This window comes from Neoarius graeffei, chromosome 10, assembly GCF_027579695.1.
Source record: "Neoarius graeffei isolate fNeoGra1 chromosome 10, fNeoGra1.pri, whole genome shotgun sequence".
Classification (NCBI taxonomy): Eukaryota; Metazoa; Chordata; class Actinopteri; order Siluriformes; family Ariidae; genus Neoarius; species Neoarius graeffei.
In genome coordinates this window covers 14707933-14768880 of record NC_083578.1, presented here as the reverse complement: position 1 = coordinate 14768880, position 60948 = coordinate 14707933, and the positions used below count along the sequence as shown (strand labels likewise).

General features: G+C 43.4%; 2 protein-coding genes across 2 annotated transcripts in view; both read left to right on the top strand.

The window, feature by feature from the left end:
- The first annotated feature begins 9527 nt into the window (after nt 1-9527).
- Nucleotides 9528-36145, top strand: lgi3 (leucine-rich repeat LGI family, member 3). Its single transcript, XM_060930700.1, is given in 11 exon segments — nt 9528-9609; nt 9612-9700; nt 9702-9982; nt 14125-14196; nt 15923-15994; nt 17815-17886; nt 18058-18129; nt 26043-26212; nt 26490-26654; nt 32028-32118; nt 35416-36145. Coding segments are annotated over 11 exon segments (1896 nt in total).
- Nucleotides 36146-56463: 20318 nt separating this feature from the next.
- chmp7 (charged multivesicular body protein 7) overlaps nt 56464-60948 on the top strand; it is an 8672-nt gene continuing 4187 nt past the window's right edge. The window contains exons 1-5 of the mRNA XM_060931335.1: nt 56464-56674; nt 57731-58018; nt 59990-60161; nt 60243-60428; nt 60525-60658. Of these exons, the coding sequence (XP_060787318.1) occupies nt 57735-58018; nt 59990-60161; nt 60243-60428; nt 60525-60658 (776 nt within the window). The 5' untranslated portion in view covers nt 56464-56674; nt 57731-57734. The remainder of the gene's footprint in view (nt 56675-57730; nt 58019-59989; nt 60162-60242; nt 60429-60524; nt 60659-60948) is intronic.

Sequence of the window (60948 nt, the reverse complement as noted above, 5' to 3'; positions counted from 1 at the left end):
GCTTATCCTGTTCTACAGGGTCGCAGGTAAGCTGGAGCCTATCCCAGCTGACTATGGGTGAGAGGCGGGGTACACCCTGGACAAGTTGCCAGGTCATCACAGGGCTGACACATAGACACAGACAACCATTCACACTCACATTCATACCTACGGTCAATTTAGAGCCACCAATTAGCCTAACCTGCATGTCTTTGGACTGCGGGGGAAACCGGAGCACCCGGAGGAAACCCACGCGGACACGGGGAGAACATGCAAACTCCACACAGAAAGGCCCTCGCCAGCTGCTGGGCTCGAACCCGGACCTTCTTGCTGTGAGGCAGCAGTGCTAACCACTACACCACCATGCCGCCCTTTTAAGCTAGTATCTCACTGGGCTGCGACAGCTTGCGACAAAGTGCGAACATCATTCGCGAGAGAGTTTCAAAAATGTCTTGAAAGATTCGCGGGGCTTCTCAATTTCCTCGCATGAGTCGCAAAGTGTCGTTCCTTCGTCGCTGAAATTTTGAACATGTTCAAAAAATTCGTGCGACAAAATTTCTCTCAAAATAGCCGCAAATGCATCGCTGGTGTCGCAAACCCGTCGTGAACCCTTCTCAAGTCAGTTTCCATGAGGCTTCCTCTACTTCCCTGCCTGCCGAGGGAAAGCCGGGCTGCGACAGCCTGCGACTAGTTGGAGACACAACAATTGTGGTAAAGTATGCGAATATCAATTCAGTGTGATTCCAAGTGAAAATTGTCGCTAATTTGCATATTTTATCGCAGTTGTTGTCTCCAACTAGTCGCGGGCTGTCGCAGCCCAGTGGGCTACTACACTTACTCACCAGTCACGACATTTCAAACGACAAATTTCTATTTTCTCCTTACATGTTCAAACATCAGTACATTTCTCTACAGTCATAACTTTGTAAAGTCATAAGTTAACCTTTAGCATCAAATAGCTTCTAGTCTCAATTCAAAACAAAGCTAAACTCAGATTTGAGGACTGTATAACAGATAGCTATTAGCATTCAGCTAGCTTGTCTAGTCAGACTTCTCATGCCAATATGTTATCATGCTAACTTAGCAACAAATCTGTTGTTAGTTAGCCTTAGCTAACATTTTCCTCACATTTCTTGGGGAAAACAAATGCTTGTTTACCATCATAACCAAAAGCAGCGTTTGATGAAGTAAAAACTTTTTTTTTCTTTTGTGAATTGTCTTTGTACTTTTGAAGAATTTGAAGTTGTGCAAAAGTCTTAGGCACAATTAAAGAAATGGTGGAGACAAAAAATGGCTTAAAAATAATGAAATTAAATGTTTCAACTTTAAAAAAAACAACAACCCGTAAACAGCGGTAAGCCATAATAAATGAAACAAAGTCAATATTTGGTGTGAGATGATCTTTTGCTTTAAAAAACAACAACAACATAGTAGTCTCAGGTCCAATGAGTGTAATTTGATAAGGAAATGAGCTGTAGGTTTTACTGAGCATCTTACAGAACCAGCCACAGTTCTTCTGGACACTTTGACTGTCACACTCGCGTCTTCATTTTGCACCAAAACCCAGTAGCCTTCATTATGTTTTCTTTTTTAATCTGAAAAGTGCTCTCTTGTAATGTCATGTTGCTCGGATGCAAAAATTTTTTTTCCTGTAACATTAATTTTGTGCTGGAAAATGAAGGAACGTTTAGAACTCTAAAATGTTTTTATATTGATTTGATAATGTAGAAGTCATAAAATAGAAATCTATAACAAAGTTTGTTCTATGAAAAAAATACGGTGCCTAAGACTTTTTCACAGTACTGTATATCAACATTTACAAGAGGATTTATTTAAAAGAGTAATCTTACTTTGACCAAAGTGAGAATTTGGGTGTACTGTATTCACTGGCAGTCGTAGCCCTGTGTCAAAACTGGTAACTCAACAATAAATGTTGTTTGCTTGAGATGGGCTCGGAACGCCGCCTTCAGAGCTGGGGACGAGGTGGGCCTGAGGACAGCTAGGGCCAATCTGTCACGAGGCATCAGGGTGGCCAAGAGACAGTATTCCAGGCACATTGCTGACCATTTCAACGACAGCAGAGACACCAGGAACCTGTGGCGGGGGATTCAGACCATCACAGACTACAAGCCCTCACCACAGACCTGTGACAACTCCACGTCTCTGCTGAATCAGTTGAACGACTTTTTCGCTCGCTTTGAGGCAGACAACAGCACCACGGCAAAGAAGACCCCACCACTTCCCGGCGACCAGGTGTTGACGCTGTCCCCAGACAGCGTGAGAAGAGCTCTCAGGACGACAAATGTACAAAAAGCCCCGGGTCCTGGTCGTGTCCTGAGATACTGTGCCGAGGAGCTCACAGATGTCTTTACAGACATCTTCAACATCTCGTTGAGCCAGGCTGTTGTCCCCACATGCCTCAAAGCCACCACCATCATCCCGGTCCCGAAGAAGCAGTCTCCCTCCTGCTTCAATGACTACCGCCCTGTTGCACTCACTCCCATCCTCATGAAGTGCTTCGAGCGGCTAGTCATGAGGCATATCAAGTCTGCCCTCCCCCCCACCCTGGATCCTTTCCAGTTTGCATATCAATCCAACCGTTCGACCGATGACGCCATCTCCACTGCTCTCCACTCAGCCCTCACCCACCTGGAGAAAAAAGACTCGTATGTCAGAATGCTGTTCATAGACTTTAACTCAGCATTCAACACAATCATTCCTCAGCAGCTCATTCACAAACTGGACCATCTGGGACTGAACACCTCCCTGTGCAACTGGCTGCTGGACTTCCTGACGGGGAGACCACAGACTGTACAGGTCGGCAGCAACTCCTCCAGCACCATCACACTAAACATGGGGGCCCCCCAAGGATGTGTGCTAAGCCCCCTCCTCTTCACTTTGCTGACCCACAACTACACACCAACATCCAGCTCAAATATCTTCATTAAGTTTGCGGATGACACGACTGTGGTGGGTCTCATCAACAACGGCGATGAGACAATCTACAGGAGTGAGGTGAGCCGCTTGGCCATGTGGTGCAAGGACAACAATCTCCGTCTGAACGTGGAGAAAACGAAGGAGATTGTTGTGGACTTCAGGAGAGAGCACACCCAGCATGCTCCACTATCTATCGACGGTGCTGCAGTGGAGAGGGTGAGCAGCACCAAGTTTCTGGGTGTGCACATCTCTGAAGACCTGTCCTGGAACAACAGCACCGTATCACTGGCCAGAAAAGCCCAACAGCGTCTGTACTTCCTCCGCAAACTGAGGAGAGCAAGAGTCCCGGCCCCCATCATGCACACATTCTACAGAGGCACCATCGAGAACATCCTGACCAGCTGCATCACCGTGTGGTACGGCGCCTGCACCGTGTCCTGCTGCAAGACTCTGCAGCGCATCGTGAGAGCAGCTGAGATCATTGGTGTCTCTCTCCCTTCTCTTATGGATATCTATAACTCCCGCCTCACCTGCAAAGCCATCAGGATTGCAGGTGACCCCACCCACCCATCTCACAGCCTCTTCAGTCTGCTGCCGTCGGGGAGGAGACTGCGGAGTCTCCGGGCCAAAACCAGCAGGCTCAAGAACAGTTTCTTTCACCAGGCGGTCAGGAGGCTCAACTCCCTCCCTGTTCTGCCCGTCCTCCCCCCGCCACAGATTCTGCTCGCACACACCCCTTCAGCATCTGACATGTCATCCTCATAGTTCCCCCCCCAACACACACACACACACACACACACATGCATACATCTCATCGTTCATTAACACACTGAACTCAGGGACCGCACATCTCACTTTACCTCGCTCATTTGCACTATTCCGCACTACCTCACCTTAACAGCTGCTAGTTTGTTTATTCTGCTTATTTCATGTTTACCTGCTATACCTCAAGTGCCCTTGACTGTTTGGTTATTGTACCAATTTGTGTGTGTGTGTTTCGTCTAGTTAATATCTAGAGTGTTTATACTGTTTATATTGTCTGTTTGAGTGTTTAGTCTGTCTTGTTGTTATCTAGTGTTTATACTGTTTATTTATACTGTTTATATTGTTTGAGTGTTTAGTCTAGTTCATATCAAGAGTGTTTTATACTGTTTATATCATCTGAGTGTTTAGTCTGTCTTGTTCTTATCTAGTATTTATACTGTTTATTTATACTGTTTATATTGTTTGAGTGTTTAGTCTGTCTAGTTCCTATCTAGAGTGTTTATACTGTTTATATTGGGGTTTTTTTTCAGTTATTCTATTTTTATTTATTGCATTGCCAGTTTGCACCGTGGGTCAGAGAGGACTGATATTTCATCTGTGCTGGATGTCGAGCATGTATAGCATATTTGACAATAAAGTTGACTTGACTTGACTTGATGGTTGTGAGTTCAAATCTTAGAGAGACACTGACTAAAGACTCTGGTTCTGTGCTTGATTTTAAATCTGCCATAAAATTTACAGTTCTTTTTAAGCACCCAAAATAATCCACAGCAGTTACTGAATAATATGCTTTAAGGTGAATAACTGAAAAATGAGCTATGACCTTCATGGGTTAAGAAGAACCACAAGGATTTGACCTGCTTCAGTTGCTGTTCTCTCTTATCTCTGACAGGAATTATGGGTTTTGCAGTTGTGTACAGTGTTGCTAAGCCTTTATAGGAAAGTTGCTAAAGCACCTAGACAGTCACTAGATGACATCATAGATTGATTAGCATATTAATTCATTCATCATGATCAGTGGCATCTCATCTCATCTCATTATCTCTAGCCGCTTTATCCTGTTCTACAGGGTCGCAGGCAAGCTGGAGCCTATCCCAGCTGGCTACAGGCGAAAGGCGGGGTACACCCTGGACAAGTCACCAGGTCATCACAGGGCTGACACATGGACACAGACAACCATTCACACTCACTGTGGCAGTGGGGGCGTGGTCAAGCATCGGTCTTTGACCAGAGGGCGGAGTCAGGGAAAGTAAGTGGCAGAATCACTACACCTGATGTCAATTAACCTGTTTATGTGTCTTCCCAGCGACCACGCCCGATATAAGGAGAGAGCAGAGGAAGAGAGCTCTCTCCCCAACCAGATGGCTGATGTGTGTGTGCGTGTGTCTGAGTGTCTGGGAGAGTGAAAATGCTGAAAAGTGTTGTTAAAGAGTTTTTGGAAACTCAGTTCTGGCCTGCCGTACTTCTGTGCTCTACCCACCCATGCAAAGTTCTACAGTGGTGCCGAAACCCGGGATAATGGAGTCAAGGGGATCTACCAATAACCCTTTATCAAATCCAGTGTCGAATAAAAGTGAGCCGTGCCTAGTCGATCCAGCAACTCGTCAATGCGAGGCATTGGGTACGCGTCGAATTTAGACGCCGTGTTGACTTTTCTATAGTCCACACAGAACCAGACCGACCCGTCGGTCTTGGGAACCAAGACCACCAGGCTGCTCCAGTCACTGTGGGACTCCTCAACGATGTCCATTTCAAGCATGGCCTCAAGTTCTTCCCAAACCCCCTTTTTCTTGTGTTCGGGTAGCCTGTAAGGGCGGCTGCGCACTACCACCTCCGGGGGCATCTCAATGTGGTGTTCTATGAGGCGGGTGCGGCCGGGCAGGGCCGAGAACACGTCCGAAAATTCGGTCTGCCACTGGGCAACCTCTGTGAGTTGGGTCGGGGAGAGGTGGTCTCCACAGGGGACCGGAGAGGTAAGCGATGTCAATGTTCCTTTCTGAACCTCTGGCCCCAGCTCCGCCTTCTCTGGAACCACCGACACCAACGCCACAGGGACCTCCTCGTTCCAGAGTTTAAGCAGATTGAGGTGGTAAATCTGTAGCGCCCCACCCCTGTCCGTTCGCCTCACCTCATAGTCAACGTCCCCGACTCGCCATGTGACCTCAAAGGGTCCTTGCCACTTGGCGATCAATTTGGAGCTCGACGTGGGCAACAGTATGAGTACTTTATCTCCCGGTGCGAACTCCCTAAGGCGCGTACCCCTGTCGTACAGGCAGATTTGCCATTCTTGAGCCTGCCGCAAATTCTCCTGGGTTAGGTGTGAGTGTGTGGAGTTTTGCGTGCAGGTCAATAACGTATTAAATTTTGTTTTTGCTCGGTGAAGGTCCCTCCTCCCAATTTTCCTGCAGTACATCTAGGATGCCGCGTGGCTTATGCCCATGTAATAATTCAAACGGGGAGAACCCCGTGGAGGCTTGTAGGACCTCTCGCACTGCGAATAACAGGGGTTCGAGCCATTTATCCCAATTGCGTGCGTCCTCGCTTACGAATTTTTTAATTATATTCTTGAGGGTGCAGTTGAACGGTTCGACTAAACCGTCCGTTTGTGGGTGATAAACGCTGGTGCGGATCGGCTTAATTCCCAATAACCCATACAGTTCGCACAGTGTGCATGACATAAACAAAGTGCCTTGATCAGTCAGAATCTCTTTGGGGATTCTGACTCGGGAGATGATGTGGAAGAGTGCTTCCACAATAGTGTGTGCTGAGATATTGCAAAGAGGCACTGCTTCCGGCTATCGCGTTGCATAGTCCACCAGGACTAAAATAAAGCGATACCCTCGTGTTGACTGATCTAATGACCCGACGAGATCCATCCCAATTCTTTCAAACGGGGTCTTGATTAATGGTAGAGGGCGCAAAGGCGCTTTTGGAATGGCCGCGGGATTTACTAACTGGCAATTGCGGCATGCCGTACACCACCTACGGACATCGCCGCGAATCCCTGGCCAATAGAACTGGGCCATTATTCAGGCTAATGTCTTATCCTGCCCCAAGTGTCCAGCCATGGGATTAAAGTGAGCCGCCTGGAATACCAATTCCCGGTGGCTCTTTGTGATCAAAAGTTGTGAGACCATCTCCTTAGTCCGAGTGTCCTGCGTCACTCGGTATAATCTATAGTAATGACTGGCCGCGGCATCTGCAACACCTGAGGGCCGTCCTTGGGTCGCTGAGGTGAGTGGGTCTCACGGCCAACCCGAAGAAGTGTGTGATTGGGCAGGTGGAAGTATGGTATCTGGGCTTCCACTTGGGCAATGGGCAGGTGCGTCCCCAAATTAATAAGACAGCAGCGATTGCGGCCTGCCCGAGGCCCAAGACCAAAAAGGGGGTGAGACAGTTCCTGGGGCTGGCTGGCTACTATCGTAGGTTTATACCTAATTATTTGGATGTCACCAGCCCGCTGACTGATCTCACTAAAAAGGGGCACCAGATCTGGTCCAGTGGATGGAGCAATGCCAGCGGGCTTTCTCTGAGGTGAAGGCTGCACTGTGTGGGGGGCCACTGTTACACTCCCCTACTTTTCTCTCCCCTTTATGTTGCAGACTGACACATCGGACAGAGGGCTGGGGGCTGTTTTGTCCCAGGAGGTGGAGGGGGAGGATCGCCCCGTGCTGTATATCAGCAGGAATCTGTCAGTGCGTGAGGGGAGCTACAGCACAATCGAGAAGGAGTGCCTAGCCATCAAATGGGCGGTCCTCGCCCTCTGCTACTACCTGCTGGGAGTGGGACGCCCTTTCACCCTCTGTTCGGACCACGCGCCCCTCCAGTGGCTCCACCGCATGAAGGATGCCAACGCGCGGATCACCTGTTGGTATCTGGCACTCCAGCCCTTTAACTTCAAGGTGATCCACAGGCCGGGGGCGCAGATGGTTGTGGCGGACTTCCTCTCCTGTCAAGGGGGGGGGGGAGTCGGCTGCAGGCCGGACGGCTGCCCGGCCTGAGTCGGGCGGTGGGATTATGTGGCAGTGGGGGTGTGGTCAAGCGTCAGTCTGTGACCAGAGGGCGGAGTCAGGGAAGGTAAGTGGCAGAATCACTACACCTGATGTCAATTAACCTGTGTTTGTGTGTCTTCCCAGCGACCACGCCCGATATAAGGGGAGAGAGAGAGAGAGCAGAGGAAGAGAGCTCTCTCCCCAACCAGACGGCTGATGCGTGTGTGCATGTGTCTGAGTGTCTGGGAGAGTGAAAACACTGAAAAGTGTTAATAAAGAGTTTTTGGAAACTCAGTTCTGGCCTGCCGTACTTCTGTGCTCTACCCACCCGTGCAAAGTTCTACACTCACATTCACTGTCAATTTAGAGTCGCCAGTTAACCTAACCTGCATGTCTTTGGACTGTGGGGGAAACCAGAGCACCTGGAGGAAACCCACGCGGAGACGGGGAGAACATGCAAACTTCGCACAGAAAGGCCCTCACCGGCCACGGGGCTCGAACCCGGACCTTCTTGCTGCGAGGTGACAGCGCTAACCACTACACCACCGTGCTGCCCTGATAATAATTTATTTCTTAAATAATTTTTCTTACAAGAAGTCATCTTTGGTTATGGTACCACAAACTATACTTGAACGCTTTTACAAAATACTGTACTTTCTGTCAAGAAGCAGTGACAGAGAGAATGGTTACTTAATTTTATTACTTGTAAATATCTCCAAGAAGAAAGTTTTAAATGAAGAATAAAGTGTGCCAAGTGGGACAAACAGTGATGATCAGTGGTTGTTCATTGGGAAGAATGGTAATCACTGTGAATAAGAGTAATCAGTGATTGGGAACAACAGTAATCGGTGATTGGTCATTGGGAACAACAGTAATCGGTGACTGGTCATTGGGAACAACAGGAACAACAGTAATTGGTGATTGGTCATTGTAAAGAATATTAATTGGTGACTGGTCATTGTGAAGAATAGTAATTGGTGACTGGTCATTGGGAACAACACTAATCGGTGACTGGTCATTGGGAACAACAGTAATCGGTGATTGGTCATTGTAAAGAATATTAATCGGTGACTGGTCATTGTGAAGAACACTAATCGGTGACTGGTCATTGGGAACAACAGTAATCAGTGATTGGTCATTGTAAAGAACAGTAATCGGTGACTGGTCATTGGGAACAACAGTAATCGGTGATTGGTCATTGTGAAGAATGGTATTCAATGATCAGTCATTGGGAGGTTGTGATATGTGGTTATGAGTAATGGTAGGTTGTGATTTCCAACACTGTAACATGTAAAATGTAAAAAATTATGGACCACTGGATACATGCCACAGACACCACTTTAAGAAACACAGCCCTAAATAACGCAAAGTCCTTGATGTGAAAGCTTTTCCCAGCCAGCCATACATACAATAAATAAAAAAGTTGCTTTATCTGAAGCACATTTGCCGTCTCGGATTGATGTGAGTGGGATTTCAATTCAAGTTTTACACATCGTGATGCAGATAGGAGGTGTATAAGTGACAGAATTCTTTCCAGATCTTTCGAGATCTGGATTTCCTCAATCTGAACTCTAAGTTATGGCTGTGATATGTGATATAAAAAGCACTGACACACACCATGCTGCAGAAGTGCTCTTAAAAGATGGTTAATAATTCAGTGTATAGGTCTTCATGAGTGTGTGTGTGGACAGAATTGTTGGCTCACACACCGTCCTGCAGTCCCTGCGAACAACTGCACCACTGAGAGGAAGAACAGTGAGATCCTCTGGTGCTGCAGAGTACGCACTCCTGACATATACCCCCCCACACACTCCCACTCTCTCTCTCTCTCTCTAGCTATATCTCAGTGAGTGCATGTCATTTGCTTACGCCATCACTCTTTCTTTCATCCTCTCTATCTTTCTCACTGTCAGCCTCTGCCTCACTCCTTCTCTTTCTTTCCTTTTCAATTCCTCTCCTCCTCTTCTCTCTTCCACTTTCTAGAGTCTTTCTCTCTTTTCCTGCACTTAATCAAAGAAGCTCCAATCCCTAACTCCACAAAAACATAAAGAAGAAATAAAAGATCAGGACCAGAATCAAGAAACGATGTCCAAGTCAGAGTACAGGAGTGTATCGAGGTGGCCGAGATGGATCAAATCAGCTGCTGCCTCTCTCTTTCTTCTTCTGGTGTGTATGCAGGGAATGGCCAGGGGACGCAGAGTCACCAAAATCCCTCGCTGCCCAGCTACCTGCTCTTGCACCAAAGACAGCGCCTTCTGCGTGGACACTAAAGCCATCCCCAAGAGCTTCCCACCTGGCATCATTTCACTGTGAGTAAACACACATACACACACACACAGTGTACAGGAGGACTGAAGCCAGATCAAAGTTTTAGTGGACTTTCTCCAGCATCTCCTGTGACACCTGTCTGTTTGGTTTAAAAGTCTTATTTCTATAAGCAAGACATTATTTTCTAAAGTTACTATTTATAACATACAACTCTTGATTCTGATTGGTCAGAAGTTGTTGAATAATTCATGCAAATAAGATAAAAGGCTTATATTAATGCACTTGTACTACTATGTTATGGTTTCTATAGTAACAATGTATACTGGGACTTGTATGGAGGATGCTCCACATGATCTGTATTTAATGATAAATGGATTGGGAAAGTCTACCAGACAGAGATCTTTTGCGGTTTATCAGTCACTTGGTAAGCAGGAACTAGCTTGTTTCACAGATGCTCCATTACGTACATTATACACCAATCAGCCATAAAATTAAAAACACAGAGGTGACGTGAATAATATTGATTATCTCATTTCAGTGACACCTGTCAAGGGATGGGATATGTTAGGCAGCAAAAGAAGAGTCAGTTCTCGAAGTTGATGTGTTGGAAGCAGGAAAAATGGGCAAGCATAAGGATCTGAGTGACTTTGACAAGGACCAGATTGTGATGGCTAGACGACTTAGAGATGCTCAGACCCAAATGGCACATCTTGTGGGGTGTTCCCGGTATGCAGTGGTTAGTACCTACCAAAAGTGGTCTAAGGAAGGACAACCGGTGAACCAGCGACAGGGTCATGGGTGTCAAAGGCTCGTTGATTCACATGTGACACGAAGGCTTGCCCATATGGTCCAATCCAAGTCAAGTGTATTTGTATAGCGCTTTTAACAACAGACATTGTCTCAAAGGAGCTTTAAGAAAATTAAAGACTTTAAACATGAGCTAATTTTATCCCTAATTTATTCCTGATGAGCGAGTCTGTGGTGACGGTGGCAAGGAAAAACTTCCTCAGATGACACGAGGAAGAAACCTTGAGAGGAACCAGACTCAAAAGGGAACCCATCCTCATCTGGGTGATAACAGATAGCGTGATTATAAATAATTTGCTTCTGTGGCTGTGTCCAATATAGTCTCAAAGTATAACTGTGTAACCAGGAAATTCATTCTAGTTTTAGCATGAAGTCTGTTTTGTTGACGTTATAAACTGTTCATTGATGGAAACTTGACTGCAAAACTGTTCATGACAACCGCAGTCCTAAAGTTACCGTATCATGTCAGTTGTAGTCCTCAGCCATAAAAGCATTACTGTAAGTGTCCAGAGCCGTCTTCCAAGTGTGACTTTCGACTGTCCATATGGGGCCGTCCTCTACAGGAGCAATGTGATGAGACTCCAGCCAGACATAGGGCATCAGGATGGATCAGGCAGGTCTGAGGAGCAGAAGAGGTCAGCATCACTGATGTCTCAGAGACGGGGGGTTAATGCCGACACCTTTCTGTTTTAGCCAGGATTAACTTTTTCAGCAGTTTGTGCTACAGTAGCTCTTCTGTGGGATTGGATCATATGGGCTAGCCTTCATGCCCCAGGCGAATCTCTGAGCCTTCGACACCCATGACCCTGTCTCCGGTTCACCGGTTGTCCTTTCTTGGACCACTTTTGGTAGGTACTAACCACTGCATATCAGGAACACCGCACAAGATGTGACATTTTGGAGATGCTCAGACCCAGTCATATAGCCATCACAATTTGGCCCTTGTCAAAGTCGCTCAGATCCTTATGCTTGCCCACTTTTCCTGGTTCCAACACATCAACTTCGAGAACTGACTCCTCTTGCTGCCTAATATATCCCATCCCTTGCCAGGTGCCATTGTAATGAGATAATCAATGTTATTCACTTCTTCACCTGTCAGTGTTTTTAATTTTATGGCTGATTGGTGCACATAAATACATACAAGGATCATATCATTCATTCCTTCATACTCTGTTGCTGAATGCTGTTCTAATGTTGGTGCAATATGACACTGTAATGCACTTTGTTTAAGAACACACAAACCACTACAGTGGCATGCAAATGTTTGGGCACCCTTGCTGAAAATGTCTGTTACTGTGAATAGTTAAGTGAGCAGAAGATGAACTGATCACCAAAAGGCATAAAGGTAAAGACGAGACATTTCTTTTCAGCATTTTATGCAAGATTTGGGGATTATTTTTGTTTTGTACAATTGGAGAGTGAAAAAAGAAAAGGAATATCATGCGAAAGTTTGGGCACCCCAATACATTTGAGTTCTCAGATAACTTTTATCAAGGTTCCAGACCTTAATTAGCTTATTGAGCTGTGGCTTGTTCAAATTCTTTGTTAGGAAAGGTCAGATGATGCAGATTTCAAAGCTGTATAAATTCTCTGACTCCTCAAATTTGTCCCTAAAATCAACAGTCATGGGCTCCTCTAAGCAACTCCCTCACATTCTGAATAATAAAATAATTGATGCTCACAAAGCAGGAGAAGGCTAGAAGAACATAGCAAAGTGTTTTCAGGTAGCTGTTTCCTCATATTGTAATGTTATTGAGGAATGGCAGTTAAGAGAAACAGTGGAGATCAAGGTGAGGTCTGGAAGATGAAGAAAACTTTCTGAAAGAACTGCTCGTTGGATTGCTAGAAAGGCAAATAAAAACCCCTGTTTGACTGCAAAAGACCTTCAGAAAGATTTAGCAGACCCTGGAGTGGTGGTGCACTGTTCTGCTATGCAGCGACACCTGAACAAATATGACCTTCATGGAAGAGTCATCAGAAGAAAGCCTTTCCTGCACCCTAGCCACAAAATTCAGCGTCTGAAGTTTGCAAATGAACATCTAAGCAAGCCTGATGCATTTTGGAAACAAGTCCTGTGGACTGATGAAATCAAAATAGAACTTTTCGGCCACAATGTGCAAAGGTATGTTTGGAGAAAAAAGGGTGCCAAACTCCAGGAAAGGAACACCTCTCCAACTCTGAAGCATGAGTGTGGATCGATCATGCTTTGGGGTTGTGTTGCAGCCAGTGGCACAGGGAACATTTCATTGGTCGAGGGAAGCATGGATTCGAATAAATACCAGCAAACTCTGGAAGCAAACATCACACCATCTGTAAAAAAAGTTGAAGTTAAAAAGAGGATGGGTCTTACAATGAGACGATGATCCAAAACACACCTCAAAATCTACAATGGAATACCTCAAGAGGCACAAGCTGAAGGTTTTGCCCTGGCCCTCACAGTCCCCTGACCTAAACATCATTGAAAATCTGTGGATAGGTCTCAAAAGAGCAGTGCATGCAAGACAGCCCAAGAAACTTGTAGAACTGGAAGCCTTTTTCAAGGACGAATGTGTGAAAATCCCCCAGGTAAGACCTGAAAGATTATTAGCTGGCTACAAAAAGTGTTTACAAGCTGTGATACTTGCCAAAGGGGGTGTTACTAGGTACTAACCATGCCAGTTTACTGTCTTGCATCACATTAACTTGTTATTTTAAACCTGTGTGTCTCTCTGTTATGTACCCATACTAAACATGTGTGTGATAATCATAATCAAGCAACATTCAGATCAGCAGAAGAATCGGTAGCCTGACAGTAATAAAAACATATGCACTTACCGGTATATAGGGGCCCTGATTTTTTTTTTTTCACTCAAAGATACGTAACGAGACTGGATGTCCTACTTTTATGAGATTAAATCCTTCCTCAAAGCAACTTAGGATCTGTCTATTTGAATAATTACTTGCGAGGGTAGAAGTTGTGGAACGGCTGAAAATATAGATCACTTTATAGGCCACGGATTGTGTTATTTCTTCGAAAGAAGTCTGATCCAGTTGCAGATTCCTGCAGCCAGAAAGAAGGAAGAAGAAAAAAGGAAAACCGGGACATCATGAGATCTGTCCATATTATAACACAGAGCAAGAAAATATACGGTTAGGATACTGATTTAAAATGGAACCAATTTTCCAAACCATAATTGATTCGGACAGTATTTATAGCTATTTTATTTATTCCGTGAACAAACTTGATCTGTTATTATATTATGGAAAGACTTGTGGTATTTTTATGGAATTTTCGGAGAAATTCTTCCATGCATGGCGTAACTGCTTGCTTTATACTATCTAGACACTATTTTCCGCACTCTATAATGCTGATATCTGTTTTTCTTTTGTTTTGTAGGACAATGGTGAACGCAGGCTTCACTGAGATCCCAGAGGGAGCGTTCTCTCATCTACACTTGCTGCAGTTCCTGTAAGTACCAAATATCCTGAAATTTCCCTACAGCATTTTTGCTGCTGTGAATGATTCCACATACAAAAACAAACAAACAAAAAAACCCCACTGCGAACAGGAAGAAGTGCTGAAAGATGTCAGGTGCTCTAAGGTCAGGTGTGATAGGAAGCAAGAACTTTATTTGTGCTGAGACTGGAACCTTGAACCCTTGCGTTCAAAAGGTGATGCTCTTATAAGCAATAGTCAGGGATGCATCAATATCGCATCTCATCTCATCATCTCTAGCCGCTTTATCCTGTTCTACAGGGTCGCAGGCAAGCTGGAGCCTATCCCAGCTGACTACGGGCGAAAGGCGGGGTACACCCTGGACAAGTCGCCAGGTCATCACAGGGCTGACACATAGACAGACAGCCATTCACACTCACATTCACACCTACGGTCAATTTAGAGTCACCAGTTAACCTAACCTGCATGTCTTTGGACTGTGGGGGAAACCGGAGCACCCGGAGGAAACCCATGCGGACACGGGGAGAACATGCAAACGCCGCACAGAAAGGCCCTCGCCGGCCACGGGGCTCGAACCCGGACCTTCTTGCTGTGAGGCGACAGCGCTAACCACTACACCACTGTGCCGCTGGATGCATCGATATGATCGATGCAATCCAGTAAGAGTAGGATACCAATACTGATAGTGATCCTAAAATGAGTAACCTACAAGTAATTAGTGTTACAGTAATCAATCAAGGACATCATGAAACATTTTATTGAGTAGGTTTACTGTAATGGAAAGCATGATGGAGTGCAGAGCAGTATCACCGAGTGGGCATTGAACACGAGTGTCTCAGTGCTCATTGCTTGCAGAAGTGGAGTGCACTCTCTCTCTCTCTCAAAAGTGTTTCTGCACTCTCATTTCAGTGCTTCATACTCAAATTACCTTTGTACCCATTCAGAATACCTCCTATCATTTTACGTTTGTTGAATAACATGACAGCATACACGAGAGACAATATTACATCGTATCACGTTGTATTGGATGTTGGTATCTGAGCATTTTTTTGAGCATGGTACCGATACCCAATAGCACCTGTATCAGTGCTTCACTAGCAACAACATATTTAACATAAAAAACAGAATCTATATTCCAAACTAGGAAATGTTTGTCTTTTTCTATAATTAGGAGTGTGTGTGTGTGGGAACACAGTGTTCAGTGTGGTGTGTATCAGTGACAGGGTCAGCGTCATTTCTGCACTCAACACAGCCAGCAGCCTCCTCTCTACACACTCTTCATACTCAACCAACAATAGCTGGTCTGTCCTGGCTGTGTATGTGTGTGTATATGAGTGATGGATTTGTTGAGATCAAGGCGAGCAGGATTCAGCAGTGTTAAAACAAATGACAGTGAAAAAGCTGTTAATCGAATGAATTGATTATCGCCTGATTGCCTACACAGTGACTAACACGGAGCTGCTGCATGCACACGGCTGATTTCACTGCTGTACATCGTGTACGTTTGTGAAAGCACCGTGGTGAGCACAACAGAAACGTAATAAAGTCTCAAATACTCACTTTTACACCATCACATCCTCGATCACTTGCGTATCTTCATGACCAGAGTGCAGACTTGGAGCAGAACATCAGGGCTTAGGGTGACATTTGGGACAGGACCTATAAAAGATCTATTTTAATTCTAATGTTCTCTCTCTCTCTCTCTCTCTCTCTCTCTCTCTCTGCATCCTTCCTGCAGTTTGCTGAATTCCAACACTTTAACCGTGATTGCTGATGATGCCTTTGCTGGCCTCTCTCATCTGCAGTATCTGTGAGTCTGCACTTCATTGAAATCAAAAGCAGTAAAGCTGGGAAGGAAGGAAGATAGATAGACAGACAGACAATGGGAAAAGAAAGAAAGAAACTAACAAACAAAGAAGGAAGGAAAAAAGGAACAAAAACAAGCAAAGAAAGAAAGAACACCTGAGAACAAACTGAGAGTGTTAGACAGAGTGTGTTGAGGTAGTTGTGGTGCTCAGTGTGTGTGTTATTGATCTCTTCTCTGCTCCAGTCAGCCTCAGTGCTGAGTTGGACATTTTCCTAATTGCTGCAGCTCAGTTCTGCTCTCTGTCTGTAGCTGGAGTCTGTAACTGGTGTCTGTAATTAATTAGACTCTGTAACTGAAGCTATAATATCATGCACCACCTCCTGTCTGTATCTGTATTTGTCTCTGTTTAAAACATATATAAGTATCTCATCTCATTATCTCTGGCCGTTTTATCCTGTTCTACAGGGTTGCAGACAAGCTGGAGCCTATCCCAGCTGACTACGGGCGAAAGGCGGGGTACACCCTGGACAAGTCGCCAGGTCATCACAGGGCTGACACATAGACACAGACAACCATTCACACTCTCATTCACACCTACGGTCAATTTAGAGTCACCAGTTAACCTAACCTGCATGTCTTTGGACTGTGGGGGAAACCGGAGCACCCGGAGGAAACCCACGCGGACACGGGGAGAACATGCAAACTCCACACAGAAAGGCCCTCGCCGGCCACGGGGCTCGAACCCGGACCTTCTTGCTGTGAGGCGACAGCGCTAACCACTACACCACCCATATATAAGCATATTCAAGAATATAATTCAAGCACACAGATGAACATTTCAGGGTTTAGTGGCCATTGAGACAGAGAGAGGGAGAGAGAGAGTCTTTCTTTCTTTCTTTCTTTCTTTCTTTCTTTCTTTCTTTCTTTCTCAAACATTTTGTAGCCATGGTCCTCTTTGACTGGAAAACAATTTCCACAGACCTCCTCAGTACAGAATTATTTAAAGGACTGTTATTTAAATAGTCTGTTACACATGAAGAGTTTTCTATTCCTGAACTTTCCACAGACGGAACACATTAGATTCAAGCCTACATTATTCATAGACTGACCTATTCGTCAATTTTCAAGTTTCAGATTAAACCCATTTAATTCAAGAGACCAATCCCTGAATGGGGAGTTATCTCCATGTAATGAAACTACATGTTACTACTGTGTGTGTATATATATATGTGTGTATATATATGTGTGTATATATATATATATATATATATATGTATGTATGTGTGTGTGTGTGTGTGTGTGTGTGTGTGTATAATATACCCCCTGGCTACACCTGGTCATTGACACAAATTCTAGTGGTCTTTGGTCCTTTGATTTTCTGCTTCCTATTAAAACCCAATTTCAGATTCAGGTAACATTTAAGCTCAAACTAATAATGAAGACAGAGAGAGAATGTGTGTGTGAGAGAGATGAGAAGACGCCGCAGCAACCTCAGTGTCATTAAGCTAAAAGGTTTTATAAGATAAATCACAGTGAGCCAAGTGCAACAACTCAATTTATTACACAATCTTAATTGAATTTCACGAGACAGTGTTTCATGAATCCAAGAGAGACAAAATTCGAGAGAGAGAAGACATGACAGCATGCCATTATATCCATAATATTTGCCAGTTACCTCTCTCCACACCAAGCTCCACATCCTTAAATCTTTTTAATCCCTGTACTTAGCTTTCTTTCTTTATCTTTTTGATAGTCAGTTGAATCCCGGTGCTCGGATTCTCTTGGTCTGTTTGTTTAACTGTCGTTTTCCTTCTGCCCTGCAGGTTTATTGAGAATAATGACGTTAAGTCCCTGTCCAAATACACTTTCAGAGGCCTGAAGTCTCTAACACACCTGTATGTATCATCATCCCGCATTATGACACTGTTAATAAGTTTTTGTACTTACAGTATATGTGTAAAAAGTGGAAACTTGATGATTATGATGATATAACTTGACAGATGATAAATATGATTTCTTCTTATTGTTTGACCATAACACAATCTCAAATTTAATTTTTTTGGCAGGTCTCTGTCTAACAACAACCTGCAGGTCTTACCCAGAGAACTGCTCAAACACCAGGACATCCTCACTGACCTGTGAGTCCGCATTAAACGTCTTACACAAGACATTGTCAAGCACACAACTGTTAATATACTGTACGTCCAGTAGAATCCGGAAGTCCTTTTCCACTTCCGATAGCACAGTTTAACCTCAAAAAAAGATGTCATCATGATTCACTAATTTAAAAAAAAGGGGGGGGGGGAGATTATATTTAACTGAACGCACCAGTGATGATCGTTTATAATACATATACGTAAGACTGTTTTCACTGAGTCAATATCAGATTAAACCACTGTTGAATTTTTTAATCCAATAGCCCTGGCTACAAGGTTTATATTCACGAACTTGTTCTAATAAGCTATCTTTAAATTTGTCTTCTTATATAAAAAAGAAAAAAATATAATCATTGATGTGAAGTTTTCTGTCAGGAGATTATTTTATTTTATTAATTTAACTTTTATACAAGAAGTCTCCAGTGTCTGTGCTTTTTAGCAGTCAGTCAGTATGTTTTCCACCATGGAAAAGTCTTCACGACAGGATTTTTCTGTCGACCTTCAAGAAAGAGAGAGAAAAAAGACATGTGTGTAGCTACAATAAACAAGAGAAAAATATAGCCGCAAGCAGCAATGAAGGGCCCAAGCCCCTCCGGTAGACCAAATCTGGCATGAATCCAACAAACTGCCGAGGAGGAGAACATCAAAATGTAACACGTGTTGTCATGGAAACTCTCAAAACTTAAAACGCTTCAAGCAAAAATGGTTCAAAGTCCAAGAGGTTGCAGAAAAGATTAGACTTTTATTAAATCAATTTAAAAAAGCCGTGTTCAGTCTGCAGAGTGAACCAACTCAAAATCACAAAGTTCTTATTTTATACAGTCTCAAAAAAAAAAAAAACCCAGTGTATACAAATAATCTCATTGGTTAACATCTCTTATAAAAAAAAAAAGTATACTTCAAGTTCATTTTATTAAGTATGCTTAAGTAAAGTTAAAGTATATTTCCTTAAGTATACTTTTGTGTACCAAGTATACTGATATCAATAGACTTACAGTATACTTGTAAGTAAACTAATCTAATACTTCTTGGGACTAAATTGGCCCACTTTTAGTTTATAAAAAGTATATTTTAAGAAGTAAACTTTGCGTATACAACTAGTATATTTTTTTTATTTTGTACTGCGAGTATACCACAAATAAACTTATATACTATTAGATTAGATTAGATAAAACTTTACTGATCCCTTTGGGAGGGTTCCCTCAGGGAAATTAAGATTCCAGCAGCATCATTACAGATAAACAGAGAAAATAAATAGAGAAAACTTCTAGATAAATTAAAATAAATTATTTACATATACAAATATAAAAAGAATAAGATATGGGGAAGGGGGGAAAGGGGGGGCGGCAGCAGGAGAGATATTGCACTTTATATTACACATTATATTGCACATTGTCCGGTATTGCTTATTGTTAGGCTAGGCTACTGCTCCTTCCTGTCCTCTATCCTCCTGTTACCCCTCCTCCCCCCAGAGAGGAGTTGTACAGTCTGAGGGACAAAGGAGTTTTTGAGTCTGTTCGTCCTGCACTTGGGAAGGAGCATTCTGTCACTGAACAGACTCCTCTGGTTCCATGATATTCAATAGCTTGTCCATAGACCTCTTTTCTGCCACCGTCACCAGAGAGTCCAGCTTCATGCCGACCACAGAGCCGGCCCGCCTGATCAGTTTGTCCAGCCTGGATGTGTCCTTCTTGGATGTGCTGCCCCCCCCAGCACACCACGGTGTAAAACAGGACATTGGCGACCACAGACTGATAGAACATCCACAGGAGTTTCCTGCAGATGTTAAAGGACCGCAGCCTCCTAAGGAAGTATAGCCTGCTCTGTCCCTTCCTGTATAAGTGTTTAGTGTTGCAAGTCCAGTCCATCTTGCTGCCCAGCCACAGCCCGAGGTACTTGTAGGAATCCACAGCCTCCACCTCGACTCCCTTGATCAGAACTGGTCGTGACCTTGGTCTGGACCTCCCAAAGTCAATGACCAACTCCTTGATATAGTTTACTAGTTCTATAGTTGTAGTCCACTCTTTAGTTTACAAAAGCATACTTCATAGTTTACTGGAAATATACTATGAGTTTACTTGTTTTATACTTCTAGTCCACTTTTTAGTTTACTAAAGTATACTTTGTAATATACTGGAAATATACTGTTGGTTTACTCGTTACACACTTCTAGTCCACGATTTAGTTTATACTTTATAGCATATTGGAAATATACTATTAGTTACTGGTTATATAATGTACATCTGGTCCACTTTTTAGTTTTGAAGTATACTGCAGTTACCCTTCTAGGTATACTATTAGTTTTCTAGCCCTAACCCTTACCTCATGCACACTACCAGTAGACAACTTAAGTGTTTTGTACCTTAAGTTACAATGAAGTTATAAAGGTAAGAATTCACAAAATAACAACCGATACTCAGGATTAAGAACGTATTCATTTTCTTTAAAGATCAAAATTTAAAGCAACATTGTGTTAAATGCCAAAGTATAAAAACATAGCAATGACAACTGAAATTGACATCTAAGCTTGAAAGAAAAAGAAATAAATAAAAAAAATTCAATTATTCCACTCAGGAGAAATTAAAAAAAACAAAAAAAAACTTATATGGAACCACAGACATACCAGAGTCAACAATGCTGAAGCACAACTACAGGGCAAGTCCATTTAAACATAAGGCACAAATATTTTAATACTTTATTACACTTTTGTTAAGTATATCTTGATCAAAAGTTTAAGTACAGTGCTGAGCGTAAATGAGTACACCCCCTTTGAAAAGTAACATTTTAAACAATATCTCAATGAACACAAACAATTTCCAAAACGTTGAAAAGACAAAGTTTAATATAACATCTGTTTAACTCATAACATGAAAGTAAGGTTAATAATATAAACTTAGATTACACATTTTTTCAGTTTTACTCAAATTAGGGTGGTGCAAAAATGAGTACACCCCACAACAAAAACTACTACATCTAGTACTTTGCATGGCCTTCATGATTTTTAATGACAGCACCAAGTCTTCTAGGCATGGAATGAACAAGTTGGCGACATTTTGCAACATCAATCTTTTTCCATTCTTCAACAATGACCTCTTTTAGTGACTGGATGCTGGATGGAGAGTGATGCTCAACTTGTCTCTTCAGAATTCCCCAAGGAAAATAATTTATTTACACCACAAAGGTGAAGGCTGAAGATCAGCAAAGCTTTACTTATCAGTCAGAATACTGTAGCAAAAGTGGTACAAAAATTTAAGAAAGATGGAACTGCAACCATCTCACAGAGACGTCCAGGTCGTCCACGGAAGTTAACACCTCGACAGGAGCGTCTTCTGATGAGAAGGGTTGAAGAAAATCGGCATGCAAGTTCACTGCAGTTATCTAAAGAAGTAGAAAGCCAAACTGGGGTGACTATTTCCCGTGACACAATACGGCATACACTGCAGAGGAATGGCATGCATGGATGCCGCCCGCGAAAGAAGCCTCTCCTAAAGCCCAGGCACAAAAAAGCCCGCCTAGAGTTTGCCAGGGCCCATGCTGACAAAGATGAAGACTACTAAGACTCTATACTCTGGAGTGATGAGACCAAGATAAATGTTTTTGGAACTGATGGCTTCAAAACTGTATGGCGTTGCAAAGGTGAGGAATACAAAGAAAACTGCCTGGTGCCTACAGTGAAACATGGTGGTGGCAGTGTCCTTATGTGGGGCTGCATGAGTGCTGCTGGTGTCGGGGAGCTGCATTTCATTGATGGCATCATGAATTCACAGACGTATTGCTCTATACTGAAAGAGAAGATGCTACCATCACTCCATGCCCTTGGTCGTCGTGCACTTTTCCAACATGACTAAACACACATCTAAGGCCACTGTTGGATTTCTGAAGAACAGGGTGAAAGTGATTCAGTGGCCAAGTATGTCTCCTGATCTGAACCCAATCGAACACCTATGGGGAATTCTGAAGAGACAAGTTGAGCATCACTCTCCATCCAGCATCCAGTCACTAAAAGAGGTCATTGTTGAAGAATGGAAAAAGATTGTTGCAAAATGTCGCCAACTTGTTCATTCCATGCCTAGAAGACTTGGTGCTGTCATTAAAAATCATGAAGGCCGTACAAAGTACTAGATGTAGTAGTTTTTGTTGTGGGGTGTACTCATTTTTGCACCACCCTAATTTGGTAAAACTGAAAAAATGTGTAATCTAAGTTATATTATTAACCTTACTTTCATGTTATAAGTTAAACAGATGTTATATTAAACTTTGTCTTTTCAACATTTTGGAAATTGTTTGTGTTCATTAAGATATTGTTTAAAATGTTACTTGTCAAAGGGGGTGCACTCATTTACGCTCAGCACTGTATAAACTTAATATACTTAGGCTTTTCTATATACTTTTCAGTATAAGCCAAGTATACTTATGTATAACTTTATTAAGTATATCTCTGATAAGTAAATAAAAAGTAAACTGAAAGCATACTCTCTTATTTTTAGTTTAAAAGAAGTCTACTAGAAGCACACTTGAATAAACTTCTTTTTTGTCAGGGATGTCATGTCGTACCACTTCAACATTTTCTATTGGGCAGTACATCTCACGCTTCTCATATTTTGTATCAACCGAGACAAATTTTCCAGTATGAATGGTCAATTCAGGAAGAATCAAAACATGTGATAAGAAGTGGTACGTCATGAACAACACCGCATTCAGAGCGTACAATACATGATTTTAAAATGACTGGAGTCAAATCAGGTTAAGTATTGATACAAGCTGCAGGTGCAAATGAACACAACACTCATGGCCTTGGCTAGTCTACCACAACATAGGATTTAAAAAAAAAAGAAAATGCACATTGCAGCTTGTAACAATACCCAATTCAGAATAACTTGATAAAATGTATTACGTTAGCATGCGGGGCGGCACGGTGGTGTAGTGGTTAGCGCTGTCGCCTCACAGCAAGAAGGTCCTGGGTTCGAGCCCCGGGGCCGGCGAGGGCCTTTCTGTGCGGAGTTTGCATGTTCTCCCCGTGTCCGCGTGGGTTTCCTCCGGGTGCTCCGGTTTCCCCCACAGTCCAAAGACATGCAGGTTAGGTTAACTGGTGACTCTAAATTGACCGTAGGTGTGAGTGTGAATGGTTGTCTGTGTCTATGTGTCAGCCCTGTGATGACCTGGCGACTTGTCCAGGGTGTACCCCGCCTTTCGCCCATAGTCAGCTGGGATAGGCTCCAGCTTGCCTGCGACCCTGTAGAAGGATAAAGCGGCTAGAGATAATGAGATGAGATGAGACGTTAGCATGCAAAACATTCCGGAATGAACAACTGCTTAATTCAGCATGGTCTTGGCTCACTCATTACAACATATGATAACACTGCAGGTGCTGGAGTTAGAATAATACACTTTTTGAATAGGCCTGTGATTTAGCCGAAAGCAACTTTCAGTATAAACAATCTCGGTGTCTTTACTGTAATTATGATCATTCATGAATCAATTTATTATTACTTTTAATAGAATTAACTTCATTTACTCTTTCCTGAAAATCAACATACTTGGCTTTGAATCAATATATAATCAGCATAAAATGAAATCAGTGTATGTGTGTGATTTCATCAATGTGTGTGATTTACATATGAATCAAAATACAATCATCATAAACCAAATTATCGCTTGTATGATGATATCAAGGCATGTGTGCATGGTTACATTTAGGATATAAAATCACCAGTGTCAAAACGCACAAAACCAAAAGTAACTCACTTCCTGTTGAGTATGGATAATATAATGTACATTCCATTTTTGTTCATCTTGGGGCACCCCACACACCTACCAAATTTGACATGGACAGGTGAAACTATTTACAGTGCAAAAGTCTCAAAGACATATGGGGGCACTATGGAGACCCCAGACACACCTGGGGCCAAGCGTCTATCTCTGAGTAGTGGTAGCCAGGACTGATGTGTGTACCAAATTTCATGGGTTTTCGCCCATGGGAACCACCTCAAAAATGTCTTGAAGAAGAAGAAGATGATTTATAATAAGAATCCATAGGAAAATAATAGGGCCTTGCACCTTGTTGCAGTGCCCTCTGGTGGACACCAGAGGCGGCACACCTCCGGTGCTTGGGCCCTAAAGAGAGACTGGTATTTATAGCTACTTTAATGTAAAAAGTAACGGGAAGTAACTTGTATCATGGGCATTCTACAACATTAACTATAGGCTATGTAACTATAAATGGATAAAAAGTATGACGTCATTCTTTATTTAATGAAAAACCTGTAATCTTTGGCAATCAATTGCTGTGGCATAAGTGGAATATAACACCTCAGGATGTCCTAGTATTGGAAACAAATGAACTTTAAGTTGGTAACAGTAACTCAGCTTCATCATCTTATTGTTGATTATTTTCCTCCAATTACATGCCTCATTATGTTTTAATCCTTCTGTAAATAAGTATAGAGTCTGCATTATTTTTTAAAACAAATGACTTAAAGACTGGTACCAAAATCCAGAATTGTGACACCCAAAGGCATTTTTGAGACAAAGTTGGCAAACAGTCTTATTTTGTCAATTTGGGTGTGCCGAATTCAAATCTGCAATATGCCGAGCTCTATCTGACCTCTGTTGACCTCTAGAGGTCATTGAACTTTGGGCGTGTAAACGTCTCAGCTGAACCCAGTTTCTCAGCTTTCTAAGGAATGAAATGTACTAAAATGATTAATGAAGTTAGCAAATGGCCTTGTTTGTTAAATGTTTGGGTGCTGAATTCATTTTTCATTTGTAAAACGACATATGACCTCTGATAACCTCAAGGTCATTAAACTTGGCCTATAGGCCTATGCATTTAACGGCATTTTTAAACTGACTTTACTCCCCCAAAAAGAATATGAACAGACAAAAAACAAATAGAAAGGAACAAATACAACATTAAATGCCAGTCCATGTACATGTGACTTACTTTTCACAATGAGAATGCCTAGGCGATCACCTTACATAACATTGCATTACATTTAGCGGTTATTGTTTATACAAAGCTACTGAAAAAAGGACAGATTCAGCAGCATACAAAATGTGGGGGCATACAGGGTATACAGGTTAATCAGGGTTAGTATATATGAGAGGTTTTTTCTTTGTTGTTTGTTTTTTGTAAAGGCTTTACCACGTTTAAAACAAAACAAAAAACAAACAACAAAGAAAAAAACTCTCATATATACTAACCCTGATTAACCTGTATACCCTGTATGCCCCCACATTTTGTATGCTGCTGAATCTGTCCTTTTTTCAGTAGCTTTGTATAAACAATAACCGCTAAATGTAATGCAATGTTATGTAAAGTGATCGCCTCGGCATTCTCATTGTGAAAAGTAAGTCACGTACATGGACTGGCATTTAATGTTGTATTTGTTCCTTTCTATTTGTTTTTTGTCTGTTCATATCCTTTTTGGGGGAGTAAAGTCAGTTTAAAAATGCCGTTAAATGCATAGGCCTATAGGCCAAGTTTAATGACCTTGAGGTTATCAGAGGTCATATGTCGTTTTACAAATGAAAAATGAATTCAGCACCCAAACATTTAACAAACAAGGCCATTTGCTAACTTCATTAATCATTTTAGTACATTTCATTCCTTAGAAAGCTGAGAAACTGGGTTCAGCTGAGACGTTTACAGGCCCAAAGTTCAATGACCTCTAGAGGTTAACAGAGGTCAGATAGAGCTCAGCATATTGCAGATTTGAATTCGGCACACCCAAATTGACAAAATAAGACTGTTTGCCGACTTTGTCTCAAAAATGCCTTTAACTCCTTAAATAAGCACTTTTTTGAATTTTGGTACCAGTCTATTATAATGAATTCAATAAAAACAGCTATAGGTTTTAGGAACCGATGTAGAACTTGTGTCCCATTTTCCTCAGAGACCTGAGAGGGAACTCATTCCGCTGCGACTGTAAGATTAAGTGGCTGGTGGACTGGATGGAGAAAACCAACACCTCTGTCCCAGCTATATACTGTGCCAGTCCTTTTGAGTTCCAGGGCCGACGCATTCAGAACTTAACACCACGAGACTTCAACTGCATAAGTGCAGGTAAGGAAGGAGCACATTGGCATTCTGGGATCTCTTCAGCTGACAGATGTGAACTCATCCAATGAAATGCCTAAATTATGGATTGGCATATTGTACAGCTTTAGTAGTGTCGTGTTTCTCAGCTGTAGTATCTTTCATGTCTAAAGTGTTGTGAACAGTTCCTGCGTTCCTGATTTAAGGTTAAATCTATTTCAAGGCTATTCCAGGCTGTAACATGACACAATGTGGAAAAGTTCAGTGGGGGCGAATACTTACGCATCTTAATATCTATCCTCAGATTTTGCTTTGTATGAGACCTACCCATTCCAGTCCCTTTCTGTGGAGTCGTATGACTTTAACGATGACTTGTATGTGGTGTTCGCTCAGCCCAACATGGGAATATGTACCGTTTACATCTGGGATCATGTGAACATGCTTTTCAAGACGCATTACAACATCACATGTAAGTCAGCTCTTTATTTTTTTGACAGCTCTTTATCTGTTTTATCTTCATAACCCACAAGCTAAATAAGCTTCTGAAGATGTTAAAGTCTTACAGGTTTGGTTGAAATTATTCTTTAGACTCTTATTCACAGAAAGGTTTCAGTGAATCAGATACTGTTAGCAGCTGAAGCATAAAAGTTCTCTGCCCTCCTGATCGCGCTCCACTTTACAGTGTGACTAAAAGCATCTGCTCTATTCTTACTCCACTTAAGCTGCTTTTAAAGTAATGGGCCTTGCTGAGAGAGGTAGGCGAGGTGAAAAAGAAGGTTAATCACTCAGCCTGTGAGTGGGAAAGGAAATCAGATACAGTATCTAAGGAATAAAAGTTGACAGGGTGCGCTGTTGTAGGAAAATTATCAACAACAGGATGATGTCGTACCGTTACTACAGTTGATTTATACAAAAGCAAGTCCAAACCAGTAAATCAATACAAAGCACAAAGGCTTGGTAATGTGAGACACTCGGTACAGCGCATATACTTCGCAATATTCCAATGGTTATCATTTATACACTGCAACCCCGCTGTAACGGACTCCTTGGGGGACGTCCAAATAGTTCATTATACCAAAAAATTCATAATACTGAAATGGACCCACTTGTCACACCGAACACTCACTCTTGCGTAAAACTGTGTTTAATTTATATTTATGCTTCATTCTCTTACGTATTTACGAAGTAAAGGAAATAACTCACTCGCCATCGTTTGCTTGCTGCATCCTCTTTCTTTTCAGCCCATCATATTTGTTGCGATTACGGACGAAGTCTCAGAGCTCTTTTTCTTTAAAAGTTGAAATTGAATTTTTTGGGATAGCATATTCTTTAGAGAGTCCGCGTGGGTTTCCTCCGGGTGCTCCGGTTTCCCCCACAGTCCAAAGACATGCAGGTTAGGTTAACTGGTGACTCTAAATTGACCGTAGGTGTGAATGTGAGTGTGAATGGTTGTCTGTGTCTATGTGTCAGCCCTGTGATGACCTGGCGACTTGTCCAGGGTGTACCCCGCCTTTCGCCCGTAGTCAGCTGGGATAGGCTCCAGCTTGCCTGCGACCCTGTAGAACAGGATAAAATGGTTAGAGATAATGAGATGAGATGTAATGGAGGCAGATGACAGATGTAACTGCAGGAAGTGTGTTTATTTAAAAACGAGCAGGTAAACGGTTCAAAAACGTAAGATGAAAGCAGGGTCATGGAACAGGTAATGGTCAAGTGAGGCACAAACAGAATATCAGAGGTAATCACAAAAGCAAAGTACAAAATACAAAAGTGAGTCAAAACCAGTAAATCAATACAAAGCACAAAGGCTTGGTAATGTGAGACACTCTGTACAGCAAATATACTTCACAAAGTCTGTGTGTTTAGGGAGTCCTGATAAGCACGTGCTGTGATTGCACTCTAACTCGAAACAGGTGCATGGTAATTAGTTCTAATGCACGCTGTGCACACGCACACTCAGTGCATGGATGTGACAACGAGTAGCCATGATAACAATGCTTACGGAGTAAAAGCTTGAGTAAAATTGCTTCTAGCTTGTAAAATAAAGCCCTTTTAAGGGTTTTTTTGAAGTCATTGATCACCGTTCTTGATAATTGTTAGTGATCAAGACCTAAGCGAGGCTAGCTAAACCTTTGTTTTATGCCGTTAACATGTATTGTTAACTTGACTGTGGACTTGATGACTTGTTATTTGTCTCTGGTGGGAAGAGGAGCGCATGGCTCATTGTTTTTTTTTTTTTTAAGACTCCGACTCATTGTCATTAATTTGTGACACAAACTTCGTTCGTTATATGCAAAAAGTCTGAGGCTACATCCACACGACAACGGCAACGAGATGTTATTTAAAAATATATCGCGTCCAAATGGGCAACGATCAGTAAAATATCAGGTCCATATGGCAACGCAACGCTTGCTGAAAACGATGCAATACACATGCCACACCTCTAGGGGCGCTGTAAGACGGTCCCTTCGGAGACACCAGAACAATAGAAGAAGTAAGGACGCATGCACATAAACTATTATGCGCGAGACTTCACATTAGCCACAAAGTCAGGAAAATCTGTTCGTAAAATTACATTATAATGACCAAATACAATGAAAAGTATTTTTCCAGTCTCACCTGTGAAAGGTAATCCCATGTGATCTCGTTTGGATGGTAAACCTGTTGGTACAGTTAAACCCAGCACATGAATGAGGCATCTTTATTCTCCGCTTTGACCTATCCAATATGGCGGCGAGGATGACGTATGATTCTACACGGAAGGCGGCGTCTTTAATGGTCCGGAATAAATTGAATGCTACACGTTGATGGATTAATTTGTTGTTCTACACCCTTTTTGAGGAATGTATTGTAGGACTTAAACCAACATCTGAAGAGGTGAGATCGCTCCTTTTTTTCCCTATTTTTGCTGGCGGGATTGACTCTGCCCTAAGGGCTATTTTCTCTCTCTCTCTCTCTCTCTCTCACTTTGCACCATTACACAATAAATATTCACAGTGAAAATATTTTGTAAGCGCGTTTCATGAACCAAGTTATAGGATTTGTTGACAACTCGCATCGAGTTCGTTACACTTCTACCCGGCGTGAAGCACTCACAGTCATGTGGTTGTGACGTCATCGTACACAAATCCGTTCTACTGGGGGTGTCGTGGCTCAGGTGGATAAGGCACCATACCATAAATCCGGGGACCCGGGTTCGATTCCGACCCGAAGTCATTTCCCGATCCCTCCCCATCTCTCTCTCCCACTCATTTCCTGTCTCTACACTGTCCTATCCAATAAAAGGTGAAAAAAAGCCCCAAAAAATATCTTTAAAAAAAAAACAAATCCGTTCTACTCATCCAGATGACTTCGCAATGGCAACGTTGCCAGATCTTTCCACTCTGGAACCTGTTCTCAAAAAGATTGCGTTTTGGGCACCCAAAACGCCGGTGCCGTGTGGACGCCAGGCCGAAACGATAAGCAATTGTATCGGAGTCACCTGAATCTGTTGCCGTGTGAACAGGGCCTGAGTAAAAGAGTTCGTTTTTGGGGGTTGCAGTGTATAGTTATATTTAATGTTGTGGAACACCCACAAAGCAACTTTGTGTTTCTATCAGTTATGTTATTGCCAGCCTTCTTCACCAGCCTCCCCTTTTCTCACACTTGAAGGTAGTGTGAAAAAAAATGCAGCTTGTCATGTTAGAGTAATAATAAATAATAAGTTACATTTATATAGCGCCTTTCTCAAATTCAAGGTTGCTTTACATAGGTCAAAGAAATCAGAACACACAAAAAAGAAAAAAAGTTGCTCAAGAGTGGCAAATTTATGCAGCGCTGGTGGAAGAGGAGAAGTGTTCATGAAACAGGTTTTGAGATGAGATTTGAAGAAAGGAAGGGAAGAGCAGTCACGGAGGGGTTGAGGGAGGGACTTCCAGAGCTGGGGGCCATGGTGCTGAAGGACCTGCCACCCAGGGTAGAGAGTCTGGTGCGGGGGACAGCAAGGAGATTATGGCTAGAGAATCTGAGAGAGCGGGATGGAGGGGTCAGAAAATCACAGATGTAAGACGGAGGAAGGTTATGGAGGGCTTTGAAGGCAAGTAGTAGGATTTTATACTTAATACGGGATGCAACAGGTAGCCAGTGAAGCTGAGAGAGAATGAGGGTGATATGAGCAGATGGTTTGGTATGGGTGATGAGTCTCGCTGCAGAGTTCTGAATGTATTGTAGTCTTTGAAGGGATTTAGTAGGGAGGCCAATGAGAAGGGAGTTGCAATAATCTAGGCGGGACATAATGACGGAGTGGACCAAAGTTTGAGCATCACTTGTGGAAAGAAAGGGGCGATGGCGGGCAATGTTCCGGAGGTGGAAGAAAGCAGTCTTGGTGAGGGATTTAATGTGGGGATCAAGGTTGGGTGAGGGGTCCAAGGTTTCTGACAACAGGTGAAGCCATCGACGTTAAGACTAAAGATGTTAAGAAATCTTTGTTTCCATTTCCAGTTGAGAGTACGCTGTGCGCATTCTGGCTGCCGCTTCTCACCGGAGCTTTTTATTTTTTATTTTCCCTTTTGTTTTTCTTTTTTGTGTTTGTGTAGTTTGATGTTTGTTTTTGTTTGAGTGTTTTGTCCACTGGTTGTGGTGTAGCTCCGGACCCAGTTTTGGGCGTCGGCTCCCTCCAAGCCTTGGTGTGCCGTGGGTGATGCCTATGCTCCTCGCTATGGACTGCAGTGAGCTCGTTTTAACATCAGGGTTGTCCAGTGCTCAGTGTGGCGGTGCTTCTGTGCTTGGCGCGGTGTTCCTAGCGATGTTGCCTGGCGGCGGCGCGGCAGCCCTGCAGGAAGTGTGGGACTTATTTTCATGCGCCTTTTGGTGGGACTGTGGTAGCTACACCATTGGAATGACATCCTGAACTTTTTGGTGGACTTTTTTTTTTCTTCTCTCTAATTGTAAAGCGACCTTGGGTATGAGAAAGGTGCTATATAAATTCAACTGATTATTATTTATTATGGGGTGGCACGGTGGTGTAGTGGTTAGCGCTGTCGCCTCACAGCAAGAAGGTCCGGGTTTGAGCCCCGTGGCCGGCGAGGGCCTTTCTGTGTGGAGTTTGCATGTTCTCCCCGTGTCCGCGTGGGTTTCCTCCGGGTGCTCCGGTTTCCCCCACAGTCCAAAGACATGCAGGTTAGGTTAACTGGTGACTCTAAATTGACCGTAGGTGTGAATGTGAGTGTGAATGGTTGTCTGTGTCTATGTGTCAGCCCTGTGATGACCTGGCGACTTGTCCAGGGTGTACCCCACCTTTCGCCCGTAGTCAGCTGGGATAGGCTCCAGCTTGCCTGCGACCCTGTAGAACAGGATAAAGTGGCTAGAGATAATGAGATGAGATGAGATTATTTATTATTAAAACGAGAAGATTTGGACAATGGAGATTTGGGTCCGATAAGCCTGATTTCTGTTTGATCTGTGTTAAGTTTTAGAAAATTATCATCTTATTAACAAAGTGCTGACACTGGAGACGCCTTCCATAAACACATCCTTATAGACCTTTTTGTTAAATAGCAGCAAGCTTTTCAATTTTTTTTTATTAGACTTTGATTATGTTCAGTGACCACGTGAATGGCTTGTTACTACAGAAAGGGTAATGTGTTAGAATGAGTGCACCTTTTGGCCAATCAGATTTGAGAATTCAACAGCACTGTGGTACATGACGTGTAGAACAAAGATGGTGGAATGTATGAAGACCGAGTTTATCATACAGGTGTTCCTAAGGACAGGTAGTATTCTACAAGGATTGTTTTTAGTTATACTCTTTACAAACTGCATCAAATTCATCATCCTTAATGTGTAACATTGGTATACTTTCCAGCTCGATCTGCAGTGTACTGCAAGCCTGTGGTGATCAACAACACACTCTACATGGTGGTTGCCCAACTCTTTGGAGGATCCCATATCTATAAGTAAGAGACAGAGTTCAAGCTCAGTTATGACCGTATTTGGGAATTGGGGTAAGATGACCAACAATGTGCTCAGCAGTCAATACACAGAGCCAGAATTATGTACAATGTTTTACATCATTAACATGGGTGTTGGTGGCACGGTGGTGTAGTGGTTAGCGCTGTCGCCTCACAGCAAGAAGGTCCTGGGTTTGAGCCCCGGGGCCGGCGAGGGCCTTTCTGTGTGGAGTTTGCATGTTCTCCCCGTGTCCGCGTGGGTTTCCTCCGGGTGCTCCGGTTTCCCCCACAGTCCAAAGACATGCAGGTTAGGTTAACTGGTGACTCTAAATTGACCGTAGGTGTGAATGTGAGTGTGAATGGTTGTCTGTGTCTATGTGTCAGCCCTGTGATGACCTGGCGACTTGTCCAGGGTGTACCCCGCCTTTCGCCCGTAGTCAGCTGGGATAGGCTCCAGCTTGCCTGCGACCCTGTAGAAGGATAAAGCGGCTAGAGATAATGAGATGAGAACATGGGTGTTTTTTTTTTCTTGATTGGCAGAGCAATTCTTGACTTAGAACATTTATACCTGTTTAATGATTGATTTTAAGTCTACAATAAGATGATCGCATTTACTGATGATACTGATGTCTCCCTACATCTGATTTATCATTTAAACGTAGACTGCCTTTCAGATTTTTCAAGTCTCATCTCATCTCATTATCTCTAGCCACTTTATCCTGTTCTACAGGGTCGCAGGCAAGCTGGAGCCTATCCCAGCTGACTACGGGCGAAAGGCAGGGTACACCCTGGACAAGTCGCCAGGTCATCACAGGGCTGACACATAGACACAGACAACCATTCACACTCACATTCACACCTACGGTCAATTTAGAGTCACCAGTTAACCTAACCTGCATGTCTTTGGACTGTGGGGGAAACCGGAGCACCCGGAGGAAACCCACGCAGACACGGGGAGAACATGCAAACTCCGCACAGAAAGGCCCTCGCCGGCCACGGGGCTTGAACCCGGACCTTCTTGCTGTGAGGCGACAGTGCTAACCACTACACCACCGTGCCGCCAAGTTTTCAAGTGTAGGTCATAAAAAGAATTTTCCCCAACACCCAATGATTTTTGTTTAGTGGACTGAAAGCTGCTAAATTTGAATCAGTTTTATTAGTTTTTTAAAATAGAACAATTAATGAATTTAGGGCCACGTGGCCATAAATTCTCTGCTATTTTTTCCTGCTTCACCATGACGCAATACAAGATACTACGTTGTGCATCACGCGTGCATCACGCAGGACCAAACTAATAAATATCAGCTGTCAGTGCGCAGTCAAAGGTAAATCTGCGCATGCGCAAACGGACCTCCTCTGTCTGCTTGACTGCACGAAGTGAGTGATTTTATGTACATTATTTGCTCGGGAATCCCCTCAAATTAAATAACTTCCCAGCCACAGAACGGCCTGATATTTTGTGAGATATTACAGAAATAAACATTATATCACAACGATCAAATTTCAGAGGGAACTAAATTTCACTGATTTTATGAAATCGAAAGGCAATCTCGCTTTTAAAAAAACCCACAAGTAACGATTTAATCAGTCAAAGACCGACAGTATAAAAATAGACAGGAAAACAAGCATCTCTACCATTTTAGGTTTAAAGAGAGTATAGGAAGGTGTAACATTGTAATATTACATGTTGTGAAGTCTGGAACTGCTTGATGGCAATCGTAAAATCTCAGTTTGATTGATTTTCAAGTGTTTCCACAGTAATATGCAGTCAACACTAAAACAACCTTTCCTTATCCTTTTACAAATTGGTTGTCTAACGTTCATGTTATTTATAGTGTTAGATTTGACACTTCATTTGCCCTATTGAATCTTTTTTTTAGTTCAAAATTGTCATCTGTTTTCCTCTTTAATTTGAAAACCAAATTCAAAGTGTCGTGTTTTAACAATTTTTGGCAACATTTTTTTTTTCTGGTGGCATTCCAATGAATATAGTTATTCATCCATTCATCCATCCATCCATTATCTATACTGCTTATCCGTCAGGGTCATGGGAGAAGCTGGAGTCAATCCCAGCTGACTTCGGGCGAGAGGTGGCGTGAATATAATTCATTGATTTTAAATAAATTCTTATCCAATGTTAGCTACAGTATGCCAAAGTTCATAGTATATCATTTCATATTAGTGATCTCATTCATGAAAAATATTCTCTTTGACAGAAAGCAAGGGCGCTTGAGTCTCGTTGAAAGCATGTGAGATTGGGGGAAGGGAGCAGGGCATCATTTAACATCATCTCTTGTTTTTATTGAAGACTTCTGATTTGCCATATTTTTTTGAGTTATAACTTGTACTAGGGGCGGCACGGTGGTGTAGTGGTTAGCGCTGTCACCTCACAGCAAGAAGGTCCGGGTTCGAGCCCCGTGGCCGGCGAGGGCCTTTCTGTGCGGAGTTTGCATGTTCTCCCTGTGTCCGCGTGGGTTTCCTCCGGGTGCTCCGGTTTCCCCCACAGTCCAAAGACATGCAGGTTAGGTTAACTGGTGACTCTAAATTGACCGTAGGTGTGAATGTGAGTGTGAATAGTTGTCTGTGTCTATGTGTCAGCCCTGTGATGACCTGGTGACTTGTCCAGGGTGTACCCCGCCTTTCGCCCGTAGTCAGCTGGGATAGGCTCCAGCTTGCCTGTGACCCTGTAGAAGGATAAAGCGGCTAGAGATAATGAGATGAGATGAGGTCTGGTAATATAATATATTTGGGAAGCCATGGCTTAATGGTTAGAGAAGCAGCTTTGGGACCAAAAGGTTGCTGGTTTAATTCCCTGGACCAGCAGGAATGGCTGAAGTGCCCTTGAGCAAGGCACCAAACCCCCAACTGCTCCCCAAGCTGCTCTGGGTATGTTGTACGTCGCTCTGGATAATAGCATCCACTAAATGCCTGTAATGTAATGTAATATAATATAATATAATTGGAGTAAATGTCACTAGATATCATTGCAGTGTAATAGTGTGTAGTGGTGATAAAATCGTTATACCACTTGAGCCTACTACAGAAACATAAAACATAATAGGAATACCATTTTCTCGGATTTAGCCAAAAAAATCTTGTCAAATAGTTCCAATGAAAGCTTAAAAACACTAGTACAGGTTATCTTAAGTGGTAAAAATATTCCACTTTTCAGGATTATAGTAAATAGTTACACGTGTATACCATCATTCCCTTAATTTGAGCATTACTTTGAATTATGCGTAGAATAATTCTATTCTTCTTAATAACAAGTGCAGAGCAACACTATTTCTGTCTTTTACGCAGGTGGGAAGAAGGGCCTTTGAAGTTTGTTAAAATCCAGGACATCGACGCTAACCGTGTACGCAAACCTAACTTCATCGAGACGTTTCAGATTGAAGGAGACTGGTACTTTGCAGTAGTGGACAGCTCCAAGGCAGGCTTCACGAGCATCTACCGCTGGAACAGCAACGGCTTCTACTCGCACCAGTCTCTTCACCCATGGCACCGTGACACACACATACACTTCCTGGAGGTGGACGGGAAAGCCCGGCTAATCCTGTCGAGCTCCTCACAGTCTCCACTGGTGTACCAGTGGAGCCATAGGGAACGCAAGTTCCTCAACCACTCGGAAATCCCACACGCAGGTGATGTAAACATGGTCAAACACTTCTGGGCCCGTCAGACACTCTACCTCTGTCTGACGCGGTTCATTGGTGACTCAAGGCTTGTTCGCTGGGAAAGCCAGCGCTTTGTGGAAATCCAGGCACTGCCTTCACGTGGCTCAATGGCACTACATGCGTTCAGTGTAGGAGTCCGGCAGTACCTGGTTCTGGGCTGCGATTACTCCTTCTCACGGATCTACCTATGGGATGAGCTCACGCAGCGCTTCCAACCTTTCCAGGAGCTCAACGTTTTGGCACCTCGTGGGTTTAGCCTCGTCTCCATTGACAACAAAGACATCCTGCTCATATCCAGCTTTAAAGGAAAGACCGTGGCATATCAGCATCTACTGGTGGACCTCAGTGCCAAGTAAACTTAAGACTAAAGATGTTTTCATCCAAGAAGGATAGGTTTTGTTTGGCTTTTGTTGAAAATCCTGTTTATATAGGATACAGACTTTGGGAGAGGTTTTAATTTTCATCTTGTAAAAATGTCATAAAATAGCATGCCCTCAAAATAAAGCAAGATCTCTACATACCATTCAGTTTATTAGGAGCATCTACCAGTCAGCCAGTCATGTGGCAGGTCATGTAACGTTCACATCAAACATCAAAATGAGGCGAAAATGTGATCCAGCGAATTCAGAAACTGCTGATCTCCTGGGATTTTCATACACAGCAGTCTATATTTACAGAATTTACACAGAATGGTGTGAGAAAGCAAAAAAAAAAAAAAACGCAGTTCTGTAGCTGGAAACGCCTTGTTAAGAAGTTGAAAGGAGAAAAGGCAGACTGGTTCGAGCTGATGCGAAGGATATAATAACTCAAACAAGCAATGTTTGCAAAGACGGTGAGCAGAAAAGCAACTCCGAATGCACAGCAACAGCACCTCGAACCCTGATGCAGATGGGCTACAAGATCTGGACAAGATGATGTCACATGATTGGCTGACTGGATAATTGCATGAATGCGTAGGTGTACAGGTGTTCCTGTTAAATTATACACCAAGACATTCTCAATATATGAAGCACCTTTTTCAGCATGAATCACCAGTCTCATTCGTTGTAATTTGACGGGTCTATCCAGGAAATACAGATCTCTGTGTTTACAAATGACGTAGATAAAGTAATATACGATTTATAAAAAGCAGGATTTTAACATGTATATAGATACAGTACTGTGCAAAAGTCTTAGGCACCGTATTTTTTTTTATACAACAAACTTTGTTATAGATTTCTATTTTATGACTTCTACATTACCGAGTCAGTACAAAAACATTTTCGAGTTCCAAACGTCCGTTTGTTTGCTTTCCGGCACAAAATTAAATGTTACAGAAAAAATAGTTTGTATCTGAGCAGCATATTACACTACAAGAGAGCACTTTTCACATGAAAAAAGAAAACATAATGAAGGCTACTGGGTTTTGGTGCAAAAGTAAGAAGCAAGTGTGATGGTCAAAGTGTCCAGAAGAACTGTGGCTGGTTCTGGAAGATGCTCAATGAAACCTACAGCTCATTTCCTTATCAAACTGCACTCATCTATACTACTAACTTTGCACATGGATTGGTGACACCCCAGACACCCCAGAGGGGCCCAAGAAAACATTTTCTAATAGTGCTAATCCAACACACTATTCATTTCCCGTAGGCTACATGCTCGCACTAGCACACTGCGCGCAGCCTCGGTGGGGAATCCCCTCCCCCCACCCACCTGAGAGTTTCGATTGGACGGGATTGAACTCACAATCAGCGCTCCTCGCTGGAGACTTCTGCTAGGGCCGAGTCTACATCGCTGAGGAGACAAGGGGAGTGATTTAGCCAGGGGCGTCAGAAGCATTTTTAATGTGGGGGGGGGGGTCCTCCCCCAGAAAATTTTTAATTAATTAGATGCCATTTCCTGCATTCTGGTGTATTTTTAACAGGTTGTTAAACACCTAATTTTACCTACAAAAGTCACTTAATTCAATGACTATTTTAGAGACTCAACAATAAGTCCTCATTCAACTAGTCCATATATTCATCAGCCTGTTTTTAAACCCACCGCTATGCCTAAGATAATGAGATGAATGTGACACAATTTATCACCAACAATGACTTTATGGGTGCATTTTACTTTTTATTTTGTGTTTTCTATTTAGTCTTAGATGTAACACAACATGCCACTGGGCCAAGCAATAGTGACACTCAACTGTATGTTTAAAAATAAGAATATTCATAATTTCACACAATGACCAGGCATGACATGGCATCATGCAAACTTCATAACACAAAATCACACTGTGTCAAGCAACGGTGACACATAAAAAATAACTTCACACAACGAACAGGTGCAATTTTGTTCACCACCAACAGTGACTTTAGTGGGTGCATTTTACTTTTTTCCGATTTAGTGATACTCATAACAAAAATGGCATGGCATCATGCAGTCTTCATAACACAAAATTACACTGGGTCAAGCAATGACACATAAAAGAGAACTTCACACAATGAACAAGTGCAGTTTTGTCAACCTACATGCAATGGTGGTATTACAGTAGCATTTACAGATTAGTATAACAAATAGATTTATAGATAGAACTCCTTCTTATATTGGTGCCACCATAATTTCTACCACTTCATAACTTTTATCCCCCTTTCCTTCACAATCCACCTGGAATAACATCCATCTCTCTCCTCTCTACTATTCCTTCCCCATACACTGATTTCCCATCTTACTTTCCAGAAAACTGCCAAAGACCAGACAAAACAAGGAATCAATAAATATCATCAGAGCAGACTTGACCTCATTCTTGGCATTACAGTAAGGCAGGCCTACTGGGTTTGAATTAAATGATAGCTAACGTTAAGCTAGCTGATACATCTCCTAACATTGACTAGCCAGCTAACTGCACTAACATTTCCATTGGGACAAAAAAAAGCCCTGTCCTGTGGGGAAATTCTGACTGACTTTCCGCTTCTTTATAAAGAATGTCCTTATGTCCATTGTGTCTGGGGGAGGAGCAAATACTGCAAACAATTCATCAACCAAGAATACCCCATTAGGCTAAGCTTATTTCACTGTTTAGTTGAATATTAATTTAACGTGTCCTAGGGTTAATTTTGAGGGCATATAACAAAAGAATAAGGTTTCAGCAAAAGCTAGACATTGTGAGGTTGCAATGGGGATGACGTCACCTCCTCCACTTTCCAGCAGCTGCACCAACATTTCTGTGCTTGCGCTGAGATTCACTTCCCTCGCGCGCGGTGAGCTGTTGTAGGGAACGCCCGGAAAACCCGGAGTGGATTTTCAGTGGGCTGTGTATGGACCCTTTTCAGTCACGTGACCTTCGTAAACACGACCGCCATTTTGGACATGTAGTGGACTTCGGCTCGAATCAGTTTGAATGCGAGGAAGGCGACAAACGAAAAACATAAAAGAAAAAGGAGCGAGATGCAGAAAACACCTTCACTATCCAGCGACGTAGGGCATTTACAGGGCGAGCAGAGGGAGAGATATTTGCAAAAATTGAGGTTAGCAGGCTTAGAGAACGACGTTTACCTGCTTCCACCAGGATTGTTCACTGACGTACGGAAGTACACGAAGCCCTCGTCTTTACCTGACTTCGGCCCACATGATCTGTATACCTATGTCGTTAAAAACCCATCGCCATACACATACACGCCAACGTCCGAGGTTCCGGAGTGCTCCGGCCGAGGTTACGGAGCGTGCTCCGGCTTGCTCCGGAGCAAGCCGGCGCGCACTGCTTAATTTGAGGGGAACCTCGGCCGGAGCACTCCGGGAGCAAGCCGGCGCGCGCTGCTTAATTTGAGGGAGAGCAAGCCGGCGTGCGCTCCGGAACCTCGGACGTTGGCTCCGGCAGCTATTTATACTGGATCCGGTGTAAATAGCTGCCGGATCATAATTACAGTAAACTAGTAAATACAGTAAAGGAAAAACTTGAGACTGAAAGGTTTTAACAGTCATCCAAATGACTGAACGTAAACATTGCTACAGTAACATACCAGCTACTTGTTGACATTAGCTGGTCAACAATAGCTACTACAGAAGAACAAAGAGGTTATAATGGGTTATTTTAGCCTATTTGGTTACACACTCGCCGCCACAGAATGTTAACAGCAATGGTAATGCCTTTTCTGGCTAATTTTATTCGTCTTACCTCCAACAAAGTGGTCGCTACACAAGCGTTGGTATGCCGAGGGCTGCCAATATGTTAATGGCCGCTATCCATCTTCTCCGTCAGGATCCGATAAAATGATAAACCTTGCCTTGTTTGTTGGTGGTTACTACATCCAGGTGCACAACAATATAGTGGCATGATGGAAGTCTTGCTGAAAGTAAAAACTTTCTTTGCTGCCGTTCCTCAATGTTGGCTGTGGTAAACTACTGGTAGTACATGTCTAAAATGGCAGCCGCGTTTGTCGTGACGTCACATGAAAAGGGTCCATTCTCTTATCGATCAAGTGGAATGGATTCTTTCACGAAGCAATAGAAACGGCGCTGGGTGAACTAATATTTTATGTTAAATGTGTGGGGGGGTCCAAACGAAGAATTATGAAATGTGAGGGGGACACGTCCCCTTCACATTCAGTGGTGGCGACGCACATGGATTTAGCCTCTGTAAAGCGCACCATTCAGAGGAAATCAGATTCATGGGCAATAACTACTAGTCGGACCTGAGACTAACGCAAAGGGTCGTCTCATACCAAATACTGACTTGGTTTCATTTATTACGGCTTACTGATTACTGTTTATAGTATTTTTTTTAATGTTGAAACATTTCATTTCATTATTTTTAAGCCATTTTTGGTCTCCAGCATTTCTTTACACAGACTTTTGCACAGTACTGTACAGAAATTACTGTACAGAAATTCTTTAGACCACGCAGTATGTTTATGAGTACATACTCTGACCCAGGTTACATTTTTATATCTCATCAATGGTTACATCCAAAATCAACTTGTGATTTAAGAGTTGCAGATTTTAATGCAGATTTTTTTTATGCATGTGCTGTGCTAGACTAAGAACTCTAATAATTTCATCCCGTTTTCATCGACACACTTGATTCCATCCATCCATCCATCCATCCAACACAAACCTGTATGATCTCAAAGTACAAACTTATTGTCACTCTGTGCACTGAAACTACTGAAAAAGTGTGTCTTTGGGCTGTGTGTATGACTGAGCATGTGGATTTTGATTATGATTATGAAGAACCATGACTAATATGAAATGTCACAAATGTTTATCATCGGTGTAAAAAAAAATAAATGTATACAATACTTTCTCACCATATGTTGTCAATGTTTATTCAGGCTAAGAATGACATAATTCCGGTTGTTTTATAAAGGAGAAAGATGATTTTCAGTGTCTGAGATCCATTAAAAGTTCTGGGGGGGGGAGCAGTCCATCTCATCTCATTATCTCTAGCCGCTTTATCCTTCTACAGGGTCGCAGGCAAGCTGGAGCCTATCCCAGCTGACTATGGGCAAAAGGCGGGGTACACCCTGGACAAGTCGCCAGGTCATCACAGGGCTGACACACAGACACAGACAACCATTCACACTCACAGTCAATTTAGAGTCACCAGTTAACCTAACCTGCATGTCTTTGGACTGTGGGGGAAACCGGAGCACCCGGAGGAAACCCACACGGACACAGGGAGAACATGCAAACTCCGCACAGAAAGGCCCTCGCCGGCCCCGGGGCTCGAACCCAGGACCTTCTTGCTGTGAGGCGACAGCGCTAACCACTACACCACCGTGCCGCCCAGGAGCAGTCCAAGGTTATCAAATCAATTCAAGTCAAGTGGGATTTTATTGCCATTCCCCTCTATATCTTGTATATATTGAATCAAAATGTTGTTTCTCCAGGACCGTGGTGCAACACATAACAATACAGTCGTACAAATAAACTAAATAAACCGATTCACCAGAGTCATAGGTTTGATTCAGGTCCATTTCGACTCACAGGCCAAACTGTATTTTTTGGGCATGCTTTTCTGGTCACAAGTTTCAGAATCTTGAAATCAGCAGTGTGTGTATGTGTTTACCCAGGTCCACAGTGAACTTTTTAGATTTAGGTATTGGGCTAAAAAGGTTGGAATGTCGGGCGGCACAGTGGTGTAGTGGTTAGTACTGTTGCCTCACAGCAAGAAGGTTCTGGGTTCGAGCCCAGTGGCCGACAGGGGTCTTTCTTTCTGGAGTTTGCATGTTCTCCTCGTGTCTGCGTGGGTTTCCTCTGGGTGCTCCGGTTTCTCCCACAGTCCAAAGACATGCAGGTTAGGCTAATTGGTGGCTCTAAATTGACTGTGAGTGTGAGTGGTTGGTTGTCTATGTGTCAGCCCTGTGATGACCTGGTGACTTGTCCAGGGTGTACCCCGCCTCTCACCCATAGTCAGCTGGGATAGGCTCCAGCTTGCCCATGACCCTGCACAGGATAAGCAGCTACAGATAATGGATGGATGCAGTTCTGCTAAAAAAAACCCTTTTACTGAAAGAGGGTTTAGCTTACTAAGGTTGACAGGATTATATCAAAACATATCACATTCGCTAAAGAAAAAAGATTCGACACTACAATGATTGGTCTTCTTTTAACAGCTGAATGCTTGACGGGCATCTTCAGGGTTGTTTAGAACAATTTAGAAGTGATGTATCCACTAGATCTCAGCTTGGGTAAGTCATGTAGTGTCAGTGATGTCACAATCTCAGTTTCTCTCACGTAATCTGTCTCTGGATATTTGAACCCCGGAAAGAGTAAGATGGCAGCGCCCAGGGACATTGTTTTTCTTTTAAAATAAAATCTGTACGCATTATACAGGTACAACTATGAACACTCGAACATGTCTTGTATGGATATTATCTGTCTGGATAAAGGAGTTTATTGGGTGGGTTGTTTGCCTTTTTTTTTTAAAGACGGTTGAGTTCTTTTAATATATGTAAACCACTGCTGTACACCTTCTATAACACTGTGGTGGCCAGTGCTTTGTTTTTTGGTGTGGTGTGCTGGGGGGTCGGTGCTTGCACATCAGACAGAAACGGAGTCAATTAAAGCCGCTAGCGGCCTTGATGGGCCCTCGTACGTGTGGTTCCACAATCCAGGACATTCCGCCACCCAACAAAACAGTCACGTCATATATTCATCAAATGTTCAAAGGTGATGTGCATGTTGCAAATGCCATGACTGCTTGACGGATGAGAGATAGACAGACAAAGACTAAGTGTGTGTGTGTGTGTGTGTGTGTGTGTGTGTGTGTGTGTTTCTGTGGTGTGAAAATGTACATTTATATATGTATAAAACTATACATGTGTCTCCTCCTTATCTCTATCTCACACTGTAATCTTAAGTCATCTTAGATCATCCTGTGTCTGCAGTGTGTGTGTGTGTGTGTGTGTGTGTGTGTGTGTGTGTACATGCAGAGTTTTCATATGTCTGCAACAAAATGCACAATGATGGCAGGTCACTAATATATAGATTTAGGCACTGCCTAAAAGTGGAGCTCCCATCTGTTTCTGGGTTGTAGGATTTTCTTATATCCTAGCCAGTCTCTTTTGTTTTATTTCTTTACTGGCTAGCACTGGCCACTAGGCGGTGTGTATGACTGGTAATTACTAACACTGGCCACTAGGCGGTGTGTATGACTGGTAATTACTAACACTAGCCACTAGGCTGTGTATGACTGGTAATTACTAACACTGGCCACTAGGCGGTGTGTATGACTGGTAATTACTAACACTGGCCACTAGACGGTGTGTATGACTGGTAATTACTAACACTGACCACTAGGCGGTGTGTATGACTGGTAATTACTAACACTGACCACTAGGCGGTGTGTATGACTGGTAATTACTAACACTGGCCACTAGGCGGTGTGTATGACTGGTAATTACCAACATTGGCCACAAAGCGGTGTGTATGACTGGTAATTACTAACACTGGCCACTAGGCGGTGTGTATGACTGGTAATTATTAACACTGGCCACTAGGCGGTGTGTATGACTGGTAATTACTAACACTGGCCACTAGGCGGTGTGTATGACTGGTAATTACTAACACTGGCCACTAGGCGGTGTGTATGACTGGTAATTATTAACACTGGCCACTAGGCGGTGTGTATGACTGGTAATTACTAACACTGGCCACTAGGCGGTGTGTATGACTGGTAATTACTAACACTGGCCACTAGGCAGTGTGTATGACTGGTAATTACCAACACTGACCACTAGGCGGTGTGTATGACTGGTAATTACTAACACTGGCCACTAGGCAGTGTGTATGACTGGTAATTACCAACACTGACCACTAGGCGGTGTGTATGACTGGTAATTACTAACACTGGCCACTAGGCAGTGTGTATGACTGGTAATTACCAACACTGACCACTAGGCGGTGTGTATGACTCGTGGTACACGTACAAACCACAAAAAATCGACTCGATGGGTTTACCTTTTTTTCTTAGGTATGGTGCTCCGCTGGAGCTGCGCTATTATTGTGTGTGTCTGTTTGTCAGAGTGGGAGAGAGAGAGTGTGTGTGTGTGTGTGTGTGTGTGAGAGAGAGAGAGAGAGAGAGAGTGTGTGCTCGTAGATGTTTGCGTGTGCGTGTGAGTCCATACTTGTGAGAGAGTGTATGTGTATGCACAGGGGTTAAATTGGTCCGGGGCTGTCCGGGGCTGAGCCCCGGCACATAAGCTCGGAGCAGATGGCATATGATCACGCACACATCAAAAGCAACAAACCCTTTTCACGATTGTCAGTTCTGAATAATTAAATATCGTTTTATTAATCAATAAACCCATGACTTTTGAGATAGATCATAGTTTTCCTGATAACAAGACGACCTGTCAAAGCTATTTAGAACAGAACTTGCGATCAGAGATTCTGGTTTCTGGAACACTGCGTGGGTTGCCAATTCCGCTTTTTATAAGCCACTTTGGGGTTTCTTTTTTTGTGAGCTCGCTTTAAAAAAAAAATCAGAAGTCGTGGTTTGCGGGTTTTTGGGCTTGTGTTTCAGCGTTGTGACTTGTTTATAATTTTCTCCGTACACCGTCTCCCCTTTTACCTGCATAAACACATACTGTCTAAAAATAAAAACACAACATATTTAGATCAGTATTATTTTTTCCCCTCTTCAGTATTATTTGATATTTTGTTTTTAATAATAAAAAATATGATAATGATTATGTTCACTGTATTGTTAATATTATTAGTGTTTTATTATTTATTGTTAATATTTAATTTAATGTTAATTTATTATTATTTATTGTTAATATTATTAGTGTATTATTAGTGTAATTATTATTGTTATTATTATGTATTCAATTATTTATTTGGCATGTGGTGCTTTTTGTATTGTCTAGAACATACATAAGATGAGCATATTATAGCAGCACAATCATTTGAATGCAGCAAAACTTTTGCTGCATTCAAATGATTGTGCTTCTATTTTGCTGCTATAATATGCTCATCTAGGGCGGCACGGTGGTGTAGTGGTTAGCGCTGTCGCCTCACAGCAAGAAGGTCCTGGGTTCGAGCCCCGGGGCCGGCGAGGGCCTTTCTGTGCGGAGTTTGCATGTTCTCCCCGTGTCCGCGTGGGTTTCCTCCGGGTGCTCCGGTTTCCCCCACAGTCCAAAGACATGCAGGTTAGGTTAACTGGTGACTCTAAATTGACCGTAGATGTGAATGGTTGTCTGTGTCTATGTGTCAGCCCTGTGATGACCTGGCGACTTGTCCAGGGTGTACCCCGCCTTTTGCCCGTAGTCAGCTGGGATAGGCTCCAGCTTGCCTGCGACCCTGTAGAAGGATAAAGCAGCTAGAGATAATGAGAATGAGATGAGATGAATATGCTCATCTTATGTATGTTCTAGACAATACAAAAAGCACCACATGCCAAATAAATAATTGAATAATAACAATAATAATAAATGCTTCCAATGTTATAGTGTTGTTTGTATTTGGTTGCATTCACTGCATGAATATATTTGATTTACAATTTGACTGACAGTGTTTTGGCATATTTAACATTTATCCTCCAAAATAAATCAACTGTTTTGGTTTAAGATTGTGCAAGCCTTCAAATTTTCTCACTGAACATTTCTCCTTCACATTTTTCACCTGTAGGCATGTGACAAGATTTAACATGATATTGCTCAACCTACCTCTGTAAAGTCAGCTAACAACTTATTAAAATGCACCAGAATTCAGCAAATAACATGTATGATAATAAAAAACTTCTGGGGGAGGACCCCCAGACCCCCCACTAATCATTTCCTTCAAACCAATGTACAACAACCTGTACAATCTGTTACATTGGCCAACCAATCTACATTCAAACTGCCATAATGTGTAGGGGGGCACTACAAGACACACATAGGCCTACAACACACAGATAAGGTGTATATCTCTGTGCAATATGATATGGTTATCAAATTAGAGGGTTATTTTCCAAAAAGTATATTGGGGCAGGGCGGCGGGGGCAGGGGCGGGTACGAGGCAGAGCCCCCCCACATAACCAATCCCAATTTAACCCCTGTGTATGCATAAGTATGCGTATGAGTGTGCACAGAATTGTATATGTTGTATCATCAGACTCATGATATCCAATATTTTGTAAAGTTTCAGATCAATCCATCAATGAATTGAACATTTTTTCCCCATTTCCTGCTTGGCCAGATGGTGGCGCTGTGCTAGGCATCTGAATTACACATGTGAATATCATCACAGGGCGGCACGGTGGTGTAGTGGTTAGCGCTGTCGCCTCACAGCAAGAAGGTCCTGGGTTCGAGCCCCGGGGCCGGCGAGGGCCTTTCTGTGCGGAGTTTGCATGTTCTCCCCGTGTCCGCGTGGGTTTCCTCCGGGTGCTCCGGTTTCCCCCACAGTCCAAAGACATGCAGGTTAGGTTAACTGGTGACTCTAAATTGACCGTAGGTGTGAATGTGAGTGTGAATGGTTGTCTGTGTCTATTGGCCCTTTTCCACTACCCTTTTTCAGCTCACTTCAGCCCGACACGGCTCGCGTTTCGACTACCAAAAACCAGCACGACTCAGCTCGCTTCAGCCCTGCTTAGCCCCTAAAACTCGCACCGTTTTGGAGTGGGGCTGAAGCGAGCCAAGCCGTGCCGAGTGAGGTTGGGGGCGTGAGCAGACACTCCCCTGTGCACTGATTGGTGAGGAGGAGTGTCCTCACATGCCCACACACGCCCCGCGAGCGCGCTGGGATCTGTAAACACCGCAAACCCGGAAGAAGAAGAATTACGAATTGCGAGAATTTCTGAAGCCTTATGCGCCTCGCCTCATCTATACGCTCTTGCCAGTATCTGTCCGCGTTGTCGGTGACAACAAGCCACAGCACCAAGACCAGCAACACTAACAACTCCATGTCCTCCATGTTTATTGTTTACTATTCGGGTCGTGAGACTACCGCTTAAAAGCTCACTGAATCAGTGACATACAGAGCATCGTGGACGAGTTCGCGGAGCGCAAGGCTCGTCGTATGCCCTTCAAATAATGCACGCAGTAGGCTATTGATGTTTTATTATGAACCATGTACAGTATGTCACCTAATGTTTTTTTGTTTCTGAGTTACATGTTCGTTTGAAGGACTTAATGTACAAAATAACATAGCTGCACCCCGTAGTGTTGAAATTGGTAAACACAGTGCATTCAGTGAGGTTTGCACCGCCCTCCTTTTATTTCTGACTCTTCCTGTCACCGTTGCAACCTCTGAGCGCTCATTCGTATGCCCTTCAAATAATGTGCGCAGTATAGGCTATTGATGTTTTATTATGAGCCATGTACAGTATCCTAATGTTTTTTGTTTCTGAGTTACATGTTCGTTTGAAGGACTTGATGTACTAAATAACATAGTTGCACCCCGTAGTGTTGAAATTGGTAAACACCGCAGTTGCGGACATTTTGTAACCTAAAATGATGTTATGATAAGCTTTAATAAAGGGCCCGGTCATTTGCCCCGCCCCCGGCCCGGCTCTGACTTGTTCCGCCACTGTCACTGATGTCACTGTTTGCGCTGCTTAATGACATCACGTGACGTCCACCCACTTTCGCTAACTCCACCCAATGTGTCCACCCACTTCCAGCCAGCACGGTTCAGCGCGGTTGTAGTCGAAATGCAACTCCAACAGCCCCGCTCAGCTCGACTCAGCTCGACTCAGCACGGCACGGCTCAGCCGCGTTTGTAGTGGAAAAGCGGTATATGTGTCAGCCCTGTGATGACCTGGCGACTTGTCCAGGGTGTACCCCGCCTTTCGCCCGTAGTCAGCTGGGATAGGCTCCAGCTTGCCTGCGACCCTGTAGAAGGATAAAGCGGCTAGAGATAATGAGATGAGATGAATATCATCACAGTCATGGGCGCTGCCAGGGGGGGAAAGGTTAGAACAATTCTAGGGGCCCAGCACTGCCATGGGGCCCTTTAAGGGGCTGATAATATGCTTTTAATGATTTTAATAAGACTTTTGAAATAACAACAATGCAATATTCCATCTGGTAAAATGAGCTAATTGAACAAGGTTGTCTATTTCTTGAGTTCTTCAACATACTGTCATTTAACCCTCCCCCTTTTGCAAAATGGTACGGTCCAGTTCTGGTAGAAGCGCGATGCGTTAAATCTGTGTGCTGATCAGTGCAACGCTACTTGCTGCTGTGTCGCGGTGCAGCAGCCAGCCAGCCAGCAGTGGAGTGCGTACAGTCTATGATCGCTAAATATGAAGAGTGGCTGTCAAAAACGTAAAGAAAGGCAGCTGAAAGCTGAGAGGGACCGGAGAGGCAGGCAACTGGTCACTCAGTTTTTCCCAAAGAAAGGTAGCTATCGCTCACATGTGTGTTCAAAATATTAGCGAATGGTAAATGAACAGTATGAACGTGGTTGGATTAGCCTATCAAGAGAACACTTTTACAGTTTGTACAGTGACATTTTTTTCCATTTTAATAACTGAACTGACTTGTGTGATAAACAAGATGAAATATTACGTTATGCTGGTGCTAATAACTAGTGCTAATAACCAGTTTCATAACTAATGGGGGGGGCGGCGGCACGGTGGTGTAGTGGTTAGCGCTGTCGCCTCACAGCAAGAAGGTCCTGGGTTCGAGCCCCGGGGCCGGCGAGGGCCCCTCTGTGTGGAGTTTGCATGTTCTCCCCGTGTCCGCGTGGGTTTCCTCCGGGTGCTCCGGTTTCCCCCACAGTCCAAAGACATGCAGGTTAGGTTAACTGGTGACTCTAAATTGACCGTAGGTGTGAATGTGAGTGTGAATGGTTGTCTGTGTCTATGTGTCAGCCCTGTGATGACCTGGCGACTTGTCCAGGGTGTACCCCGCCTTTCGCCCGTAGTCAGCTGGGATAGGCTCCAGCTTGCCTGCGACCCTGTAGAAGGATAAAGCGGCTAGAGATAATGAATGAATGAATGATAACTAATGGGGTGCCCTAAATATGCACAGATCCAGCCTCAGGGGGACCTCCGCCCTACCAAACCACTGAACCCCCCTTTGGAGAAGGAGGTAAGCAGCAATACAACCCATAAATGCTTTAGGATTGAAGTTTTTAATGAGCGAGCGCCATATACAGTTTGCTAGATTAAAGTGTTGCTAATAACGGACACCAGTCAAATGTTTGACATGGTTACGTGTGTGGAATGACCAGTTTTCATCTAGTCCCTGGTAGGTTAATACATAAAATGTAATAAAGTCACAAACTCAAGGTCCATGGGCTATCAAAAGTCAAATAATGACAATAGTGTAATTGTGACGAGGGTGGGCAAAGTTGGGGGGCCCAAAATTTCTGGCAGCGCCCCTGATCACAGTCATAATACACAATATTTTGTAAAGTGTCAGATCAATCAGTTAAGGCATTGCCAATTTCTGGCACATTTCCTACTTGGCCAGGTGGTGGCGCTATAACAGGCAGGCCCATTGGGCATCAGGTTATCATAATAATCATAATATCTATTGAAGTAAGAAGTGTCCGACCATACAGTCAATGCACTGTGGCTTTCTGACACGTTTCCTGTTTATGTGGCAAGATATTAAAATCACAAGGCCATTTCAACATATTACAAGATATCAAAAATCCCTTTGCAATTTAATATCAGCGACATCTTGGCATCACGTATAACAAATTTCACATGAATCTCATGAACCGTCTAGGAGAAGCATGTTAAAATTCATCATGTGTCAAAACACACATACAGTGGTGCTTGAAAGTTTGTGAACCCTTTAGAATTTTCTATATTTCTGCACAAATATGACCTAAAACAGCATCAGATTTTCACACAAGTCCTAAAAGTAGATAAAGAGAACCCAGTTAAACAAATGAGACAAAAGTATTATACTCGGTCATTTATTTATTGAGGAAAATGATCCAATATTACATACCTGTGAGTGGCAAAAGTATGTGAACCTCTAGGATTAGCAGTTAATTTGAAGGTGAAATTAGAGTCAGATGTTTTCAATCAATGGGATGACAATCAGGTGTGAGTGGGCACCCTGTTTTATTTAAAGAACAGGGATCTATCAAAGTCTGATCTTCACAACACATGTTTGTGGAAGTGTATCATGGCACAAACAAAGGAGATTTCTGAGGAGCTCAGAAAAAGTGTTGTTGATGCTCATCAGGCTGGAAAAAGTTACAAAACCATTTCTAAAGAGTTTGGACTCCTACAATCCACAGTCAGACAGATTGTGTACAAATGGAGGAAATTCAAGACCATTGTTACCCTCCCCAGGAGTGGTCAACCAACAAAGATCACTCCAAGAGCAAGGTGTGTAATAGTCGGCGAGGTCACAAAGGACCCCAGGGTAACTTCTAAGCAACTGAAGGCCCCTCTCACATTGGCTAATGTTGATGTTCATGAGTCCACCATCAGGAGAACACTGAACAACAATGGTGTGCATGGCAGGGTTGCAAGGAGAAAGCCACTGCTCTCCAAAAAGAACATTGCTGCTCGTCTGCAGTTTGCTAAAGATCACGTGGACAAGCCAGAAGGCTATTGGAAAAATGTTTTGTGGACGGATGAGACCAAAATAGAACTTTTTGGTTTAAATGAGAAGCGTTATGTTTGGAGAAAGGAAAACACTGCATTCCAGCATAAGAACCTTATCCCATCTGTGAAACACAGTGGTGGTAGTATCATGGTTTGGGCCTGTTTTGCTGCATCTGGGCCAAGACAGCTTGCCATAATTGATGGAACAATTAATTCTGAATTATACCAGCGAATTCTAAAGAAAAATGTCAGGACATCTGTCCATGAACTGAATCTCAAGAGAATGTGGGTCATGCAGCAAGACAACGACCCTAAGCACACAAGTCGTTCTACCAAAGAATGGTTAAAGAAGAATAAAGTTAATGTTTTGGAATGACCAAGTCAAAGTCCTGACCTCAATCCAATGGAAATGTTGTGGAAGGACCTGAAGCGAGCAGTTCATGTGATGAAACCCAGCAAAATCCCAGAGTTGAAGCTGTTCTGTACGGAGGAACGGGCTAAAATTCCTCCAAGCCGGTGTACAGGACTGATCAACAGTTACCGGAAACGTTTAGCTGCAGTTATTGCTGCACAAGGGGGTCACACCAGATACTGAAAGAAAAGGTTCACATACTTTTGCCACTCATAGATATGTAATATTGGATCATTTTCCTCAATAAATAAATGATCAAGTATAATATTTTTTTCTCATTTGTTTAACTGGGTTCTCTTTATCTACTTTTAGGACTTGTGTGAAAATCTGATGATGTTTTAGGTCATATTTATGCAGAAATATAGAAAATTCTAAAGGGTTCACAAACTTTCAAGCACCACTGTATTCAAAACCCTATTCTTTCCTTGGCCAGTTGGTGGCGCTATACCAGACAGGCCCATAACGGCTAAAGAGTATCAGAATCAGAATCATATTCAAGATATCAAGTTCAACATTCAGCAATATCTTGGCATATTATATGTTATAATATTTCAACATATAACATATCAAAAATCCCTTCGGAATTCAACTTCAGCGATATCTTGGCATCATGTTTGCCAAGTTTGACATGAATTTGATGAACCGTCTTGGAGTAGTACGTTAAAAATGACCATGTGTAATTTCACTCCAAATGGCCTTATGACATCATCATTCCAAAGTTTTACCCATTCATTTCAATGGGAAATGGAAAAAGGGGCGCTATGAAGTCCCTGGGCCACGCCCGGGGCCAAAAGTCTGTGGCTGAGTAGCGGTGACAATGACTGATGTGTGTATCAAATTTCATGAGTTTTCGTGCATGGGAAATGCCTCAAATAAGGCCAAACGCGACAGAAAAATAATAATAATAATCCTTAGAAAAACAATAGGGTCTTCACATCGTTCGATGCTCGGGCCCTAATAATAATAATCCTTCGAAAAACAATAGGGTCTCGCACCGAACGGTGTTCGGGCCCTAATAAACTGATTAAAAACTTCTTTTTAATCAGTTTATTAGGGCCCGAGCACCGTTCGGTGCGAGACCCTATTGTTTTTCTTTTTAAAAAAGGCGAGCACCACCATTGGTGCCCCTCAGGACTGGATTAAGCAGGTGGCTGAAGTGAGGATGCTAAGAAAGATGACCGAAATAGTGAATAATGACTTGCACCCACTTCATGCCCTGGAGGTGTTTCGGGAGAGCACCTTCAGTGGCAGGCTGATCCCACCAAGATGTAAGACTGAACACTATAGAAGGTCTTTCTTACCAGCCGCCATCAAGCTCTTCAATGTGCAATAAACTCTAGCACTTTAGCATTCCAGCACTTAATACCCCAGATTTTTTTACTCTAGTGTTATTCATCTCATCTCATTATCTCTAGCCGCTTTATCCTGTTCTACAGGGTCGCAGGCAAGCTGGAGCCTATCCCAGCTGACTACGGGCGAAAGGCGGGGTACACCCTGGACAAGTCGCCAGGTCATCACAGGGCTGACACATAGACACAGACAACCATTCACACTCACATTCACACCTACGGTCAATTTAGAGTCACCAGTTAACCTAACCTGCATGTCTTTGGACTGTGAGGGAAACCGGAGCACCCGGAGGAAACCCACGCGGACACGGGGAGAACATGCAAACTCCGCACAGAAAGGCCCTTGCCGGCCACGGGGCTCGAACCCGGACCTTCTTGCTGTGAGGCGACAGCGCTAACCACTACACCACCGTGCCGCCACTCTAGTGTTATTAGTTTATTTATTGTATTTATGGTTAGAATTATTATTTTTAGCTTAATTTTTAAATTTTGTATTTTTAAATTTTAGTATTTTTATAGTTTGTGAACTTTGTTATGTAGATAGATTTATGGTTAGTATTTATGGTTAGAATTATTATTTTTTTCAAATTCTGTAATTTTAAATTTTAGTCTTTCTATAAGTTTGTGAATTTTTATGTAGATAGATCTGTTTTTTATTTTTATTATTTATTTATTCTTGTCTAAGTATGGTTGATGAATGAATCCTGACTATGGTTGATGCTGCTGTAACTTGCAATTTCCTGCACAGGATCATTAAAGTATCTATCTATCTATCTATCTATCTATCTATCTATCGCTGAATTTCTTTCTGTGATTTATGTCTGTGAAGATTCTCAGTCATCCAGGTCATAGTAAACTGTGGGTGGTAAAAGAGAGCAACTGGACTTGCTTGAAGATTCTTGAAGACGTTTCACCTCTCATCCGAAAGGCTTCTTCAGTTCTGTCTGACTAATAGGGAGTATCAGGTATTTATCCTCTCATGGATGAAAAGCAAACCTAAGGTGTCGTTGAGTCATCCTGTTGGTGTGGGTCACTGGGGGCTGGCTGTGAACAGCCTAGAGAGTCGTTGGGGTGATCAATGGATTGTTGGTTCTCTCTGTCCTCCTGTGAGTCACTGAAAACAGCTGGGTTTTGGTGTGCATTCAGTTGTCTGGGAAGTGTGCCAAGGACTGCGTTGAAGGTGGCTGATAAATGATGTCTTAGACCACCACCTCTGTTCAGTGATGGCCGTTCCAGGTTGACAAAAATGGCTTCTTTAACTCCTCGCTCATACCAACGATCCTCTCTGGCTAGAATGCGTACGTTGCGATCCTGAAATGAGTGTCCTTTGTTGTTAAGATGAAGATAGACAGCAGAGTCCTGGCCTGAGGAACTGGCTCTCCTGTGTTGAGCCATGCGCCTGTGAAGCGGTTGTTTTGTTTCCCCAATATACGAAGCCGTGCATTCCTCACTGCACTGAATTGCATACACTACGTTGTCCTGTGTGTGTCTGGCTATTCTGTCCCTAGGGTGGACCAGTTTCTGCTTCAGGGTGTTACTGGGTCTGAAATGTACCGGAATGTTGTGTTTGTAGAAGATCCTCCTGAGTTTCTCAGATAGACCAGAAATGTACGGAATGACAATGTTCTCCAAGGAGGATAACAGGAACAAACGCAAGAACAACATTCTGGTACACAGAGATGGTGGTCTAAGACATCATCTAACCGCTAAACAGAGATGGTAGTCTACTCTAAGACATCATCTAACCGCTTCACAGGCACATGGCTCAACATGACTCAGGCCAGGACTCTGCTGTCTATCCTCATCTTAACAACAAAGGATACTCATTTCAGGATCGCAATGTACGCATTCTAGGCAGAGAGGATCGTTGGTATGAGCGAGGAGTTAAAGAAGCCATTTTTGTCAACCTGGAATGGCCATCACTGAACAGAGGTGGTGGTCTCAGACATCATTTATCAGCCACCTTCAACGCAGTCCTTGGCACACTTCCCAGACAACTGAATGCACACCAAAACCCAGCTGTTTTCAGTGACTCACAGGAGGACAGAGAGAACCAACAATCCATTGATCACCCCAACGACTCTCTAGGCTATTCACACCCAGCCCCCAGTGACCCTCAACAACACCTTAGGATTACTTTTCATCCATGAGAGGATAAATACCTCATCTCATTATCTCTAGCTGCTTTATCCTGTTCTAGGGTTGCAGGCAAGCTGGAGCCTATCCCAGCTGACTAAGGGCGAAAGGCAGGGTACACCCTGGACAAGTCGCCAGGTCATCACAGGGCTGACACATATGCCGCTTTTCCACTACCAACGCGGCTGAGTTGGGCTGAGCCGTGCCATGCTGAGTTGGTCTGAGTCGAGCTGAGCGGAGCTGTTGGAGTTGCATTTCGACTACAACCGCGCTGAACTGTTCTGGCTGGAAGTGGGTGGACACATTGGGTGGAGTTAGCGAAAGTGGGTGGACGTCACGTGATGTCGTTATGCGGCGCAAACAGTGACATCAGTGATCTTTTAAGCGGTAGTCTCACGACCCGGGTAGTAAACAATAAACATGGAGGACATGGAGTCGTTAGTGTTGCTGGTCTTGGTGCTGTGGCTTGTTGTCGCTGACAACGCCAACAGATACTGGCAAGAGCGTATAGATGAGGCGAGGCGCATAAGGCTTCATAATTCTCGTAATTCTCCTTCTTCCGGGTTTACGGGGTTTACAGATCCCAGCGTGCTCGCGGGGCGTGTGTGGGCGTGTGAGGACACTCCTCCTCACCAATCAGTGCACAGGGGAGTGTCTCCTCACGCCCCTAGCCCCACTCAGCTCGGTTTGGCTCGCTTCAGCCCCACTCCAAAACCGTGCGAGTTTTGGGGGCTGAGCAGGGCTGAAGCGAGCTGAGTCGTGCTGTTCTTAGATAGTCGAAACGCGAGCCGTGTCGGGCTGAAGTGAGCTGAAAAAGGGTAGTGGAAAAGGGCCAATAGACACAGACAACCATTCACACTCACATTCACACCTACGGTCAATTTAGAACCACCAGTTAACCTAACCTGCATGTCTTTGGACTGTGGGGGAAACCGGAGCACCCGGAGGAAACCCACGCGGACACGGGGAGAACATGCAAACTCCGCACAGAAAGGCCCTCGCTGGCCACGGGGCTCGAACCCGGACCTTCTTGCTGTGAGGCGACAGCGCTAACCACTACACCACCGTGCCACCAGGATAAATACCTGATACTCCCTATTAGTCAGACAGAACTGAAGAAGCCTTTCGGATGAGAGGTGAAACGTCTTCAAGCAAGTCCAGTTGCTCTCTTTTACCACCCACAGTTTTCTGTGATGGGCGGCACGGTGGTGTAGTGGTTAGCGCTGTCGCCTCACAGCAAGAGGGTCCGGGTTCGAGCCCCGTGGCCAGCGAGGGCCTTTCTGTGCGGAGTTTGCATGTTCTCCCCGTGTCCGCGTGGGTTTCCTCCGGGTGCTCCGGTTTCCCCCACAAAGACATGCAGGTTAGGTTAACTGGTGACTCTAAATTGACCGTAGGTGTGAATGTGAGTGTGAATGGTTGTCTGTGTCTATGTGTCAGCCCTGTGATGACCTGGCGACTTGTCCAGGGTGTACCCCGCCTTTCGCCCGTAGTCAGCTGGGATAGGCTCCAGCTTGCCTGCGACCCTGTAGAACAGGATAAAGCGGCTACAGATAATGAGATGAGATGAGATGAGATGAGATGAGATGAGATGAGTTTTCTGTGATTTATTTTTGCTCGAGCTGCATTTGTCGTTTTTACTCCAAACCGCTAGGTGGCACTTCATCACCGATTACAGACTAAAATAAAAGAAGAAGAACGGGCTGGGATGTTTTCCGGGTTGTTTGGCTGAATCTCAAACGACTCTCTATTGGACGTATAGTGCACACTATATAGGGTGTAGAAAACGTTATTTCGCAGCCTAATAAGTGATTAATATCGTTATTCAGGATTGGGTTTATACAGCCAGAGCAAAACACCATAACAGGAAAACGGGATGAGATTTTCGTTTTGACTTTTGTTTTTTGTTTAATGCTGTAAACAAGTATGAAGGTCTTTATCAACCCATCTGAAGCAGAAATGCTGGAAGAAGGCGTTAATGTGGCTTAGTTTACCTGGTAATGCTTGTATAGAACGTAAATTTAAGGTTAGTTGATATAAATATTTCACCTGCTATTACTGTTTACATTTAATCTCTTTTCCCCCTTTCTCTATGTATATTCATTGTGTATTATTATTGACTTGTACATTTGTCTGCTTCTTCTGTTTAAAAAAATGCATTACTGATAAAGCCAAAGGTGATGTTTATCTGCTATAATGTAGAATAATATATGGGCCTTATATAAATAATAGGTCTAGTATATGATGCTTTTGTGTTTCATGTTAGGAAGTTTTTGATATTTTTCAATTTAAATTTTATATTTCAACACTCCAGGACAACAATTCAGTTTTTTCATGACTCATCCTGTACCACTCTTATGTTCGTCCAGTTAAATGCTGTCTAGATTGTGTATGTCCCACCCCTAGGGGCGTGTCTTCTTGCTTGCCATTTGACACTTGCAAATATGATTCGCCAGTGTATGTGGGTTTTTCCCCCTCTTTTTCAATCAACACTTTGGTGAACAACAAGAAAAAAAAAGTCAGAGTTCATTCTTTTCAAAGACAGTGTGTAATTTTCACAGATGTGTCGGGTAGTTTCTGAAGATGTGTTTTTATAACCAATCAGCTGTGAATGGGATTCTGTACACTGAAGGGGGAGCAGATGGCACATGGAAGAGCCACTCAAATGGCCAATGGATGACATCACTCGGCAAGTCAGTCGTCACTGCGGGGCAACTTCCAAACCCGTCGGGTCTGTGGCACTTTTGTGCACCGCTTGGCATCAGGTCTGGAGGTCCAGAGAGACAACACGATGGGGGGGCTTGGCATCATTTGTCTTACCTTACTGTGCAAGGCGCTTCGTTAGGAGAGGAGAATAGTGTGCAGGAGCTTGTCCGAGCCATTTGTGCCACCGCTGCGGACGGCTTTGTCGCTCTGGTGCGGGCCTCACGGCCCATCTGTATTTCTGCGCATCCTAATGAAGCACTCATCATTGCTAGTGATGGACAGCCAGAAACGATGATGGCACTGAAGGGGCTTCTCAGCCTCAAGGTGTCAACCTTGTGTACGAAAGTTATTAACTTCTCTCTCTGTCTGTTTTTAGAACAATGCCAGTTTCACTACAGCAGAAAGTTGGTGCGTCCTCCTCCAAGTTTCCCACTGACTGGGAAGATGACGAACGGATGGCCTACTTGTTCTCGGCCTTCAAAGAGAACCGAGAGGTCAACCCGACTGACTGGGACAGCAAAATGAACTTCTGGACGCCTTTGGTGGTCCAGAGCTGCAGATGGCGTGGATCTGTTTGCATGAGCTTGCAGGACCTGAATGAAAGTTTTCGGCGAAAGGGGACCGTTCCTCTGGGCTTAAGCACCGTTATACAGAGCATGATCAGGTACTCTAGTACCGCTTAGTATACTGAATACTATGGAAAATAACCGAAATATATATATATATATATATATATATATATATATATATATATATATATATATGTGTATGTATGTGTGTGTGTGTGTGTGTGTTATTTACCAGCTGGGAGGTCCGTATCGTGAAATACTGTGACCGAGGTCTTGAAAGTACTGACCGAGGCCCTCTGGGCCGAGGTCACGGTATTTCACCATACAGGCCGACCTTAAGCTGGTAAATAATATATTTATTTTTTTCTTTACGAAATTCTAACAGAAAACGAGAGTGCCTGAAAGGGAAAACCGAGCCGCCATTTTGAATCCTCATTCACGGCTGTAATGCAAATTGCTTCCTCCTCGGTATACAAGTGCACTTCCATGGCAGGAAAAATAAATAAATTTTGCCGCCTATGTAGTCCCCTATTTATACAAAATTGAGTCATTCAGGATTCAGCCATGTTTTTGCTCGGCGTTAGCAACAGTTACAGGTTTTAGCTTTCTCCTGAAATGTTTTTCTTTTATTTCATCTTCCTCAGGGTAGTTAAACTCGCTTTCGCTGTGAACACTGTCGTTATCGCTATCCATAATGTAAAATTAATGCTGTTCTCCTGAGAAATGCGAAAATAAATATTGACAAAAATTGCTACCATGTTTATTGTTGTGAACGAGCGAGTCGCCAGAGGTCCGTAACCAGGGTCCGTAACTGGGGTCCGTGTCGTAGGATTTGGACCCGCTCGCCAGCCAATCAGAGGGCAAGATTTGATGGAAAAATGGACCGCGAAAAAAATAAACGTATATATTTTTAATTATTATCACCAATTTCATACTGCATATAGTCCATGTTCTGTTATCACGTTAGTCTTACTGTCGCTTGAGAATGGACTCTGGACTTGGGCCTTCATGTAGAATACAGCATGATTTGATAACAATGAACTTGTTTTCATATGGCTTTAATTCCTCAGACCTGGAATAAGGACAGAGACGTCACAATGACTATAGCTTGTCTTGTTAGTGTAGAGTGAAAAGGGACAAAACAAAGTGCATAAGAAGTACAGCAGTGGTAGCTGGATTGATGTCAAGCTGAGGTGTTTTTTTTATTTGTCAGCTGTTTTTTATCCAAAGCAGCTTACAAATAAGGGAGTATACAGTGCATGCAGCGGATGGCATTGGTGCAGTTCAAACCTTCAGATAACCCTGATGACACTGCTTTTGGATTCAATAAAATTTTAGCCCTGCTCAGCCATTGAATGAAATCATTAAAGGTGTGGTCAACAATTTTAAGTCAAAATAAATTAATGTCAATATTAAAACAGAAGAGGAGTTTCTGTATGTCTTAAACCTCGTGTTATAATAACAATAAAGTGTTAGACTAAAGAGAGGCAATATATTTAATTAAACAGTAAAGTAATTTATTGCGGGTGGCACGGTGGTGTAGTGGTTAGCGCTGTCGCCTCACAGCAAGAAGGTCCGGGTTCGAGCCCCGTGGCCGGCGAGGGCCTTTCTGTGTGGAGTTTGCATGTTCTCCCCGTGTCCGCGTGCTCCGGTTTCCCTCACAGTCCAAAGACATGCAGGTTAGGTTAACTGGTGACTCTAAATTGACCGTGGGTGTGAATGTGAGTGTGAATGGTTGTCTGTGTCTATGTGTCAGCCCTGTGATGACCTGGCGACTTGTCCAGGGTGTACCCCGCCTTTCGCCCGTAGTCAGCTGGGATAGGCTCCAGCTTGCCTGCGACCCTGTAGAACAGGATAAAGCGGCTAGGGATGATGATATGAGTAATTTATTGCGATACTAATAAATAATACTACTGTTTTTTTTTTTTTATATTGATAGACAAATCCACCTGCTTTAAGTTTATGGTATAATAATAATGTTTAATTTAATCGTACTACTGGTTTTCATAGTGATGTGTGTTTCAGGCAGTTGTTTCACTCTTCTTCTGGTTGCATTTCCCTTCCAGGAGCGGTAAAGTCCAGAAAGAATCTGACTTTGCTGCTAATGTAGATTCTGGCTGGTTGTCGTGGGGCGTCGGTTTGTTGTTGGTCAGACCTCTGAAGTGGACGCTGTCCGCTCTATTAGGCAGTGGACGAGTTCCACTCGAGGAATCGTTTGTCATAATCGAGTTGGTTAAAGTAAGTCCATAACAGTTTAAGAGTCCCAGCTTCATTAAGACAGTTGCAGGTATTTAATGTTAAATCTCCTACGTGTTACAGGAGAAGGCTGCAGCACTGATGGCTGCGTATCGGACCTCTCCTTTTGCAGGACGTTCTCTGCTCTCGTTTCAGGAGCTGCGCTCTTTCTCCTCTCATATCTGTCCTGATGAGACGACACTGTGTCTCGCACTGCTGCAGCTCCAGAGGGACAAACACGTCACCGTCTCACTGCATGAAGAAGAAAAGGTGTGTGAGATGCAGCATAGTAACTCTTATTACAGAGCCGTGTCTGTTGTTTTTTTTTTTTGTCCAACACTGTGCATTAATTCCTCTTCTGTCCAGCTGGTGAAGTTCAGTCAGGCAGGACAGGGTCGCGTGTCTCCGGTTAGTGAGGTGGATCTGGGAATCTACCAGCTCCAGTGTAGTGAGAAGATGCTGGAAGAGAGAGTGGAGGCCCTGGGGCAAGAAGTGGAGAAGTAAATCAAACTCATTGATATAAATAAATAAAATGTATTCCTAATTGATGAGTCATTCAGGTTCATTTTTATACACATTCCACCCCTTTCCCTTCGTGCCTGCCTGGCCCGATGGCCCCTCCTGCCCCCTTTCCCTTCGTGCCTGCCTGGCCTGATGGCCCCTCCTGCCCCCTTTCCTTTCGTGCCTGCCTGGCCCGATGGCCCCTCCTGCCCCCTTTCCCTTCGTGCCTGCCTGACCCGATGGCCCCTCCTGCCCCCTTTCCCTTCGTGCCTGCCTGGCCTGATGGCCC